The sequence below is a fragment of the Amphiura filiformis genome, chromosome 8 (assembly GCF_039555335.1).
Source record: "Amphiura filiformis chromosome 8, Afil_fr2py, whole genome shotgun sequence".
NCBI classification, from domain to species: Eukaryota; Metazoa; Echinodermata; class Ophiuroidea; order Amphilepidida; family Amphiuridae; genus Amphiura; species Amphiura filiformis.
In genome coordinates this window covers 42662649-42731038 of record NC_092635.1, presented here as the reverse complement: position 1 = coordinate 42731038, position 68390 = coordinate 42662649, and the positions used below count along the sequence as shown (strand labels likewise).

Below are 68390 nucleotides of genomic sequence, written 5' to 3'. Positions count from 1 at the left end.
CATGCTTAATTTCTAATAAAATATTGAAATTGTGAAAATATAGGTATTTATTGATTTTCATGTTTTTCTTGCAAATATGCTAATAATATGCAAATTATGAAATTGCAAAATAAAGTTTCTACATAGCATACATCTTTCAAGTGTGATGTTCAAAATGACAGACATCAAAAAGAGATTCGATGAAATGTAAAGGTGTAGTAACAATTTTGGCATGGACTGTCTGGTTAGGAAAAGTACGGTAAGTTGAGCTGTATAATATAAGTAAAGTAGGTAATGGGGATACGCATCCTGCACAAGAACAAATAAACACAATGGGGAACGATTGCTCGCTACGAGCGGAAACTGAATATATTAAATAAGAAAGAATGAACAGTTTACCAACCCAAAGTGTTACAATTAAACATGACAACAAATAAATACAAATCCCGACCGGCACAAAACCCAACTTGAAAAAAAGCAAGGGAATGTGCCGGCATGAGAATCGAACCCACGACCTTCCGATCTCTAGACGGACGCCTTATCCATTAGGCTACCAGCTCCCACTGATAAACGGTGGTTAAAACTGGGTCTAATGTTAGCAGTCGAGGTATACAATACACACAAACAAACATTACGCAAGTACACAAGTGAAGGAGATCATTACTAATGCTTAATCGTTTCCCCAGTATAATATAAGTAAAGTAGGTAATGGGGATACACATCCTGCGCAAGAACAAATACACACAATGGGGAACGATTGCTCGCTACGAGAGGAAACTGAATATATTAAATAAGAAAGAATGAACAGTTTACCAACCCAAAGTGTTACAATTAAACATGACAACAAATAAATACAAAACCCGACCGGCACACAGCCCAACTTGAAAAAAAAGCAAGGGAATGTGCCGGCATGGGAATCGAACCCACGACCTTCCGATCTCTAGACGGACGCCTTATCCATTAGGCTACCATCTCCCACTGATAAACGTGCATAATTGTCCCGAGATAATCATGTTATCCCGGGATAATCTGATTATCTGGGGATAATTATCAACGGGATAACCTGATTATCTTGGGATAATAATCAACGGGATAACTTGATTATCTTGGGATAATTATCCCGGGATAACATGATTATCTCGGGATAATTTTCAAAAAAAAATTGTTACATGTCACCCATGAGGCTCCGTACCCCTGTACTGTGAAAGTGCTGTGAAAGTGTCAGCCCCATTTTATATTGAAGTGAGCCACCCCTCCCCCTGGATTTTACCCCTTCGTTGTTAACCATGTTAACTAAACAGATCTCGAGCAAATTGAACAGAACAAACAGCATTTGAAAGCTAAGACTGCGCCCTTAACGTTGATGTAAGCATCATGTCACAACAGCATTTTGCAAAAAGAGGGTGTTTTTAACTTGCACTTTTTTTTTGTAGACAGACTGTATATTTATCTGATTACATGTTGTTACGAGTCGTACTTGACTCAAGGCCAAAATCACCTTTTACCCGAACTCACACGAATGCACAACATGAATACACTGTTCGTTTAAGCTAACACAATCTAAGTCTTTAATTGAAAGCAAGTTTCGTTTGGTACAATATAATGACTACAAATGCACATATACATTAATCAAATATAATCACTCTTTATCTATTTTGTACTTAGCCAGCATTCTTCTTCTTGGTGATCATAAAGTTCTTGCAATGTTCTGGACGACTGATGTAATATGTCCCTATTCACTTGTCCTGCGACAATCAGCAAAGTCCTTTGTACACTTGCATTGATAACTCCTTGCGTATAAAATCCTTACACGAAAATGGTGTTCTCCAAACACGTTTACAACTCCTTGCGCAATTCTCCTATACTAAACTCCTTGCGCCGTCCTCCTATGCTAAACTCCTTGCGCCGTTCTCCTATGCTAAACTCCTTGCGCAGTTCTCCAAATTTAACTCCTTGTGCTGCTTTCTCCAAACTTGGTGCTATTTCCACCTTTCACACAATATCTTCAGGAAGCAGGACTGCGATGCAGTTGTCCCCACTTATTTTGAATCAAAACACCAGACTTCAGCAAGTCGACAGAAGAATATATTTCCTTTCTTGGAAGAAGTACGTTCTTTGACGCATTCTAGACCTTCTCCGACAACACTGGCAAATAGTAGTACTTTGACTACATAAAATATTTCTGGTTTGCAATTTCCTTTCTTTGAAGGAATTGGACTGTAAGCATAGCCCAGATCAACACTATCAACTGTGACAATAATTGTGTTTACATTTCTTATATATCAAGCATGGGAAAAAACCCATTCTATTATGGGCCATTTACTACTTTCACATTATGCTCAATCTGGGAAATTCCAAAGTCTTAATTATAACATAAACCTTTCACATGACATCACTTCCTGAGGGCAAATCCCATTACATCACTTCCTGAGGGGACTCCCATATATTATGTCATCTCTTTACAATCTGAAGGGGGTTTCCAAATATTCCAAATTAGATATGATTCAACTTGTTTTGCTCAATTTGAGAGGGAATTCCCTAAAATGTCATCACTCATGTAACTTTGTAAACAAAGATAAATCATCAAATTAAATTACTCAGGGCACATCACAATGTTTAACTCAATCATTTCAGAAGACGAAGAGCCAATTTGCTGATAATCTAGAAGAAAACAACAGCTTTGATATTGACCTTGGCACTAGGATTGGAGAAAACGAGGAGGAGCAGGAGGACGGAATGTTAAGGGGGTACTACACCCCTGACCAATTTTGTGCCTATTTTTGCATTTTTCTCAAAAATTATAGCGCATTGGTGACAAGTAAGATATGTATATTATAGGGGCAAGGACTACAACTACTGCACTGGAAATTTTATTTCAATACAGACAACAGTTGTGGAGTTACAGTCAAAAATGAGGGAAAACTAATATTCGATCAATAAATCAATAACTTCTTGCCTTGAGTTGCTGAATTTTCAGTGCAGTAGTTGTAGTCCTTGCCCCTATAATATACATATCTTACTTGTCACCAATGCGCTATAATTTGAGAAAAATGCAAAAATAGGCACAAAATTGGTCAGGGGTGTAGTACCCCCTTAATAGTGTATAATTATGTAATTACATAGTCTACAGAATCTAAATTAAGCTTGATTTAATTCAGCATTTTCTTCTATACAAGTCCAATTGAAACACTTACTGTATGGGACGTTTCAAGAGCTAAGGTCTGCTCTTTTCATCAGCCAGATGATGCACTGATCTGCTTGGGTCGCCAGTTGACTTCTTGTTGGTATTGATTGAAGTAACACTGTCATCACCAGAAATCAATACATCATAAAGGTGGCTTAATTTGACCAGCAAAAATACAGCTGATTTAGCCAAAGTGAACATGGGGTCATCGGTTATAATATTTTCCTAGCATATTGAGCTAACATCACAGCTACGTTTTTTTAACAATATACTAGTAATAAAATAAAGAAAATCAGTAAACTTAACCTGAGACGAATATACCTAGGGGAGACCGGGGCAAAGTGGAACAATTTTTTTTTGTCCAGCCCAAACAGGATTACGAAGCAAGGCAAGGCAAAACTTAAGGTTTACAAGATACAATATGAACCTCGCGCCAATCGGGCCGTCTTCACGTACCAGAGGTAAAGTTTGACATATCGCACGACTCTGTTATGTGGTATATTTGGTTAACAAGATAGAGGGTTAAATGCACAAAGTAGAAAAAAGTGATTATATCTCATTAACCAATGATCCTACAGATATGCGACCACTGACTTTTTTGTTCCTATGACCAGAGGAAAAGTTTGACATATCGCACGACTCTGTGGTATATTTGGTTTAAAAGATAGAGGGTTAAATGCACAAAGTAGAAAAAGTGACTATATCTCATTAACCAATGATCGTACAGATGCGCGACCACTGGCTTTTTTTGTTCCTTATGACCAGAGGAAAAGTTTAACATATCGCACGACTCTGTAGTATATTTGGTTTAAAAGATAGAGGGTTAAATGCACAAAGTAAAAAAAGTGACTATATCTCATTAACCAATGATCGTACAGATGCGCGACCACTGACTTTTTTGTTCCTTATGACCAGAGGAAAAGTTTGACATATTGCACGACTCTGTGGTATATTTGGTTTAAAAGATAGAGGGTTAAATGCACAAAGTAGAAAAAATTGACTATATCTCATTAACCAATGATCGTACAGATGTGCGACCACTGACTTTTTTGTTCCTTATGACCAGAACCTGAACCTCGTTCAGTTGGGGATGATTTGAAGTGACCGCCAATTATGACCATTTGATATTTAATACCAGCAATGTGGAAAAAAAAGAAAAAGTGCCAAAATAATGTACCCTTTTACGGAAGGGCAAATTTTTAAAAGTTACAACTCCGCTTCTGCAGTACGAATGTCAGCGGCGAATGTCAGGTTATTATTTCCCAGTCTTTAAAAAATTGCAGGCAGAGGTGGGAATCGATCTCGGTACCTCCCGGTTAAAAAGCACTGTGCAAAACCACTAAGCCAACTAAATATCTGTTGTGAGATGCTTGACATTAATCTTTGATATTGCTTAATGGAACAAATCGCGGAATTAAATTAGTAATAAAAGAAGTATATAGATTCTTATTTAGCGGTCAAATTGGATAAAAGGGGAAAAATTATCAAATAAATTTAAATTAAAAATTGTGATTTTATATTTATTTCTTTCACGAGGCGGCATTATCACAGACAAACACTGTATAAGCTAAAAACTCGACCCTAATCACTACATGCTGTCATAGATCAATGGTAGAGCATCAGACTGCCAATGTCAATATCATTGGTTCGAGTCCTCCTGCCAGCAATGGTTATATTTAGTTTTTTAATGCTACGCTACAATTTGATCAATTTATTTCGTTTATTTATTTATTTATTTATTTATTTATTTATTTATTTATTTATTTATTTATTTATTTATTTATTTATTTATTTAATTTTGTTTATTTATGTAAATAATTTGATATTTTGATTTTATAATCCTATGGGGTCATTTTGAACCCCCACCCCTCCCAAATTGCCAAACGCACAACACCTATGATTTTGCATCATACATGTCATCATCATAAAAAAACCATTCTATGTATACCTGACGCCGGCAACTAGACTACTATACAAAAAAATAGTATCACATCTTTCCTGCTCAATCAATATATTATAATACTTGCAAATAGATCATAGTTTACTAATCTAATCCTGTAATATAGACCTGTTATATCACCTGTAATATAGTTGATCATTGTTTATGGTTTGTTATTGTAGAGATTAGTGTCCGATCTCTGTAATGTAATGTAAATGAAGCATATTGATATGCAGGAAGAATCGATCAGGGCGCTATCTATTAGGGAAAGATAAACACTATTCAAAATATCAATAGACAAGAAGAAAGGGATGTAGAGATTTGTAATTGAGTCATGCATGATTTAACAGAAGGTTCTTTCCAAAACCCAAACGTAATGATGCTAGTTGATTCCTTTCATCATTTCCGTTTTGAATATGTATATTTATATCTTCACTATTACATTTTTTTTTTATAATAATAAACAATATTTAACCTTGATCTTGTTTGTAAGACTTTTATTCTGTGATATTATTAACTTAATTAACTAGGGCGTTGATAATTTCACTGTCGCATAAAGAATGTCAAAAAAGACTTGGTCAAGTCTAAATTTCGTCAATGACTTTCATGACCACCAGATTGTGGCTGCACCAAATTGTGCTATAGAGGGTATTCATTACTACGTCATTGATGTGATTGCTCATGCATAAAATTCCTCCACATAGGTTGTTTAGCTTAATCGGGAGAGTGACCTCTTGAAATGATGATCACAGTTATCTTTGAGTTATTACAGTGAGGCCCACGTACAATGTTCAACACAAAGTGAACAATGCTATAACTTGGAGGACAAACAAACCAACACCGCCAAATTCGACTGACATGTGTACAACGTGGGAAGCTATGGGGAAATTGAACACTTGTTGTCTGATCATGCATGTGTTTATGGTTCGGGTAGCGGTTACTTAGCAACTCTCGTTCCGCTTGGGTTTATTGCATACACTCTATTCAGTTAGCAGCCTGCACAACCGATTCTTTTGTTTGGCAAGGCTCACTCAGTCATTTAATGAGGCAATACAAACGATCGAATTTGGTGTTGAAATGAGCTAAATTTTTAGTTACACCTTTTCGATGTAAAATTAATTTTCTCGGCCAAATGAAAAGCAATCATTTTCATTTTTTCAGTAAATGTCAGGAAAAATTGTAGTGCTTGATACTGTATTTTTTTTTCAAATTCTAGTGTTAAACTTAGGCGTGAAATTTAGTCATTTAGTGTAAGATTTTCGATTTTGATAGGCTTAAACTCTGTCCGCGAGCCTTTTTTTGGATCTACCTTTTAGCTTTTCAAAGTAAGATAGTTCGCTAATGAAGGATTTTTCCCAACTTTCTAACGCACATCACCGTGAGCGATATATCATAGTTTTGTCAGAATTTGCGTTTTCATTTCACTATTTTAACTGCCGGCTGACCATTTTTCAAAATCAACGAGTGAAATCTAAGGCTAATACTAGCATTGTGGATCGATATCCCTGGGTTTAATAGGAATACCGGCATGGCTACAGTGTTGCTAGAACTTCAATATAGCAAAGAAATTCCCAGGCCTATAGCGCTCCTACTGATCATGTTTAACCAGAACACTCAATTGGGGATTTGGGCTACCAAATCGCTGGTCGGGCAATTTGCTTTCAATGGAAAATTGACCTGGATAAACAACAAAGGAAATATCGACTATTTCTGTTGGTTGCTCTCGAGATAAAAGTACTGAGTTAGACATTTTCGACGTATGAAGGGAAAAAGGGTAAAATAAAAACGGAAATTCTAACAAAACTATAATATATAGACCCACACGATGTGCTTTACAGAGGTGGGAAATATCTTCTTTAGCAAACTATATTAGTTTGAGACGCTAAAAATGAATTCCGTAAAAAGCTCGCGTGCGAACTGAAGGCCTATAAAAATCAAAAATATCACACTAAAAGACACAATTTGATGCTTAATTTTAACACCAGGATTTGTAAAAAATGTATATCCAAGCACCAAGTTTTTAACTGACATTACTGAAGAAAAAAAATATTGCTTTATATTTGACCGAGAAAATTAATTTCATAGCAAAAAGGTGTATCTCTGAATTGTGCTGATTTTAACATGTATCGATCGACTTTCAGCGCGACTAAGCATTTCTAAAGAATCGGTTGTCCAGGCTGCTAACTGTATTCCATTTGAAATCTATGAAAGACTTGACCTTAATCTCCCATACAGGGAATGTGAATTTAAAATGGGGTTACCTGAATGAGTGACTCCATTTAAAATCTACACTCCCTGTGTGGGAGATAAATGTCATGTCTTCCATAGAAGGTGTGAGGATTTCAACTGGAATAGACTATTCTATGCCTGGATGCCAGAAGCTGATTTCTGTTAAGAAATTGATTGATCTTTAGAGTTCTGACTCTTGGTCTTGGCAGTGTTTAGTCATGCATTTTTATGACTGCTGCCTTGAAAGTTGGAGACCGCTTAAATTGAGTGGCCAATCCTAGTAGGGGGGGGGGGGCAAGACAAGTTTTGAGGGGGACTAAAAGGCCTATCTTAAAAATCGGGGTAGCCAGCATCCCAGAGGGGGGCAAGACTTCTGACAGAGGGGCAGCTGCCCCTCTTGCCCCCAGCAAGGCCACTGGTGCTATTAAATAAATGTACACATCGTTATGAATTTGGCAGGCAGCCGAATCTGTATTATATCTTTGCATTCGGCCTGTTGACTATTTTGACTGAGCGCGCCCAGCTAGAATGTGTGTTAGGCAATGTTTTTTTTGGAATGTTTTTCTCATGTTTTTTCTGTTGCTATCTTCTGAAGGTAGCATTTGGGGTGTACTATGAAAATGATAAATACCTTCAGCGGAAGCTATTAAGAACGACTCTTTTTGAATATTTTTTTGTTTGATGATTGCTTTGCTATCTACTGAAGATAGCAGTTACGTCGCGGCAGGTTTATCTGATACAAATGATAATTCATAACAAGGTATTTTTTCATAATAAACTTTGGATAGTCTATTTATTTCATTTGAGCATAATCTAGCAGTTGATGTTGTTGCAAACTGCGAGCAGTAATAAAACAATAATTTGTTAAAATATTTTGTTTTTCTGATGAGTTGCAGTTACTATATTATTTCTATTGGCGTGGTTGTAGTGGTAGTGATGATGATGATAATAATGTTAATGCTGTTGATGACGATGTTAATGATGATGTTGATGATGATGATGATGTCAATGATGATTATGTTGATGATGATGATCGTCGTCGTCATCATCATCATTACCTGATTACCAATACGCACATCACCATACCAACAAAAATATAATCAGATCAATCAATTTACTGCAAGTCCTCAGAGAAAATAAATATACAAATAATTATTTAAAATCATGTTTTATTACAACGTATCTAATTACAATTCTATTACCTCCACGACCCATTATTCAAAATCGCGCACTGTGATTTGATGAAACGCGTCACGTGAGAGCCCATTATTCTGCAATAATGGGTCAAGCGCCGTAATACATTCTACGCACAGCATTACGCTTGGTTATGCGTGCAATATTTCCACGATACGCGCTGTCACTTGCGCGTACGCGCTCCACCTTGAAGTAAACAACTTCAAATTTTTGTGCCAAAAAATGATATTTTCTCTTTTAAATCGCACTATTTTCTAGTAATAGAGTATAAATAAAGGGTGCAGCATTATCCTTTACACGCAAATAATGTGTCCGCGGCAGTAAAAACGTTTAAATAATGGGTGAGGCGCAAATAGACTATTAAAGTCTATTTTGAAAATAAATATTGCTACAATTCATTTGCTTGTCTGAATTCAGACACCTTGCCCGTAGCAAGTATGATTGCATACTAACTGAATATTAAGTATGGTTTCATACTTATCAAAAGGCTTATATATGGTCGAATCCAACGAAAAGTGTACACGGCATGTTCAGGGCCATAACTTAAAAGTATTAATCAATTGGCATTTGTTTTTGTATTGTGTTTATTCGCTTTGATCATACGCTTCGCGCCATATATAATAAGACCCCTTCTGTGAAAAACTTAGACACAGAGACCCCAAAACATGCTATTTTTACCCATTTTTTCAAAATATTTCTTAAGGTATTTTAAAAACATATAAATCAGTTATGAAAAGAAGTCATTGGATTGAATCTAAATTGATTTCCTGAAAGGTGTGTATTCAAAGATTGCCTGTTCAATTTTTCACATATTTGTACATAATTATGAATTTTTTGTGATAATTTTTTGAGTGGTATTTTTTACATTACCTACGAATACAATTTTTCATAGCACTAGATATATCTTTTAAAATGGAAATCACTAATAAATGCGCAATTGATACAAGCTTTGATATGTCCAATACTGAAATGCATTGCATTCGGACATCTTTATTATTGTGTTTAGCTGCCAGAAATTCTAAATGGCACAAAGGTAGGTTTGGTAAAAATATGCATTACCTCCGAATACATGTTAAAAGCAGTGCCATTTCCACAAAGTGAGAGAATAGTAAACAATAGTTAAGCAATAGGTGCAGGGTAATACACTCTTTATTTCTACCAAGTTTCAATAGCCTGCGTTTAAAAATTTCTGAGATGTCAACAATAAAAGCAAGTATTCGTAGGTAAATTTCGGTAACCGAATGTTACCTACGAATACAATTTGACATCATGACAGTATTGTGAAACACCGACATTCATGCCAATGCCCATATTGGTACATAATAAAGGCCTGTATGTTTGCTATCAAATCATATGTCAATGAAAGTTGCGAATTCACATACATGCCCATCATGCAAAACTGAATACGGCTTAATTGGTGAAAAATATGTACTGAAATAGACGACGGTCTGCTCATTTGAAAGAAAAATCAGATTCAAAGAAGATTAGAAGGGATAAATACTTGGATTTGTCAACTGTCATGTGTGCTTCATTTTAAATTTTTACCGACCTTCTGGTTTCTGAGTAATTTGTGTCCAAATTGATTTATTCGAAGGTAACTTTTGACGTTTTTCGCTAAGGTTACCTACGAATACCATGGAAAAAACGACTGTTCTCATTGTCTCATGACCTAGACAACACATTGATGGACCCTGGTATAAAGCTAATTGTAGTTGCCCTCAAACGAAAGGCCACAAGACGTAACTGACTCCAAGATGGACTTCACAAGTCTGCAATAACGGTTTTAAGCGATTTGTGTGCAGTTAAGCAAATTAAAGTCACTTTAGTGCCTTCGTTTCTTACTTCAATCCTCTTTCAACCGCTGTGAACCGACATTATTAATACATGATAGGGTCTAAAGTATCAATAAACGCACATAAAAAAAAAATACATTCAAAGTGCTTTATAAAATGAAGTTTTGATTGCGATATCCACCTAAAGTCTAATTCTAACCTACAAATACTGAAATGTTACTTACGAATACAGCATAATACATGACATGTGTAATGAAGTGTCTCTACAAATGGAAATTAATTGTCAAAAACTTTAAGCGGTACCCCAGGACACTATTATTACCCATATACGGATTCATTCAACCATTATTTATTATGTAAAATTGCTGATTAACTACTTGTATATCAAAATGAAGTGGTCAAAATCTTGCTAAAAGCATCAAAATTTTTGATCTAAGGTAATAGCATTTATTCATTTGGACGTACCATCTGAAAGAGATCTAAAAACTACCATTTTATTAATTCATTACCATAATAGCAAAAATTGAACCTCTAAACTCAATATAGATATTGTTAAATCGCTCATGTTACCTACGAATACCCGGGTTTCTTCACCTTTTCAGTGTATAAAGCGTTAGGTGTATGCGTATAATTCCTAATATTCTTGTAAACATATATCCTACTCGTTCTAATACAATGTGTAAATTGATTCATACTCATTTGATAAATAAAATACAGAAACTGACCTAAACTTCATTTTCAAAAATAAACTAGCATAAATTGACTAAGATCATATTGATCGCGTTATAAAAATAAAACAAATATTTTCTGGTTGAGCTAGCATTTTCCTGACACCCTGTGGTCTACATTACACGAAAAAAGCGTTAATGGGAATATTCCATTTGTTTTAGGTTGATTAGTATTGCGATAGTGAAAGCATCCTAGTGGTATTCGTAGGTAACATTGGGTTTTGATATCACATTTACTATCACACGTCCTGGATTTATTTTTCAAGATTAGTAATGGCACTTTTGGTTCCTATAAGGCCAATATGTCATCAATCAATGGGCAAAAGGAAAAAATTGTGGAGACATTTTTATTTCGGACTTTTATTTTTGGCCCGTGGACACTTTTGGTTGGATTCGACCATATATACAATATACACCATGTCCATGCCCTCTAGCAAGTATTAGTATAACTTTATGCTAAACAGAATACCTCATTGGCCAATGTCCCACACATTACTCACACATTTACTGCTATCTTCAGTAGACGAAAGTTCATACTTAACAGGGAGGGGTACGTTCAGCATGCATATATCTGTAGTGAATTGACGCGTATGTGATAGCAGATATCACTGTATGGACAGGTAGCAGTACACCATACCTCGGCAGTAAAAACGTTTAAATAATGGGTTCGGCTGCGCCTCACCCATTGTTTACGTTTTTACTGCCTCGGACACATTATTTGGGTGTAAAGGATAAAGCATTACCCTTTATTTCTTAATTACAAACACATCTGCTAAATTAAGTTGAAATGGAAAAAATAGACTATTAAAGTCTATTTTGAAAATAAATATTGCTACAATTCATTTGCTTGTCTGAATTCAGACACCTTGCCCGTAGCAAGTATGATTGCATACTAACTGAATATTAAGTATGGTTTCATACTTATCAAAAGGCTTATATACAATATACACCATGTCCATGCCCTCTAGCAAGTATAACTTTATGCTAAACAGAATACCTCATTGGCCAATGTCCCACGCATTACTCACACATTTACTGCTATCTTCAGTAGACGAAAGTTCATACTTAGCAGGGAGGGGTACGTGGCGTGCAGCATGCATATATCTGTAGGGAATGGACGCGTATGTGAGCAGACATCACTGTATAGACAGGTAGCAGTACACCATAGCTTGCTGATATAGAAATATGCTAAAAATTGTGGTTAAAACTGGAAATAGGTTTATTATAATGCATTTTATAGGTGTATAGGAATACGAAAATACCTGTGTCCAAAATCGCATGTCCTTTGTATGGACAATACGGTCACCATGATTTCGATTGGGTCTTCTTGAAGAATAAATTGGGATATTTAATAAAGCAGCTTTTGACAAAAATCTAGATAGGTGACCTTTCAGAAACAAGAACAGCTAGCTCTTATAGGACTATTCCGATCATCAGGGGCTAATTTTCAATCAGTGGTTTAGGGACGTAATTAACCAGGACTTTCCAAATGGGGGGAAAGGTAGCACTTGGACGAAAATGGGAACAAATTAATGGGGTAACGGCTGTGCCACAAGGAGAAGTTGCGTTCTCTCCCTGTCAGTTTATTCCCTGCTACGTACGCCATCAATTAGATGCACTATTAAATTGGTCATATTCATATTTACTTGTTTATCTTTATATTTGATTATAGCAAACAAATCTAGTCAATATTTCTACGAGATAGTAGGTTGTTAGACCTTTAACCGATTTTATCTATTAGGCCTAGTATGGTTTCTATATATATAGTAGTATGTAATACTCCCCGGGGGTAATACTCCCTTAACATTCATACATTTAAAAAATGGCTGCTGTGTATGACCTAGTGGAGGGCATAGTGTCCTCTCTAAATGTTCGCTCTGCGTTACTCTGCTTTATTGTATTTCTTATTCTTACGATCATCGTACACCAACATCGTAGACATGGTAGACGATTCAAATATCTTCCGCCTGGTCCAAGATCATGGCCATTGTTCGGCTGTCTTCCACAGCGGAAGGATTTCAGCAAAATACTTAGCGGCCAGAAGTATGGACCTGTAAGTCTGCTACATACTCCATTCGGGCGAATTGTGTATATCAGTGGCTATGAAGCAGTGTACGAGGCTTTAACTTGTGGAGAGTTCAACTGGAGACCACCAATGATCTCCAGGGGATATTTTCACAAACTCTTACGAGCAAAAGGTAGGCATATTTCAACATAAAAAAAACCCACATCATATTACGATACTACATCATCATCATCATCTATTTTCCCAGGTCTGCTCTGATCTGGACACTTCCAAGCACAGTGATAGACTCGATCCTCCAGTCCTCGAATACTCACGCACGGCCGCTCCACTGTGCTGTAAAAGCAACGTGAAGGATTGTGGGTAAAAAAAGGCGCCGCCATTAGAGGCCAGAAGGATTCAGGCTAGCACAGTGACGCTCCCAGCAATTACACAATACGTTTTCGACATCATTCGCAAAAGGTTATAAAAGGTTGTCAGAAAACGTTTAAATGTCGGGTTATATAAAGGGTATAAGAGTATAAAACGTTTTCATAACCTTAAAAAACATTTTTTGATAATCTAGTGCTCAGCAAACAAAAATGTTTTACAGAAAACGTTTAAGACTAGGGGTCTGTTACCGTCAAGCAAAATTTTAAATATGTGGACAAACTCAAAAAATAGAAATCCTTGATTCTTTTAGCATGGAAAGGGTTTAGGGGGGACATTTTAAAAATGACATTTAAAAGTTGCATTTGGCCTGTTGGCATGGTAACGGACAAAACAAATATTAGTCGAAAATGACCAAAATTTACAATTTTCATTTTTGAAAAAGGGCAAAGTTTGGTCGAATGCCACAAATATATAAGATGTGATATAATTTTTTAATTTTTTTCTTCATATAGGGGCATGGTTTGGTAGTCCTTGCAAATGAAGAAAGAGCTTGTCACTCTTTTAAAAGATCCTTTAATTTTAAGTAGAAAAAACACATTTTTGGGCAAAAATTGTAAATGTCATTTTACCCCAACATTGAAGGGGTGTAACTGTAAAGAAGAAGTTGATATTTTATAATTGTATGGTGGCATAGCTAGAGTGAACCCTTGCTGACAGAAATATAGTTTCAAAAAATTGGGGTCTCAACTTCTAAAGAAGTTCTGGCTTTTAAAAGTACCAAGTTTTTGAAAAAATGTGTATTTTTAAGGGAATTTATGGCAAAAAAGACAAGTTTCGCTTAAAAGGATTGTGTTTAAATAATCGTAATGAAATAATTATTGAATATATTTCTATTGATGAAAAGATTAAGTGACTTCTTAAATTTGAGTCTCAGTTTTAAATGGTACAAACAAGCTATATTATACATACAGGCCTTTTAAGCATGTTAAGCAGATTAGACAGATCGCAGCGCTATTCAAATACACTATAGAGGGCAGCGCTTTGAAGACAGGTTGTTTTTAGCATCAGACAGCTAGCTACCCAGTACAAACAACAGAGTTCACCAACTTTATGAGAACACCAATCAGGGGCTGTGCAATAATGATAAGCCCTGTAGGAAGGAGGTAAATATGGGGGGTGTCCAAGAATTTTGGCAACCCCAAAAGGGAGAAACAATTTTGGCAGGTCAAATGAACATATACCATGGTTCCTAGCCGTCGCAGAGGAGCTCATAGGGTAGTGTCAATATACCGGTAAACGACATAATCTGATTTGCCTAGGTTTTTGTAAGTTTGCCACTGCTTTTAGCATCAGACAGCTAGATACCCGGTACAAACAACAGAGTTCACCAACTCTACAAGAACACCAATCAGGGGCTGTGCAATAATGATTTGCCCAGGTTTTTGTTTGCCACTGCAAGCTAGGTGGTGGCAATGGACATTGGAGCACATTAACAGGGCAGACTATACTACAGACACGCTCTGAAAAAAAAAAAAAAAAACAGTGCAGAAATGTTCAAATATGCCAAATTCTTTTGCTCACTACGCTTGCATTATACATGTACATCTAGACCATTATTATAAGGTTTGCAAATTGGGAACTCAAACATAATATGTCATGTGCGGGGGGGGGGGGGGGCAAAGATTTGTTGGCAGGCCGGAAGGGGCAAGCAATTCTTTTGGCACGCCGTTTGGAAGTTTTAAGCAGCCCTCAACATCAGGAAGCATGTTAAGTTTCATCTCCAGCAGATGGATCTTCAGGGAATTCAACATCAGAAAATGTTAACCAAGAAACATTTGAAAATCATCAACATCATGAACTATATGTGCTGCTTTTAACATCAGGCAGCTACTAGTACTAACCCAGTACAATCAACAGTGTTCACCAATTCTACGAGAACACCAATCAGCAATAGGAAGTACATGTATGTGAAGCTTTATCTTCAGTAGATGAATCTACTAGCTACGGTGGATTCAAGAGGTATTGCAAACGCTATTCAGTTACCCAAGGAAACATGTACATCGACATACATAAAGCATTGAAGCATTGACGCTAGTAGCTCACATTCAGTCAGGAAAATATGACAAAATTACAAACATCAAAATTATAAAGCCTTCTAGCCAAGATAAGAGGAAATACAAACGGACAGCAATGCATTCTTTCTGAATCAGAGATATGATTAGGTCATGAATTGGCCCTAAAGGTTATATACCACTAATAGGCCTGGGCGATACATGGAAATACGACGAGTAACTATTTGTTTGCATGGCATCTGAAAAGACTGCTTTAAGGTTATTAATTATTTTAAACTGTTGTGATTTGGTAGTTCACAGCATCTTACGAATGGTAGTGAACTTTGGCAAAAACTGCATTGCTCAATTCATAGCGAGCGTGTAGAAGAATTAAAATATCACAGCTGTACTTTTATAGGTGCTGTGGTTCTTGAGTTACGTTGTAAAGAGGGCTGAAACAACAACACTTTTGTAAAACGTACATAACTCATTAACAACAATAAATTAAGCAAGTTTGCAAAGTATACGATTTGTAGAATGAACTTTTGCAAAACATCAAGGTGTTAATTTTCAATAATATATTGATCTAGATAATGGAAATCGATTTTTAGGTTGCTTTCGACCAACAATACCCAGTCTACCCTTAAAATCGCTGGAATTGACCAAGTAATATAGCCAAAAAAGTACTTTTTAGGGTTTGATGCTTCAAAATGGTATATTTTCTCTCATTATATGACATTTTTGTTGTAATAATAGTACCAAAATTCATACGCACGGCTACGGTTTTTAGCGTTTTGATCATTTGGCATCTAAATCATATAGTTTCACCTGATATTAGTGGCATTTAACTGTGAGAGTTCTGAATATGAGAAACGTCCACCCGAAATTAGCCATTTTGCCATTGAACCCCGTGTAATACATAATTAGTGGTATTTAACCTATAGTCAGCAAGAAACAAACAAACCCAATTTCCAAGAAGCAGAAAGAATTTATTATTGATGGGTATGAGCATGGAGAGGTCACTGGGAATCCGGGCTGGGAATAGAGAGACCCTTCTGCTGTTGCTAAGCATATGCGTTTTTTGGCGGATGTAAAATAGCAACAAGAGGGCATTTAGCATGTTTAGCAGGCCTACATCTGAGACGAGTATCTGACCCCACAAAACACAAGTAGTTTTTTTCCGAGAGATCAATGATGATCTCATTAGAAAATCCCACACATGAGCGACTCCGTTTATAATTCTAACAACAATCTACACAAAGTAAAGACTTGAGCATCACTTTATGGTGGGTTGGCAATGGCTTCACCATGTCCACATTTAACTTTTAAAAAAATGTGACATTGCATTTTAAAAACAATAATTCAAGTGCATTGTCCAGTCCCCCATGTTTTTATAAACATTTTCTATTGTTTTGTACAATGTTTGATCTTTCTTACATTTGAGATTTGTTTTCAGTATCATGCAGTCTTAGAACTAGATTTATAGATAACATTGTATAAAACAAAGAAAAATGTTACTTGGTATGTCAGTTGCTGTTGTTGCTATAAACCCCAGATATTAAAAATCCACGAAATTATCACATTCTCATTATGTTTAAACCATATTTAGATTATTGGTGAGGTATTTCAGATAAAGTCAATCAATGAGTCTAGTAGTGAATATAGGCCTAAATAAGAAGTAGAAATGATTATTATACATGGAAAACCTCTAGCCTACTCCAGAGTAGTGACCAACTGAAATATAATGTGTTTTATTTGGTTTCAATAGTTATAATCGATTTATCCATTGTTTAGGAAGAGTAGAGATTGTAAAAGACAGATAACCACCACCAAGAAATTAATGCCCATGGTAACCATTTTGCGCCCAACTTTGCACATTTTTCATGCATTAAACCTTATGGCTGGGGGAGGGGTCACTGGCAGTAAAAATTACTTACATAAATGATAACCAATGGTTATGATGGGTCAATGAACTATTCTGGGTATGTTATTTGCAAATCACAAGCCAATAAAGGATTTTTTATACTGTGAAAGTGCTATGTAATTAGCTCATTTTTATCGAAAATAGCGAACTTTCTTCAAAGTAAAACTTCGTTATAGGGTAAAGACCCCAATTTTTTTATTGGTTGGTTGATCATCCCCATTCATAGTCATTCTCATCCAACCCCTGACTTTAATCAGCAAACTTCTTCTTGAGAGTTATTGAATTTCAAAGTTATACCACTTTTACTAATGAAAAAATTGCAAAAAGAGGATTTTGCATTGCATATTACACAATATTCTAGGTGGGTGAGAAAACTGGCAATACTATTTTTGTAACGTCTAATACATAGGTATTTATCAGCAGCAATTTAAATTGTTCCATACTTCTAGCAATTTCATTAGTGCTAGCTAGAAAATGTGTCTTTTTCGAACTGTAAAATTGAAAAATGAACTTTCCTGTGGCAATCTTCAAAGAACCGTTACCATGGCAACAAGGGATTTTCGAATATTTGATCAAGTTACAAAATCATTAGACCCAAATACCTTTCCTATAACAAGATTTAGGCAAATTCCATGAACCTTTATTTTTGGCTTTGTCCGCACATTGCTGAATTGATCCAGACCCCCAGTCTTAAATGTTGGGTTATATAAAGGGTATAAAACGTTTTAATCACATTCCAAAAACATTCTTGAAAACTTGATACAAAACATTCTAAACAAAATGTTATTTTGGGGTTGAAAAAATATTTTGCGAAAAATGTTTGCCCAAAATATTTTCAATAACGTTTTAAAAACGTTTTCATGACTTTTATATAACCCGACATTTTTGAGGCATTATCTGTTATTTTGGAGAATTTTTTTAAAATGTTTGCCACGGTCAAAAAATGGATTTCCTTTAAACTTTCATATTTGATGCACCTTGACCTGAAACAAACACACATGAGATAAATTTGGGAAAAATATCCCCGTTGCCATGGTAACAGCCAAATTTTCATTTTAGGCCTATTTTCACAATTTTTGCATTTTTCAGCAGTCAATTTGTCAAGTTTTGAAGCCAGTGTTACTAATATACACAATATATATATACTGTTTTCTTTATAAGGTATGAATAGGTCAAACCTTAGATGCCGCATTGAAAGTATAAAAATAATCACCAGATGTCAGGGTGGGTTATACCATTTATTTGAAATAGGGGTGTTTTTCAATTTTTCAAAGTATGAAAATATACCAACTTTGTATAGCTCATAAACCATATGGTAGTGCTCCGATTTCAACATCGACCACAGCATGTTGAGATGATACATTGGTCTTATGAAAAAGTTACATTTGAGCTTGGGGAAAACACATCTGTATATACAGTGTTGCCAGACGTTTTCCTATTTTTCGAAATTCAACACAAATCTCACCTTAAGTTAAATGATGTGAAAATGAAACATCCTTTCAAGGAACATTTATTAGAAAGAGAGTTTTTATTCATATCAAATTTGATCAGTTATAATGGTCAGTGTTGTTCTAAACCACATGGGTGTTGCCATAATTGGGGTTTTATTGTGATTTGTGGATATTTTCAACTTTTAAAAGTTATAAAAATACCAAAATGCATTTCTATAATAAAGAAAGAAACATCGACCTCGTCATGTTGAGATGTTACATTGGCCTTATTAAAGTTATTTTGAATGGGGGGGGGGGGACATCAGTTTATACAGTGTTGCCAGATATTTTCCTATTTTTTCAAAATTCAACACAAGTCTCGCCGTAAGTTAAAAGATATGAAAATGAAACTTCACCTTCATATGGAACATATCTTTTTAGAAAGAAAGTTAATTTCATATTCAATTTGATCATCTGGGATGGTCAGTGTTATTCTAAGCCATATGGGTGTTGCCATAGCTGGCGTTTAATATGACAATAGTTAGATATTTCCAGCTTTTTACAAGTCTTAAAAATAGTACACACCTTTAAAATTATTGTGGAATGAACGCAATATTAAGGTTAAAAATTAACCTAAGAACACTTGGTATGTGAATTTAAATTTTTAATTTGAGTTCGGAAAATATTTCCTTCTATACAGTATTGCCAGATATTATCACATAATTCAAAATTCAACGTATGTTGAGCTTTTTTCAGCTTTTTTCAGCTTTTTCAGCTATTTTTCAGTCTTAAAAATGCCAAAATACAATGGCATGCATTCCTAAAATAAAGATGTGAAAATGAAACATCGACCTCATCATGTTGAGATGATACATCGGTCTTATGAAAAATTTACATTTGAGCTTGGGGAAAAACATCTGTTTATACAGTGTTGCCAGATATTGTCCTGTTTTGTCAAAATTCAGCACTAGTTTCACCTTAGGTTGAAAATGAAAGTTTATTAGAAAGATATTTACTTTCATATTAAATTTGATCAGTTGTACAAATGGTCAGTGTTGTTCCAAACCACATGGGTGTTGCCATAATTAGGGTTAAATAGCGAGATGTGTTTATTTTGAACTTTTTACAAGTTTTAAAAATACCAAAATACCATGGTATGCATTCCTTAAAAAATATGTGGAAGTGAAACATCAACTTCACCATGTTGAAATGATACATATTTGGTCTTATGAAAAATGTACACTTAAGTTTGGGGAAAACATATGTTTACACACTACACAGTGTTGCCAGATATTTTCCAATTTTTTCGAAATTTAACACAAGTCTCACCTTAAGTTAAATGATGCGAAAATGAAACTTCACCTTCACAAGGAAAGTTTATTAAAATGAAATTTACTTTCATATTAAATTCGATCAGTTGTATAAATGGTCAGTGTTGTTCCAAACCACATGGGTGTTGCCATAATTAGGGTTTAATAGTGAGATGACGATATTTTTATAAGTCATAAGGGTTCAAATAGCGACGTTTTCACATATTTTTTGTGGACCTGAGAGCACATCAGACATATATTGAAATTTGCGATATAATACAAATTTTATGGCAAATGATTAAAAATTGATATTTTTGAAATTTAACAGATCTCAAAAGTAAATTGTATAAATCCAGTGATATGTACTTAAAGTGTATGTAGCTAGAATGAAAAGCCGTCCATATGAAAATTTGCCCTTTCGTATTGAAGATATAGATTTTTTCACCAAAACACCTAATGTCTTTTGGGGAAAAATCTATATCTTCACTATGAATGGTCAAATTTTTCAATTAACTGATTAATTAATTGATTAGTGGTCGGCTTTTCATCCCAGCTACATACACTTTAAGTATAAATCATCAGATTTATTAAATTAACTGTAATATGTCAAAAAATAAAAAAAATTCAATATGCATAATTTACCCTAAAATTTTTATTGTATCGCGAATTTAAAAAAAAATCAAAATTATTTTATATCAGAAGGGCATTCCTTGTATTCAAAATGCAATTTGGTATGTCTGATGTGCTCTCAGGTCCGACAAAAATACTGTGCAAAGGTGGTTGTCCAACCCTTAAAATACAACACAGAAAACATCAAACATATACTTTATAATATACATAAAAGCCATAATGTTTTTACCAATATACACATACTAGCTAGGCTAAAATAAATTAAAATAACATAAGATTGTTACATTGCAAAAAGATGCATATAAGAGTAAGATAATGTTTAAATTACGCCTACCCCATATTATTAAAGCACACATCCCAACTATACTTGCAAAAAAGATATGGGGAAGAAATGGGCAAAAAACTATATAGATCAAGCAAATGTCTCGAAAGATATGAGAATAGTCAAAGACAATAACGCACAGAACCTTTTCACAGCCAGACAAATTAATGTCAGTTACCTTTCCCGAGACCCGAGAGGAGCTCGCATGAGAGTCGAAAGTATGAAGAAGAAATGACCATTGAAATGTTGCATGATATTGTTGCTAATTCTCTGTCATTCAAGCATCCCCTGCTCATTAAATGACATGAATTTGTATGAGCTTGTAAAAAGGAAGCAACTAAAATTAAGCTTTCAAGACTGAAGGAGATTTATATGAACACTTTTGCAGATACTTGCAGGGTTAAAGCAAAATAAAAAATCACCAAATGTTGATAAAAGTTGTCTGAGGAAATATCCGTTTCAAGTAGAAAAAGAGGACTACTGGGCACAGTATACCTATGACATGACCCCGTCCCCGGAGGGGGGTTCTCCCCGGTTAAAGGTATACGGGGATGTGCCACGGTTTTGGGGGTACCTTAGCAATTTTGGTATGTCGATTGGTGGGTTTGCAGTGGAGACAATACACCAAATTGGGTGCATTAAGGCAAAAGTGCCCATAAAAGCACCAAATTAGGACAAATTTGTGTGCTTTTTGGGTGTTTTTTTTGTGAAAAATTGGAATACTATAGCTGTAACTTTAATAAGGTGTCATTTTAAAGTTGAAAATGTATCCACATTTCACTATTAACTCCATTTATAGTGGCATTATCCATGTGGTTTATTTATGGCAGCGATTTAAACAATATAAATCCTGAAGTGAGACATACGTTGAATTTTGAATATATGTGATAATAACTGGCAATACTGTATAGAAGGAAATATTTTCCGAACTCAAATTTAAAATTTAAATTCACATACTAAGTGTTCTTAGGGTAATTTTTAACCTTAATATTGCGTTCATTCCACAATAATTTTAAGGATGTGTACTATTTTTAAGACTTGTAAAAGCTGGAAATATCTAAATTGTCATATTAAACGCCAGCTATGGCAACACCCATAGGGCTTAGAAATAACACTGACCATCCCAGATGATCAAATTGAATATGAAATTAACTTTCTTTCTAAAAAGATATGTTCCGTATGAAGGTGAAGTTTCATGTTCATATCTTTTAACTTAGGGCGAGACTTGTGTTGAATTTTGAAAAAATAGGAAAATATCTGGCAACACTGTATAAACTGATGTTTTACCCCCCAGATCAAAATAACTTTTTCATAAGGCCAATGTATCATCTCAACATGACGAGGTCGATGTTTCTTTCTTTATTATAGAAATGCAATTTGGTATTTTTCTGACTTGTAAAAGTTGAAAATATCCACACCTCACAATTAAACCCCAATTATGGCAACACCCATGTGGTTTATCTGGCAACACTGTATAAACTGATGTCTTACCCCGCCCCAGATCAAAATAACTTTTTCATAAGGCCAATATATCATCTCAACATGACGAGGTCGATGTTTCTTTCTTTATTATAGAAATTCATTTTGGTATTTTTATGACTTTTAAAAAGTTGAACATATCCACAAATCACAATTAAACCCCAATTATGGCAACACCCATGTGGTTTAGAACAACACTGACCATTATAACTGATCAAATTTGATATGAATAAAAACTCTCTTTCTAATCAATGTTCCTTGAAAGAATGATGTTTCATTTTCACATAATTTAACTTAAGGTGAGATTTGTGTTGAATTTCGAAAAATAGGAAAATGTCTGGCAACACTGTATATACAGATGTGTTTTCCCCAAGCTCAAATGTAACTTTTTCATAAGACCAATGTATCATCTCAACATGCTGTGGTCGATGTTGAAATCGGAACACTACCATATGAGTTATGAGCTATACAAAGTTGGTATATTTTCATACTTTGAAAAAATTGAAAAACACCCCTATTTCAAATAAATGGTATAACCCACCCTGACATCTGGTGATTATTTGTATACTTTCATTGCGGCATCTAAGGTTTGACCTATTCATACCTATAAAGAAAAAATCATATTTATATTGTGTATATTAGTAACACTGGCTTCAAAACTTGACAATTTGACTGCTGAAAAATGCAAAAATTGTGAAAATAGGCCTAAAATTGACATTTGCCTGTTACCATGGCAACGGGGATATTTTCCCGAAATTTATCCCATGTGTGTTAGTTTGAGGTCAAGGTCCATCAAATATGAAAGTATAAAGAAAATCTATTTTTGACCGTGGCAATTATATTCTCGAAAATAACAGATAGTTCCTCTTAAGTGTTATTAAAAGGTTTTGAAAAAACATTTTAAGAACATTTCTGTGTTTGCTGGGTTCAAACATTTTAACATAATGTTATTTAAGTATTGACACAATATTTGCCAAATATGTTTGCAAAGATAGTTTACAATAACATTTTTTGAAAACATTTAAAAATATTTTTGTAGTGTGTTTTTATACAAAACGTTTTAAAACATTATCATGACCTTTATATAACCCGACATTTTAATGTTATTAAAACGTTTTTACCTAAACCAAAAGCCTAAATATAACTTATTTAAAACGTTTTTGTGTTTGCTGGAGCCTGGAACTGTGCACATAATTCGTTATAAATTCGGCAGACGGCCGAATCCGGATTCAGCTTTTGGTAAATTCATGTCAGGCATGCATTATTTTTGAATTAGAGAACAAGGGATCAATGCTTTATCTATAGAGGGCATCATATCGATTTTTTAACGGTTACCGTCGTTGACCGTATTGCGATGCATGCACCGTTAGCTAACCCTGTATGCCGCCCTCTTTTCATCTGATTTCCGTTAAAAAATTGATATGCTGCCCTCTATTATGTACATCATTGATCCCTTGTTATATCTAATTCAAAAGTAATGCACGCGTAAAATAAAGTACCTAAGGTAAATTAGGCGTACGTAGCCAGGGAAAAAAAGGGGGGAGGGCGATAACTGCCCCTTGTGGGTCATCTGTTTCCTTCCATCAAACGCAACCCAAAATTTCAAATTCTCTTTTCGAAGCAAATTTGTATTGTGCATTTGACATGACAAACATGATGCAGTCATGTCTACAGTAGAATTCATCACAACCTTTACAGGACTAAAACCCCATTAAAAGCTATTAAACCAAGATAACACTCATTGAAAACAGCTCAACTGATTAACGCGGCTGTGTACTGTAGACACAGTTTCTTTTGCGAAATTGAGTTTTTTTGATATGTTTGTACTTTGTTATGTTTTTTATAAATACAAGGAATGAAAATCCAGATTTGTAAACTCCAACTGCAATATTTTAAGGATTTTATTTCACTATTCCACTCGTGTTTGAAATTGAAAAGGAAAGAAAATCTTTGTTGTACCAGCCAGGGTACACGCGCGCAACAGCGCATCGCGTTCCTTATCGCGCAATTTGTTAACACACAAATACGCTACGCATACGCGACCCTTATCTGCATGCGCGGCGCATCTTATGGAAACACCACGGAAGCACTGATTTCACAAAAACCTAGTGGTCAAATGGCTCCGTTTTAGTTGATAAAATGTGGGTTTTTACAAGTTCTTTCCCCCGATTTAAATATCAAGTTATGAATGGATTTCGCTCAAACTTCTCAAGGGGCCGTGGATTTACCCGATGTTCATGTAATGTAAGGTAGAAAAACGAAAACTGCCGCATTCTCATGTGAGATTCGATGAAAGTGCAAAATGTGACCACTTTAAACTTCAACGGCCATTATTTCAATGTTCATTTTCTCGGTAAAATGACGATTTAGGTACACGATAACTCTTTGTACAGCGCCTTGATCTCTTTGATAAGGCGCTTCATAAATGCTGTTTAATAATAATAATAATAATAATAATAATAATAATAATAATAAATACAGCATCTATAGGTAAGCAAATATGATCATCGTATGAAGCATGATCGACTCAAGAAACAGTTTTCCCATTTTTTTTATATTTTGGTCTATTTCCAATTTTAGGCATCATTTTGTACAAATAGGCGTTTGTGAATTTTAAAAGTTCATTTTGATGCCTTATATGGTCAATATCTCAAAAAATAAGGCCAATATCAAATAAAAATCCCTTTAAAGGGAATACCCAGGCCGTACGGAGGTCACATGACTGCACAACCCCCCCCACCCCCAGACTGCCCCACCTTGGCTCCACATAGCTGCAAAGAGGTAGGCAGTGTATGCAGTAAGCCTATATAAAACACAGGTCTTCTGATCAGTCAAGAAGGTGGTGATTCAACCAAAGAACTAGTACTCCACAACTGAGCTATGATTGCTGAATAAGTATATGAACTACCTGTATGCTACTACTAGCCTACTGCAGTCAGAGAACATCAATCCCCATTATGCCAATATGTTTGTATATAAATGTATATGAATGCATGTGGTGTTACTATGCTATATAACATTTGGCTCAGAGGTCACAGCTAGGATATCAATTTAAAGTAAATGATTTGGTACATGAAGATCAATCAAAACTAATTATGAACTTGAGACGGCCAGATTTAGTGACCTTCTCTGTCAAACATTGCACAGATTCTCATGTTGAGTATCTGTGATTTTTGTGAGTGAGAATGTTTCACTGGCAAATGCTTAATCAATGCTTAATTATTTTGATAAAAGTAGGCCTATATCAAACAGTCTAAGTGGAATAACTTGCATGATGGGAGCAGGAGGATTTTTACAATTAATTTAGTGTCCGATTATAATAGCAGACTTTAATAGTAGTAGTTTAATGGTTCCTTCTAATTCAGTCTGTGATGAGAACAACAATGCAATTCAAATCATAGATGTTTAAGAAGTGTGACCTCAGACCAGCCAGCCAGCTAGCCAAGTTCATGAATTAGTGGCCATGGCCATTCACCGGTCAACTTTCATATTGCAACACATCCCTATATGTCGAAAAATAACTTCATAGGCTACAGAACAGCTGTACGAATAATTGTCATGGGGACTTGAATGAGGTTAATATTCCATCCATTCCCTGGGTAAAGTCAAGCACTACTGAATATAGTTTTATGAATTTTGTCATGGGGAGTGAGGTTAGTTTTTTAGTAGCCTGCAGATCCATTAGATACTCTGCATTATCCTGTAAAATAATTTTAATGAGGACGAAGCAAATGCATTTGGCTACTTCGTTTCAAAGTAGCCAATTTGGGTTCAAAGGACAAGATCTAAACAGGGGCGGCGCCAGGGTATTTTGATATGGGGGGCAAAACAATTTTGGAAAGTTGTTATGCCGGCGCGACAGCGCTGGCCGTCGCGCTTGCGCGACGCAGGGGGTGTCTGAGGGGGATGTGCCCCCTCAGAATTTGGAAAATTTTCCAAATGAAAGCACAAATGAAGCCATTTGATGCACCATTTTCACCCTTTTTAGGGTTATTTATTTATTTTCCAACCGCATATTTTTATGGATTTCATTCACGGACCGGGCCCGACTTTCAGCCTGCTGGTTTTAGGCATGGACCTACTCGATTAGTTAATGCAGCACTACCTTTTGGCAACAAAATAAATTCATGGTACAAATGTGCACGAAGTGAAATATGGTAGAAACCGTAAATAAAGTCGCGCGAAGCGCGAACAAATTGGCAATTTTTAGGCTAAAATGGCCAAATATGAGGTTACTTTGGTCAGAAACCCAGATACAGGCGTCAACATTGGGGAATGATTGTAGGCCTATATGGACCATCTACCCTATCAAAATATTGGGGGGATTTATACCCCACACCCCGGGTCGGATCTACGCCTCTGGTCGCAATGCGGTGTAGGCCTATGTTAAGTCAGATGCATTGTCGGCCTATATGATATTCCGGTTTTTTAAAAATATAAATTGGCACGATAAAATGATATGAATGGGGGGTGTCTTGAGGTTGGAAATATTTCAGGAGCGTAGGTGGGAGGTAGTCGCCCCCTATGATCACTAAAAGCCGAGAAGGTCCGCAAGGTCCGAGAAGGTCCGAGCGTAGCGAGCGAAAAAAAACAGGTTTTTTTTAATGCTTTTTCAGTCAGAAAAGGACAAAATTTGCCCATTCGCGAGTGTAACGAGCGAAAAAATTAGGTTCTTTATGCTTTCTTGGACAAAATTTTAGGAAAAGGTCCAAAATAGGTCCACCTTTTCAAAATCAGCCCCTAATAAATCCTGGTTACGCCCCTGGCCTGCCGTAATGAAGCCAATTGCTTATTTATATTGGTGCATAATTTTTACACTATTTCTGAGAGAGGCGTTCTAGTATAGGTTTTGGATATACAATGTGATGAAACCCTGTAAAAGTTGTGTGATATCGGACTGAAAGTAAACTTATATTTATAATGATCAATTGCTGCATGATACAGACTTGCATGTGTTGCCGCGTCTGGAAAGTGACGTAGCCATGGATTTTTCCAAAGTAGTTGGGAGAAAAGGCAAGAGAGGCCATGTGACTTTTATGGGGAAAAAATTGCCGAAAATGGGCCCAAAATATAAAAACCAACAACTTTAAAACCGCGTAGGTCAGCATTCCACAAGGGGCAAGATGTCCGAAGGGGGAGTTTTCTCCTTCTAACCATGGCCAGAGAGGGAATGGCTCCATTTCTTCTTCTCCTCTTTCTCTCCCTCCTTTTCTCTCTCCTTCTTCTCTTTTCTTTTCCTTCCTTTTACCTCTTTTTTGAAAATCATAGGGGGGTCAATTGCCCCCCTTGCCCCCCCTGTGGCGCCGCCGCTGGGTCTAAACTGAATGTAATATCACCAGGCTGAAGCCTGGGTGAAAAAACTAAAAAAACCGTTTTTGGAATGAAGCCTCAAGATTGAGATAAAAACAAAATAAAATATTTTGGAAAGAGTGTTTTTTTGTTATGATGTACCGAACAAATATTGCCAAATTATATTGTTTTTACACCAAATCTATATTTATATTAAGATTCATTGATGTCTTGCCTTTATAAAAATGTATACTTTTATATGTCTTGCGCGAATAATTACAAAGTTATTGTACTTTTACTACATGCATGTCTGAGAGTACACAGCTACCTTAAATCAGATCTTCTAGCTCTGGTTAAATCCACACTACACATGTTTCTGTTTTACCTGTGCAATGAGCAATGAGCTGGTATTATAGTTTCAGTTGGGTGAACGATTATAAAGCGAAAGCAAGGTAACAATACTGTGTGAGCTTTTGTTTACGAAATGAGACAATAGTCTGCTTATTGTTAACCAGCGTTCTTAAAAATGAGAAGCATAATAGTTTGCAGACTTAACACGGTTTGGAAATAATTTCTTCATATTTTTTGGTGTTATCTGTCGTTTACATGTCCTTCCTAAAACACAAAAGTGCGAATATTTCCAAACACCTAAATTAGCTAAAAAATTAGGACATGTTACAAAACTATATTTTCTAGAATTTCAGAGAATACTTTAAATAATATTGGCCGGTTATTTTTCACACAGTGATGTTAACTAGGCAATTGCCTATACTTCTAACATACACTACTTGTAGAGGTCACGTGTCAATTGTGAGAGCTCTGTGTATTGTGTATAGGAAAACGGACAGTAACTGCAGTATGAATAGAAACAAAATAAAGGAATTTGCTCAATTTTTTGGAAATGTTGTACCCGATGACCCCCTTTTTTTTCAAATGACTCTATTCTTTCAAAATGTTATGCCCAATTAGCCCCTACTACCCGATGACTGTAGGCAGATATCTTGATTGACCCCCTCCCCAGGCATGAATTCTGACCGAGACCAGACTCGAGCCGGACTCGAGTCCGGAATCGAATCTTATTTTTGTTGGACTCGGCTCGAACTCGCCACCCCTGGACTCGAGTCACTATTTCTTGGCTCTGACACGGATACACATGGACTCGGCTCATCTCGGAGTCGGACGAGCTGGACTCTGGTCTGCCAAAACAGCAAAATGTTTGTTGCAGTGTAGGCCAGTATGTATTCAAGTAACGTGAAAATTTTCCAAAGCATTATTTGCATGTAGATACTGTCGCAACCACGTGAGTTCCTTAAATCACAGATATAATTGTGTGTTCCAGTATATCACCAAATGAACCCATTATTTTCACCTCAAATAAAGAAAGTCCGCAGTTACGTAACCCGTCCTACAACCTGATCTTGTTATCACAATTTGATTGATATTATAAGGTCGTGTACAGAATCTTGTTAGCTCCAAATTTGCTACCAAACCCTCTAAATTGACAAAGATTGATACATGAAAGTTGTTGGATTTTCAAAAGCTGCAAATCAAAACGATGCACGCGATCAAAATTGATAAGCGTGGTCAAACTTACTTGTCCGCGATGGGCTCCTGCCGACTATCCCAAGTGCCGGTACAATGCGAGGTTTATTCAATTGTTAATTTATATGTATAGAAGTTTAAGTGTTTCACAATATTTGAGCTCACTCATAACTCGATATAGCCTATAGCCGCATGTTATAGGTGTACCCAAACTTACAGTCCTTATTTGCTGAGGACTTAAAATAAAGAATGTAGGTTGCACTGTCGTAGTACTTAAAATAAAGAAATTGTAAAAAGTCCCTTCCAGGGGAGTCGTCTCTCTTACTCTCCATAGGTTGCTGTTGTCAGTCTCTCTTACTCACAGTGAGGCTATGCAATATGATTCAGGGAAACTATTCCAGAGGGAGTATGTAAATTAAATGGAACAGCCATTTCAGAGGGAGTATGTAAATTAAAAGGAACAGCCTTTTTTTGGGCCATTTCAGAGGGAGTATGTAAATTAAATGGAACATCCAATTTGTATGTAATTTAACTGGAACAGCCTTCACGCTTCACGCTGGTATTTCCAATTATGATATAATACGATATGTCTGTTTAGTCCTACGTGTGTGGGGTGGATGGGTGTGTGGGTGTTGGTAACAATATAATTCTCAGGTGCTATCTGTGTACAAATTCTGAGCCCGGAAGCTGCTTTCTTTGATGAGAAATGGCCCGCCCTTTGTTTTAACATTTGTTTTAACATTTAATATACTTATGAGGCCCATGTACATAATTATGTTGAAGTATAATTTCCTAGTGCTATCAGTAGACTCAAGCTCGCCACTGTAGCTACTTTATTTACTGAGTAACGGCCTGCCCTATGTTTTAGCGTTTGGGGCCCTGGGCCAATATTATGTGATATATGGGGCTCATGTACATATAACAATGTAGTTCTCAGGTGCAAACTGTGTACAAACTCTGAGCCACAAAGCTGCTTTATATGATGAGAAACGGCCGGCCCTTTGTTTTATCATTTGGGGCCCTGGGGCCCAATATATATGACTTATGGGGCTCATGTACATATGTTGAAGTATGATTCTCAAGTGCTATCAGTAGACTCAAGCTGGGCATTCTAGCTGCTTTATTTACTGAGTAACGGCCGGCCCTATGTTTTAGCGTTTGGGGCCCTGGGGCCCATATTATGTGACATATGGGGATTATATATACATATGACAATATAATACTTAATACCTATCTGTGTACCAAATCTGAACCCTGTAGCTACTTTATTTGCTGAGAAACGGCCGGCCCTTTCTTTTAACATTTGGGCCCCTGGGGCCCCCAGCCTTGTACATCTGGGGCCAACATGGGCAAAAGGCAAATCTACAACTTAGGGCCCATACATATGCCACATATGAGCCCTAGTGATCTTGTACTTTTAGAGCTAGGCTTGTCAATCTGTTGCACCATATTTTAACATTTGGGCCCCTGGGGCCCATAATATATAACATATGGGGCTCTTGTATATTTGAAAATATAGAGTACCCCTAGGGCTATCAGTGTACCAACTCAGGGCCCTGAGGCTACTTCATTTGATGAGAAACGGCGTGCTTTGGATTTTCACATTTGGGCCCCTTGGGCCCGTGACCTTTGACCTCTGGGGCCAAGATGGGCAAAAGGCACTTCTACGGGGTAGGGCCCATAAGTGTGCCACATATGGGCTCCAAGGTATTTGTAGTTTTAGCGCTAGCCTTGACAGAATGATGTGTTGATGGAGAAGGAGGAGGAGGAAGAGGAGGAGGAAGAGGAGGAGGAGGAGGAGGAGGAGGAGGAGGAGAAGAAACCACAGGATGGCAATATACCCGTCCATGCTTCGCATGCGGGTATAATATCTGCATGGCCATTGGACATCAAATTTATTAAGTTCTCTACCCCCCCCACACACACACCCCCACACCCACATCTCACCCCACTACCCAACCCGCCTACCCCTAACACCCCAACGTGCAAAGCACAGGGACATATTAACAAGACGTTCTCCACATTTCCCCGGGGGGGGGGGGGCACTTCAATATGAAATGGATATAGGTGTAGGGCTGGCACTTTCGCACTAAGGGGCATTCGGTGAGAGCAAATTGTAAAAAATATGGGGTCATTGGGTGAGAGCATGATTTTTGGCATTCGGTGAGAGCAAAATTTAAAAAATATTGGGTCATTTGGTGAGAACATGACCTTTTTTTAATTGAAATTTTTGGGTGAGAGCCGAAACAGCGCCACAAAAACCTCGAAAAACGAAATGGCTTCAAATTTCATTGTTTTTTCAAAATAAGTAACAAAATCAGTGATGAATGAAAGTTGCTGTTCAAATTGAACTTGTAAGGGTCTTTGGGTGACAGATCAAATGGAAAAATATGGGGTCTTCGGGTGACAGAGCACCGACAGAGCATGTGTTCGTAAAAAAATATGGGGTCTTTGGGTGACAGCGATGCTGAAAAAGGGGGTCTTAACCATAGACATACCACCTAGACCTATTACTGCCCATCCTTTACCACAGCGGAAGGTGAAGCCCCGTATCCAAGGTGATATTGACGGATTGACGGGGCTACTAGGCGCGAAGAAATATCGCATATATGTTTGACGCGCTCGTTTGCGTGATTACTGCGCCGTTTCCGCCGCGTCTAATGCAACATGTTCCATAGACGCGAACATGTCTGCTTGTTTGCGTCCGGGTATGCGTCCTTCTCAAATTCGTTGCTAAGCAGGGACGGCTTCACTACGCGAGTCAAAGTCATTGGTCTAGGTTCTCGTTTGTCTGGGGTCTTAACAGCCCTACATACGCGTCACCTCCAAAGTTGGAGTGCCCCCCCCTCCCGGGCACATTTCATTCAAGCGTCTTTAATGTCAACAGTCCGATTAGAGGGGAACAGTTTATTAGACTCGGAACTTTTCACATTGTGCTTAAATCTTTTCACGTTGTGTTTAAATCTTTATAGGTATCCTCTGGGGAACCGGTGATGCATGGAAGGAGCATCGCAGGTTCTCAGTGACAGTTCTCAGAAGTTTTGGTGTTGGCAAAAGAAGCTTTGAAGATCAAATCGCCACGGAAAGTGAATGCTTGATTCATGAAATTGCTGCTGGTAATGGGAAACCATTTAACCCAACAAATCTTTTCTGCAATGCAGTTTCCAATGTGATCTGCTCAGTTGTCTTTGGGAAGCGATATGAATACTATGATCCTGAGTTCATGAGCCTATTACATCTGCTGGAAGATTCGATAGGTTACATTAATGTAACAAGAGTTCTAATGATGATGCCATTTTTAGCCAAGATACCATTCGTTCCGAAAGGGAACTTACCGTCTTTACTGCAGGTTAGACTAATCCTAAAAGACATCGTGAGTTTGCATCGCGATACCTACGATAAAGAAAATATGAGAGACTTTATTGATGTTTACTTGAAAGATTTACAGATGAAAAAAGAACAAGGCATTGAAACACATTTCAGCGATGACGAATTAGTGGCCGTGGTTCATGACCTTTTCTTAGGAGGAACGGAGACAACGTCAAGTACCTTACGCTGGGCACTTTTATACATGCTAGAAAACCCCGATGTACAAAAGCGTGTACAGGAAGAAATTGACTCGGTAGTTGGACGTGATCGTTTACCAAAACTATCCGATAAACCTAGTCTACCCTATACAGAAGCAGTTATTCACGAGATACAGCGGTTTGCATGCATAATCAGGGTGTCAGGACGATTTACAAGATCAGATGTGGAATTTCGAGGGTACACTATCCCAAAAGGTACCAATATAACATTCAATTTGTACTCCGTGACACGAGACCCTTCCGTGTTCGATGAGCCTGATGTTTTTAACCCTGAGAGGTTTCTGGATGAAGAAGGACAGGTCAAGAAGATTCCTGGACAGATAGCCTTTGGTGCAGGTAGGTTACTACTTTTTTTATTTTGTTTGTTAATGTGTTTATTTAAATAGTCGGTCCGTACGGAGACACGCTTGGATCCTTAATGGGACAGGCTCAAACAAAATACTCAAACCAGACTAAAATCTCGTAAATGGCCTCCGCTTTTTGTTGAGGGAAAAGTTTGTCTTAAGGGTGGACGAGCATGTCATATTGCGAATGGTGCGATGTGGCTCGGGGGGGGGCACTCAACACAAATGACCATACGGGTATGCTCCCCCGGAAAGACCCCCCTTTTTGGGTTTCGCAGCTCCGAAAGACCCCCTATATTTGACCAAAACTAAGCTCCGAAAGACCCTTGATTTTGATAATTTCAGCTCTAAAAGACCCAAAAATTGCTCATTCCTCATATTTCTTGTTTTTTTTTCAGCGATTTTCAACCAAAAAGCCAAGAAAGACCCTTGATTTTGACTTTTCACAGCTCCAAAAGAGCCCATTTTACTTGTTCACACCCCGGTTCGCAGCTCCGAAAGACCCCCTTTTACCGGTACGCCGTCAGCTCCCAAAGACCCACCATCTCAAAATTCCGGGGGAGCATACCCACCAAAATTTTTTGATGTGCCCCCCGGGCGATGTGGTTTCATGGCAGTAGAGAACCCGTGTTTTTTGAGCACTCGGGAGACTCGCTCAGAAGCGTCCTCTTTGTAGGGATCTGTCCAGGGCCGTTCCAACCATTAGGCCAGGTAGGGCGGTCGCCTAGGGCGGCAAACATAGAGGGGCGCAAAAAAAGGGCGGAAAAAGAAAAAACGGGAATGGAGAAAGAAATAGAAGAAAAAATGACAGCGCCTCCCTTAGGGGTCGCCGAATTGACCAATTCAGGGTCGATTCTGCGCCCATCCAAGTGATAAATTCAAAATTTTCACGCGCTTCGCGCGCATTTCCACAAAATCATTTCCGATATCAATTTAAGACCGATTTTCAATATCATTATAACCATAATTAATTAGTGGTACGCCCTATTTGTGCACATTCTTGCTCGCTCCGCGCGCAATTGTTTCAAGAGGGGTGTCATTATTTATCATACCACTAAGGGAAACATCAAAGAACACCGCTAACCTGATATATTTTCGTATCTAGTCAGTGAGAGCGTATTTCGCAAGCCAGATACGCGTGTTCGGCGAGGTACGCGTATAAAGGCGATTCGCGTAAACCGGGCGCGTAAAATGCACGCAATCTGTAATACGCGGAACAGTCATCTGTTTTTTGTAATGTTTTCCCATTTAGCAGCAATTACCATGATGCAGTCATGTCTACAGTAGAATTTACCACGAACTTTGCAAGACTTAAACCCCATTAAAAGCTATTAAACCAAGATAACACTCATTGAAAACAGCTCAGTTGATTAAATCAGATCTTCTCTGGTTGTGCACATGTGTCTGTTTTATATGTGCGGTATCGCAATGAACTGGTATTATAGCTTCAGTTGGGAAACTGATTATAAAGGACACGCAAGGAAACAATGGTAAGTGAACCTTTGTTCACGAAATGAGACAATAGTCTGCTTTTTGTTAACCAGCATTCTTGAAAATGAGCAACATAATGATTGTTGACTTAAGACGGTTTGGAAATAATTTCTTCATATTTTTTGGTGTTATCTGTCGTTTAAATATTCTTCCTAAAACACCAAAGTACGCATATTTCCAAACATCTAAAGTCGCTAAAAATTTAGGACATGTTACAAAACTATATTTTCTAGAATTTTAGAAGAGTACTTTTAATATTGGCCGGTTATTTTTCACACAGCGACGTTAACTAGACAATGTACTATTACCTATAACATACACTAAAACACCAAAGTACGCATATTTCCAAACATCTAAATATTAGCTAAAAAATTAGGACATGTTACAAAACTATATTTTCTAGAATTTTAGAAGAGTACTTTAAATATTGGCCGGTTATTTTTCACACAGCGACGTTAACTAGGCAAATCCCCATACTTCTAACGTACGCTATTTGTAGCGCACGATAATTTCCCGTACCGGCCATACCGACGCTGAACCTAATAACTAATAGTATCCTTAGCCCAGGGCGCCACAAACCCTAGGTCCGCCACTGGAAAAAAACTGACGGGGGAGGGGGGGGGTACCCACTCCCACCTTAACACTTTTTGGTATTCTCTGGTGGGGCGGCAGGGAGAGGCTTTGCATAGGGCGGCAAAATCCCTAGGAATTGTTGGACTTTCTTAATTGACCATTCTGGATAGCCGCAAGTGGTCAATGCTTCGCGAATCTTATTTTCCTCTGCTTGTTTATCCGCCCGCTTCCTCTGTTACCAACGCGTCACTCTTGTATAACAGCGTTCTAACAACTCCCAGTGTTTGATGTAAGGGGTGTTGGGAGGAGAACTGAAGATATTCCATAGTGGCGTATAGTGATTTTTGGTCATTCTTTTGAAAATTGGCACATATGTTTTTAATGATGTTCTCTTTCATTTTTTCTAAGTCTCATCAGTCATAATTAGCTAATTAATTAGTAATTAATTAATTAAATGTGGCGTATAGTTACAAAGTGACATTTTTTGTATTCCATAGTGGCGTATCGACCATACGCCACTTTTTATACACATTTTATAATTATGAAATATCGGCAAAAATAAAAAACATCGTATGTCATAGTGGCGTACGCGTATCGGACCTATACGCCACTATGGAATACGAACGACGCCAGCAATAGTATGTATTTATTTCTTTTGAAAAATATATAACAATAAAATCTATTTAGTTTACTACAGAAATTTCACATCATTTAGAAAATATAATGAATGTCTGATTTACACAACTCGATTTTAAATTGGCATTTCTTCAAACCCGATGATTTTCTCGAAAAGGTGTTTATTCGCGGCGCCCCACTATACGCCACTATGGAATACGGACGACGATTTGTCAGTGTACGTTTTCTTACGGTAGATACAGAGTTTCACTGATCCATCTTGTGTTCTGGTGATTAGGGTGTCGAGGAAGGGAATCGAACCTTGCTCGCATGTGAACATGACGCTGTTGGTGGGGTCAATGGTATTTAAGTGTTCCGTTAGGTTGTCTAGTTTTCCTTTGCGTACTATTTCCAACACGTCATCTACGTATCGTTTCCAGAGATGCGGACAACGGGCTACGGGGGGCCGTGGAAATGGCTTTTTGTTCCAGCCACTCCATGAAATACTTCGGTTTTTTTGTAGGAATTGTTCAAAATGAACAAAATTTGCAGTTAAAATCAAAATTCTTAATGAACTTGTTCAAAGAGTAATGATAAGTATTCATTTTATAGTCTAGTATTCACTCTCGGAACGTTTTCTTACAAATATACAGGTAAACGAGTGTGTCCTGGAGAACAGCTGGGTCGAATGGAACTCTTCATCTTTTACACGCATCTGATGCATCGATTTAGCTTCAAGAAGCCACCAGATGTAGAGAGTTTGAATACTCGAGCTAAACCAGGAGGAATGGGCCCACCATATCCATATGACATTTGCGCCATTGCACGTTAGAGTATTATATCACCCAAGTCTGAGAATCAAATTTTATGTAGGCCTAAACCGATAGGCCTAGAAGTGATTTGGCAAATTTTTATCTTATTAAGTTTTTTTTGCTATTGTGTAATTAAGTTTGTCCACAGATATCGCTTTTTCAAACATTTGATTATGTACGTTCGTGGTTATATTTTGATGTTTATGTACTTCTGTTTTAAAGGCCCATTCAGTGATTTGCTCATCCGGACGATCGTAAAAATCATAAAAATCATAAAAATTCAGATTTTAGTACCTTTCTGTTAGCATGGTTAGTGGTTCAGCCGAAAGCCGTGTATTTAAGACAAAATAAGGCATTTACATGAATCTGTAATTTATATACAGTAGGGGAGACCAGGGAGTGTCCGCGGCCCTCAGGCAAGTCCGCCCTCCACGTGTTTCTGATCTCTTGAATGCTAGGAAAGTACAATTATGATGTTATTTGTTGGCGCACGTCACAGCTAAGTACCCAAGAAAACAAGAGAGTCCAGATAGATGGGCTACTACTCAGGTCCCCCTAACCTTAACATTGACATCGCTAAGCTGGTCAGAAAACAAAAACAAAGGGCGAACACTCCCGCTCTCCCCTACTCTGTTGCTATTGTAAGGCTTACGGTCTTGAGATTGCGGTCGTATATAGCCAAGACATATGGCTTTCACATGAGCCAATCAGGTCCCTTATAACTTTAAAATTGACATCGCTAGGCTAGTTAGACTGTTAGAAAGACCAAAATAGGGCGGGCACCCCGCGGTCTCCCCAATAATATATATATAAATTAGCTGCATGTATTTCAATGGGGCTTCAACTTCGTCAATACTGCTGTTTTCTTCGTTTTTTGCAAAAATTTTCATTTCAAAAATACCCAATGATAATTTGAATGACTTAACCTTCACTTTTAAGCAATTTATACACAATTTTGTTTTCATTTTCGCTGGGATCAGTACTGAATGCCATGGGCCTTTAATGTGAGGGAACCAAATGCATCGACGAGACAGATAACGTTCTTCTATCAATGCCTTAAATATCGAGATCAAAGTACATGAGTAGAGCATGATTTGTGGACATGCAAAGGTCATGTATGCATAAAGAGTTGGCAGAGCCAAAACTCGATAAATGCCATTTTCAAACTTTTTAGAGAAAAGTTTACTAACCTTTTCAATACTATCCGCTTTAAAAAAGGCGTCAACGCGTCAACGAATACAGAACTCGGTTGTCAGATTTGTTACTAGCTGAAAATCTCGCGATCATATAACTCCCATTCTTCGTAACACTGGCTACCTGTGAAATAAATCACTCTTCTTCTTACTTTTAATTGTTAAAAATTATTTGTATCATATGAAAAAATGAAGATCAAGGATGTGACGTATGAGATTGCCATTTATTTATCATTGATGTTCAATAAAAACTCGAAGATCAAGGATGGGATAGGAATATTATTAAATTGTTAAAAGGTAATTGTATCATATGAAAAGATGAAGATCAAGGATGTGACGGATGAGATTACCAATTATATATCATTGATGTTCAATAAAAACTCGTAGATCAAGGATGCAATAGGAATATTATGAAATTGTTAATAGGTAATTGTATCATATGAAAAGATCAAGATCAAGGATCCCGGGGGGTCACTCCCATTGTGGCCTGTACACCATCCGCGATAATCAACTTTTGAAAAGCACCCTAAACAAGGATTTAACCCTTGGCTAAAACGACACCCTAAACAGGGATTTCATTCCTAACATCAAATTTCATACCCTAAATTTCATTTCCGCGTATTTAGCAATTGCAATTTTCCTACCCTTTTTCCAATTTTCCATGTTTTTGACACCCTAAACGCGATTTGCGTGTATCGTGCCTACCCTCTAAAAACGACCCTTTTTACGCGTTTTCATTATCGCGGATGGTGTACAGGCCACAATGGGAGTGACCCCCCTGGGTCAAGGATGTAAAGCATGAGATTATCATTTATATTTATTTATCATTGATGTTCAATAAAAACTCAAAGATCAAGGATGCAATAGAAATATTATGAAATTGCTGAAAGGTAGTTGATTCATATGAAAAGATCAAGATCAAGGATGTGACGCATAAGCTTATCATTTATTTATCATTGATGTTCAATAAAAACCCGAAGATCAAGGATGTGATGGGAATATTATGAAATTACTGAAGTGAATCGTATCATATAAAACGATGAAGATCAAGGATGTAACGGTTGAGATTATCATTTACCCTAAGACAGAGAAATTGAAAAACACTCGGACGCAAAAATTGCATGCATGTTGGCAATCAGACACGACAACCATTTATTGACTTTTGTTTAGGACCCGCACCAAGTACCTACACTCTCAGCCGTACTATAGCAAAATATATAATAGGAGATTCTCTAATCGAGCGAACAATACCCAACCCAAGACTCTAGCGATACAACGACCAAAGGCGCAGAGAAATCTCGTTTTGGAGACTCTCAATATATAATAGGAGATTCTCTAATCGAGCGAACAATACCCAACCCAAGACTCTAGCGATACAACGACCAAAGGCGCAGAGAAATCTCGTTTTGGATAAACCAACACGTGATCCAAACTTGCATTCGGGTAGCCGCCACCCGAAGCTCAAATTCTGAGCGTTTGACCCCGAACCCTTGGATCATTAAATCAAATATAATGGCTGGAAACTCAACAATAAATTACGGTACTGGTGCATACAGGTCAGACGCTCCCGAGTGGAACAATTCTCGAGACTCTCAACAGGTGATCGACCTGAAGTTACAAAGGATAAAGTATTAATGTTAGCATTCTATGACATGTACATATATCATAATAAATAAATACAGAAAAGATAATTCAAAACCCAGCATTATTTTCTTTTGCTTACTGTGTGAAGTCTTTGACCTTATAAAAGACTACTTTACTGTTTTTGATGACACCTGTGCCTGCATGTAACAATACGATTGTCAATTCCTGTACATATTAAGAATTATATAGTTTTGACGACTTACTTTCCCTCTTGAACTATCATCCTAAAAAGGTTGATACAGAACAATTATATAAAATTTTATGTAGCAACATATTGAACACATGATCTAATTAAACAGTGTACATTTGAAGAACTGAGAAAGGGAAATTAATTGCAAGTCACATGTAATTTTAATGATCGGCATCAACTCTTTACTCCTCCCTCCTTATCTACAGGGACCATAATTCTTGATTTTTTTTTTTTTTTTTACAGACACTTAAATGCTTTAATTAGCTATTTAACACACTACCATGTAGTAGATAAAATATATCTGTATTTATACAGGTCATTATCTCATTACTGTCACACATAATTATATTTTACTTCCTTCTCACATGTCCACACAGGGAGCGGTGGGTGGGAAGATTTTTGTTGTTGTCGTGTCCAATACAAAACCAACAGTGAATAAATCACCACCTAATCACGCCCGAAACCCGCGAAAAATCCATTGGTTCCCGGGTCGAGCCAAACAATACAAATTTATCTGCATGACAATGATTGACCTCTGACCCAGTAAACAATAACATGGATTCGCCCATTTCTTAGCTAGGGTAAATTGAGTTTAACTTGTTGCACTGTGTTAAACTTTATTACCCTAAGACAAAGAAATTGAAAAACACTCGGACGCAAAAATTGCATGCATGTTGGCAATCAGACACGACAACCATTTATTGACTTTTGTTTAGGACCCGCACCAAGTACCTACACTCTCAGCCGTACTATAGCAAAATATATAATAGGAGATTCTCTAATCGAGCGAACAATACCCAACCCAAGACTCTAGCGATACAACGACCAAAGGCGCAGAGAAATCTCGTTTTGGAGACTCTCAATATATAATAGGAGATTCTCTAATCGAGCGAACAATACCCAACCCAAGACTCTAGCGATACAACGACCAAAGGCGCAGAGAAATCTCGTTTTGGATAAACCAACACGTGATCCAAACTTGCATTCGGGTAGCCGCCACCCGAAGCTCAAATTCTGAGCGTTTGACCCCGAACCCTTGGATCATTAAATCAAATATAATGGCTGGAAACTCAACAATAAATTACGGTACTGGTGCATACAGGTCAGACGCTCCCGAGTGGAACAATTCTCGAGACTCTCAACAGGTGATCGACCTGAAGTTACAAAGGATAAAGTATTAATGTTAGCATTCTATGACATGTACATATATCATAATAAATAAATACAGAAAAGATAATTCAAAACCCCACACAAGGGACTTATTTTATAAGGAACTTGGTTAACTCCCCCTTAAACTTGTTTGTTCACTTTGCCGCACGGATACCATTACCTAAACCTCCTCTAACACTCCTGGAGGATACACAATGGAATGAGGCACATGTTTAAATTTGACTAGCGCATTTGAGAGCGTCTGCTTGAATACCAGAAACCACATGGTGATGGATGAACCAGATATATCTGCCTATGTTTGATAATGCTACTGATAACTAACTGGTGCCTCAATGAAGGATTTTATTGTTGGCACATTGAAATATAAAACACCGTTTGGCTCTGTGCCACTAATTGTTCATTAGCATAAAACAGCACTAAAATTTCTTTGCTGGATATTGACTGTAATCCATATAATTCTCCACAATAACACTACTAATTGTGCTGGCTCTATATGCTGCGAGATACATTGACCTCTATATTGTATGTTCACAATAGGATATGAAAGAAATCAACGCGATAACTAGCCGGCTGCGCAACCTCACAAAAAAACTAGAAAAAATGAGGGCATAGTACTTGGCCCCAGAGTCTAGCTACCCCATGCCAACCTGGAGTTGATTCCTACTTCCCTTTAACACAGACTTAATCAAACAAAAACCAGCACGATTGACTCAATGTTATTAATTTCAAATGTACAACAGAATATATGTGTTGTTGAGATATATAAACCCCCGTATAGTCATACTATTACATAACGCAAAGCACATCAATATAATATCAGAGGGCTCACAACTGTATAAATTGTTTCTTGTAAGATTTTACGTACCATGCAATTCAATTTTAGAAACCCAGATATTAGTGATATTCCAAGTCCCATGAGATTCATTTGTCCAATGGAACTTCCCATGTTGACCCTTTTCGTCCAACTCTGCAAAATTGTATAAATTGTTTTTGCATATGTTGTCCACTACCAATGCGAAGTTGGATGAATTTACGCCTCTTTTAAGTTAATTCTTCTTTCTTCAAATATATGAAGAAGTTGATTTGAGCTTTTTGATTATCAACATCGCAATGGTTAACTTTCTTTCGTACTTTTAGTTACCAAAAATATTTTCGTCTATCTCAGGCAGAAATCGGGTTATTCTGTTGTGTAGTGAAATAGACCTTGTAATCCGAGTAAGACACCCTAGCCAGTACACTTACGCACAACCGCACATACAGAACCCAGTGATTGGGTTGTTTAATTCCATTTTGCGTCGGAAATATGGGACCAATGTGGCTAACAGCATTCTGCCTGATGTCTTGCTTTATTTTATTCTATTTCAGCACTCTCGACGTTCATGCGACCCTTTGTTCCTCAGTTGCCTTACCAAAGCGCCGGTCATGGCTAAATCATGCACAACCCATCTTTCAAATTTCCACTACTCGACATCGAAGGAATGATCAAATTAATATTTCCCATGCAAAGTTCAACTGCGGTTGATCAAACGATGCTATTATATACACCAAGAGAAGCCTTAAAGTGTTTACTTTTTCGTTAGCTGGACTCGAACTTCGGAACTTATTTGGTTCAATAGACTTCTGACAGTACAATTTGTGTAAAAGATGCATGCTCTCCCTTGTATTGCTCGTGCTAAGTTCAGTTTCGCAGATGACACAAAATTTTTCCATATGCTTCGCTGTGCATGTCAAAGTCTACTGTCGCCTCACACAAAGTCTAGTAGTCACTAGCAATTATATGGTTGTCCAGGTGTACATGTACATACAGGTCAGGCTTGTTTCTTACCACCAGCATCAAAGTGTCATTGGTATCGCCTGCAATATAAATAAAAGAAAGAAAAAGAAAGAAATGGGAACCAACCTGCCAGCACATCTATACTAATTACCCTGTGTAACTTGAATAAACCTCCTCGATTTTGTTTGTGATCCAACACAAGTTATCAGGAGACAGATGAATATTTAATTTGTATTAATTTCTTTCCCTAACCATTTTTATGAACCATCGTGTTATGTGGATAAGCATGACAAATTATTTGTGCGATCTACTCTCATACAAATTTAACCCTTTCAAAATATGACATTTACTAATTACTAATTCCAGAAACTGAAGCAATCTTTGCCTTAATTACCCTTAATCCACAATAAAAATGCTTTGACACAATATATCCTTGTCATTGTATCACAAATGCAAGGGATGAGGGAACACATTTTCCCAATTTTCACACAATCCGGCTTTTACTTACTTGACCTCAAGAATTTTTTATCCCCGTTTTTCATGAAATCCTTCTCTACATTAATTAGTTCTTTGACCCTGCTTAACGATTTTCCTAATTAGATATCTTTATATTGGTTTCATGACCATCCAATTTATTTTACTTTACTTTAAATTGACCCCCTTGTGGCCAACAGGGCGATGACCAATGTATTTGCGGCACTCATAACTACTACTCCTTAAATCACCATCCAAATATTTGACCTGAGATTTACCACAAGATTATTAAACTATCCAAGATCCTTCTTCACCAAGTTTTATGATCTAACATCTACCGTTGAACTTCTGAACTTCACATTACTAATACCATCAAGTTCTATAAAGACTCGAAGAGCTCGTCCACATTCCCGTTGAGCCTGTGATCAAAGCCAAACAAGGGATGCAAGGTTAAAAAGGTATGCAACTATGATCAAAATCCTCACACAGACCGTAACACACATGATAAACCCTGGTCTTTCATTATTTATTTTTTTCCATCCAAATCCAATTTTCAATCCAAATCCAATCCAAAGAAAAGAGCATTGCAATTATTTATTTTTTTCTCCATTTTCAATCCACATCCAATTTTCAATCCAAATCCAATCCAAAGAAAAGAGCATTGCAATTATTTATTTATTTATTTAATTATTTTTTAATCAAATTTTAAATCCAAATTCAATCCAAATCCAAAGAAAAGAATATTACAATTCCAGTCCAATCAAATTTCCAATCCAAAATTCAATCCAAATTCAATGCAAAGAAAAGAGCGTTGCAATGTTATTTATTTATTTATTTATTTTTCCAATTTTCAATCCACATCCAAATTTAAATCCAACTTCAATCCAAAGCCAAAGAAAAGAACATTACAATTCCAGTCCAATCAAATTTCCAATCCAAATCCAAAAACCAATTTTCAATCCAAATTCAATCCTAAGAAAAGGGCATTGCATATTTTTATTTTTTTATTTTAATTAATTAATTAATTTATTTATTTTCAATTTTAAATTCACATCCAATTTTTAAATCCAACTTCAATCCAAATCCAAAGAAAAGAACATTACAATTCCAGTCCAATCAAATTTCCAATCCAAATCCAAAATCCAAGTATTCAATAACAATTCTCGTCGAGACTAGGGACATATCGGGGCTATCCTTGTTTTTCGATACATTTTGTCTACAACCCGTGACTAAAATTAGACCTACACTATATGACCACTTTATGGATGAAACTAGGTTACCTTTTAAGTAAGGCATTATGCCACAATCAAACCAAATTCAACCAAACAAACAAAACTAATGCATTACCGACTCTGTCATGTAAATTATATACGTTTTATGCAGAGTAAGCTTAGACATAATCGTCCATTATGAAGGTAAATATCCAAGGGTAAATATACTCATGATACCCTTCCTTTCAATAAGCCACAAAAACCTGGCCTGCTAATGTTATACTAACAATTATCACCTAAAATATGCTTGCATTAACATAACAAGGTGAAATCACACCTAGAAATTGTCTAAAATTTTACCACAAACGCCCAATACACTAAATTCGCCAGGGGGGTGACGGGCTGTCTTTACCCCATTTTGACGAACGAGGGAGACGGGAAATTGCACAAGGATTTTTCCAGATTTTTTATGGCTAAAATAAATTGCCTTTGTGAACTATTTTGCTACAAGTGGCGTTAAATATTATCATCTGCACACCGTATATTTTGCTACTTAAAACCATTATCATTATTAGGGATTTCCCAACCCAAACACGTAATCGTTGACCGACATTATCATCGTCTTACATCTTCCCTTTTGTTATTCTATTTTTATTGATTTTGTTATTTACAAGTAGGAACATAAAATTGACCATCTGTAAATTCTCTACTTATGATTTTCCAGCTTTTAATACGTAAATTCGTAAGCCAAATGATCCCAACATTTTTTGAGTTTTAACTATAAAAGGGATCCCTTGAATGAAAACCACATTAATTTCAAGAAAACTGACAATATTTCTTGGCACTGCTTGAACTGAATTCGGCACCAAATTAACTGTCAACTTTACCCTAAAAACATATCCGATGCTGAAAAAAAACCTACTTAAATGAACCGACGCAATCAAAAACGATAGTTTAATTTGCTTAAATTTTGCCATCCCGAATTCCGAGCTGCCAAACTGATTCGACAATTGCTGTAACTTTGGTAATATTTGTCCAAATTCGCCGGGTAAAAACTATGGCTCAAATGTATACGATGACACCGGAAAAATTCGCCATTGATTTGCAATGGGAAGTCATTGTTTGCCAATCGGGATATCGATTGATTCGCCCATGTCAAATTCTCAAGGACCCTGACGTCATAATGAGCGTGTCTTTTATTACGCCTTGCCTTATTTGGATAATGGCTACATGTGCATTGTAAAACCCTGCCCCTACATAACAATTACACCTCATGAATTATTCATAGAACCACACTTGGTAAACAAACATTAATATTAAATGCGTTAAGCCACAGGAATTGCAAAGTTTTGGAGCACTTTTCGTGTGCAAGAAAACACCATTAAATATTATTTAGATGCATTTAAATACAATTTCGACTCCCGCATTATACATAAATTAAATAAATTTATTCTCACCCGGATATTTCTCCGTCTAATCAGAAATTACTCAACCACAAATTTCATGAAGTCTTGAAGATGACTGCTTTGCGTGCATGTTGTGCTGTTCAGTGGGATTCGTCTACCGTAATTTTCCCGGGAATTTTCCACGACGATTGTATAGAATACTGACTTCGGCTAGCTCACAAAACGTGCACAAAATGTTGATATTTCTACATGTATCAATATTTTTTACATCCAAGTTTTAGCACTGCAGGCCAGCGCCGAACTCGCCACCAATTATACATAGCGCAGCATTAAATTCGGAACCTGAATCCTGATTATATTGTTGTGCAGTAAGCAGAAACAAAGGTAGAAAATCCAGCGTGTCCTTGTTATTGATGCAGTAAACGTGCACATTTTAAGCTTCCCAAAGCTTGATTTTTTATCATCAATCAGTCAGTTGTTTATGTCTTATGAAGTTGCTGTTGATTTCTAAGAATCGGTAGCCAAAGATTTTTGTTGTTGTCGTGTCCAATACAAAACCAACAGTGAATAAATCACCACCTAATCACGCCCGAAACCCGCGAAAAATCCATTGGTTCCCGGGTCGAGCCAAACAATACAAATTTATCTGCATGACAATGATTGACCTCTGACCCAGTAAACAATAACATGGATTCGCCCATTTCTTAGCTAGGGTAAATTGAGTTTAACTTGTTGCACTGTGTTAAACTTTATTATCATTGATGTTTAATAAAAGATCGAAGATCAAGGATGGGATGGCAATATTATTAAATTACCATTTATTTGTCATTGATGTTCAATAAAAACTCGAAGATCCAGGATGTGATCGGAATATTATAAAGGTGATTGTATTATATGAAAAGATGAAGATCAAGGATGTGAAGCATAAGATTATCATTTATTTTAAATTGGCGTTCAATAAAAACCTCGAAGATCAAGGATGTGATGGGAATATTTTGAAATTACTGAAGCGAATCGTATCGTATAAAACGATGAAGATCAAGGATGTAACGGTTGAGATTATCATTTATGTTTAATAAAAGGTCGAAGATCAAGGATGGAATGGCAATATTATTAAATTACCATTTATTTATCAATGATGTGACGGATGAGATTACCATTTATTTGTCATTGATGTTCATTAAAAACTCGAAGATCCAGGATGTGATCGGAATATTATAAAGGTGATTGTATCATATGAAAAGATGAAGATCAAGGATGTAACGGTTGAGATTATCAGTTATCATTGATGTTCAATAAAATCTCGAAGATCATGGATGTGATAGGAATGTTATGAAATTGTTAAAAGTTAACTGTATCATTTGAAAAGATGAAGATCAAGGATGTGACGCATGAGATTATCATCTCTTTTTCATTGAGATTGTCATTTATTTATAATTGACGTTCAATTAAAACTCGAAGATCAAAGATGTGATGGGAATATTATGAAATTACTGAAGTCAATGTATCATAAAACGATGAAGATCAAGGAGGTAACGGTTGAGATTATTATTTGTCATTGATGTTTAATAAAAGCTCGAAGATCAAGGATGGGATGGCAATCTTACTATAAATAGGGGAATGTTGTATGTATCTATCTATGTATCTATGTATCTATGTATCTATGTATGCCTGTAAAGGCTCCGTCAGTTTCGATCCAAATGTCGCCAAATTCATACGGGAGATCGATCAATATACGGGAACGTGTTTAAACTTTATTTGGTTGAAAACGGTCAAGAATTGGCTGCAAAACAGTGAAAATATGGGTAAAAACGGGTTTTTTGTTATGAAAATCGGTTGTCGGCCTACGCGTCACTGCAGCTGGCCAGCAGCGCGTCGGCGCCTCGTGCGTAATGCGAACTACGCCAATGGGCGAGTAAACGGCGCAGAGCCACGCGACTGCGAGCCAGAGACCAGTGGACATGATAATACGGAAAGAAGGTACATGGACGGGTCACGGGATTATGATAACGGGTGAACACGTCCGCAGATACGCTATGAGAGGACGTAATAAATACGGGAAAAAGATGTTTGTTGTATAAACAACATGAAGCGGTACTATAAAGAAAAAGAAAATTAAAATGAGGACAAAAAAGTACGAGTAATAGGCCAACGGGTTAAAGTAACTAAATGAAACGGGAACGAAACAAAGAAGGAAAGAAACTAATCAGGAAATGTAAGAAAAAAGAAGGTAAAATAATGAGAACAGAATTAAATAAAAAACATGGAAACGGGAAATCACAAGCAGCAAATAAACAAAGAAGTTAAAGGGAAATGTAAGAAAAAACAGATTTGGAAAATAATGGGAACGAGGTTAAATAAATAAATAACATGGAAACGGAAAATCACAAGCTAAGCAAAAGAAACTAAAAAAGAAAGTGTAAGAAGAGACAGGTTTAGAAAAATAAAATGTACCTTTTCAATGATTCTACCTGTTCAGTAATTATTCATGTTGTGGTGAACGCTCCCATCTAGCGGGGACCCGCGCGAAGCGCGGGTATCCCGCTAGTATTATTAAATTACCATTTATTTATCATTGATGTTCATTAAAAACTAGAAGATCAAGGATGCGATAGGAATATTATGAAATTGTTAAAAGGTAATTGTATCATATGAAAAGATGAGATCAAGGATGTCACTTATATGTCACTGAGAATATCATTTTTTTATCATTGATGTTCAATAAAAACTCGAAGATCAAGGATATAATGGGAATATTATGAAATTACTGAAGTGAATCGTATCATATGAAACGATGAAGATCAAGGATGTAACGGTTGAGGTTATCATTTATCATTGATGTTCAATAAAAACTCGAAGATCAAGGATGTGATAGGAATATAATTAAATTGTTAAAGTTGAATTGTATCATTGGAAAAGATGAAGATCAAGGATGTGACGCATGAGATTATCATCTCTTTTTCATTGAGATTGTCATTTATTTATAGTTGACGTTCAATAAAAACTCGAAGATCAAGGATGTGATGGGAATATTATGAAATTACTGAAGTGAATCGTATCATATAAAACGCTGAAGATCAAGGAGGTAACGGTTGAGATTATCATTTATCATTGATGTTCAATAAAAACTCGAAGATCAAGGATGTGATAGGAATATTATTGAATTGTTAAAGTTGAATTGTATCATTGGAAAAGATGAAGATCAAGGATGTGACGCATGAGATTATCATCTCTTTTTCATTGAGATTGTCATTTATTTATAGTTGACGTTCAATAAAAACTCAAAGATCAAGGATGTGATGTGAATATTATGAAATTACTGAAAGTGAATTGTATCATATGAAAAGATGAAGATCAAGGATGTGACTAATGAGAATATCATTTATTTATCATTGATGTTCAATAAAAACTCGGAAGATCAAGCATATGATGGGAATATTATTAAATTGTTAAAAATGCATTGCATCATATGAAATAATGAAGATCAAGAATGTGACGGGTGAGATTTTCATTTATTTATCATTGATGTTCAATAAAAACCCAAAGATTAAGGATGGGATAGGAATATTATGAAATTGTTAAAACTGAATTGTATCATATGAAATAATGAAGATCTAGGATGTAAAGCTTGAGATAATCATTTATTTATCATTGATGTTCAATAAAAATCTCTAAGATCAAGGATGGGAATAATATGAAATTGCTGAAAGGTAATTGTATCATATGAAAAGATCAAGCCTGAGATTATCATTTATATTTATTTATCATTGATGATCAATAAAAACTCGAAGATGAAGGGTGCGATAGGAATATTATGAAATTGTTAATAGGTAATTGTATCATATGAAAATATGAAGATCAAGGATATGAAGCATAAGATTATCATATATTTATCATTGATGTTCAATAAAAACTCGAAGATCAAGTGAATGTATCATAAAACGATGAAGATCAAGGATATAACGGTTGAGATTATTATTTGTCATTGATGTTTAATAAAAGCTCGAAGATCAAGGATGGGATGGCAATATTATTAAATTACCATTTATTTATCATTGATGTTCAATATAAAACTCGAAGGTCAAGGATGCGATAGGAATATTATTTAATTGTTAAAAGTTAACTGTATCACATGAAAAGATCAAGGATGTGACGCGTGAGATTATCATCTCTTTTTCATTGATATTCAATAAAAACCCGAAGATCAAGGATCAACGAAGATAATAGGTAATTGTATCATATGAAAAGATGAAGATCAAGGATGTGATAGGAATATTATTAAATTGTTAAAAGTTAACTGTATCACATGAAAAGATCAAGGATGTGACGCATGAGATTATCATCTCTTTTTCATTGATATTCAATAAAAACCCGAAGATCAAGAATGGGAATATTATGAAATTGTTAAAAGGTAATTGTATCATATGAAAAGATGAAGATCACGAAACATTGAAGCGTCTTAAAACATAAAGCATATGGTCGAATCCAACGAAAAGTGTACACGGCATGTTCAGGGCCATAACTTAAAAGTATTAATCAATTGGCATTCGTTTTTGTATTGTGTTTATTCGTTTTGATCATACGCTTCGCGCCATATATAATAAGACCCCTTCTGTGAAAAACTTAGACACAGAGACCCCAAAACATGCTATTTTTACCCATTTTTTCAAAATATTTCTTACAGTATTTTTAAAACCATCTATATCAGTTTTGCTAAGAAGTCATTGGATTGAATCTCAATTTTTTTCCTGTAAGGTGTGTTTTTATATTTTGCCTTTTCAATTTTTCACATATTTGTACATAATTATGAATTTTTGTAATAATTTTTTGAGTGGTATTTTTTACATTACCTACGAATACAATTTTTCATAGCACTAGATATATCTTAAAAAATGGAAATCACTAATAAATGCGCAATTGATACAAGCTTTGATATGTCCAATACTGAAATGCATTGCATTCGGACATCTTTATTATTGTGTTTAGCTGCCAGAAATTCTAAATGGCACAAAGGTAGGTTTGGTAAAAAATATGCATTACCTCCGAATACATGTTAAAAGCTGTGCCATTTCTACAAAGTGGGAGAATAGTAAACAATAGTTAAGCAATAGGTGCAGGGTAATACACTCTTTATTTCTACCAAGTTTCAATAACCTGCGTTTAAATATTTCTGAGATGTCAACAATAAAAGCAAGTATTCGTAGGTAAATTTCGGTAACCGAATGTTACCTACGAATACACTTTGACATCATGACAGTATTGTGAAACACCGCCATTCATGCCAATGCCCATATTGGTACATAACGAAGGCCTGTATGTTTGCTATCAAATCATATGTCAATGAAAGTTGCGAATTCACATACATGCCCACCATGCAAAACTGAATACGGCTTAATTGGTGAAAAATATGTACTGAAATAGACGACGGTCTGCTCATTTGAAAAAAAAATCAGATTCAAAGAAGATTAGAAGGGATAAATACTTGGATTTGTCAACTGTCATGTGTGCTTCATTTTAAATGTTTACCGACCTTCTGGTTTCTGAGTAATTTGTGTCCAAATTGATTTATTCGAAGGTAACTTTTGACGTTTTCGCTAAGGTTACCTACGAATACCATGGAAAAACGACTGTTCTCATTGTCTCATGATCTAGACAACACATTGATGGACCCTGGTATAAAGCTAATTGTAGTTGCCCTCAAACGAAAGGCCACAAGACGTAACTGACTCCAAGATGGACTTCACAAGTCTGCAATAACGGTTTTAAGCGATTTGTGTGCAATTAAGCAAATTAAAGTCACTTTAGTGCCTTTGTTTCTTACTTCACCGCTGTGAACCGACATTATTAATACACGATAGGGTCTAAAGTATCAATAAACGCACATAAAGAAAATAATACATTCAAAGTGCTTTATAAAATGAAGTTTTGATTGCGATATCCACCAAAAGTCTAATTCTTACCTACAAATACTGAAATGGTTACTTACGAATACAGCATAATACATTACATGTGTAATGAAGTGTCCCTACCAATGGAAATTAATTGTCAAAAACTTTAAGCGGTACCCCAGGACACTATTATTACCCATAATACGGATTCATTCAACAATTATTTATTATGTAAAATTGCTGATTAACTACTTGTATATCAAAATGAAGTGGTCAAAATCTTGCTAAAAGCATCAACATTTTTTGATCTAAGGTAATAGCATTTATTCATTTGGACGTACCATCTGAAAGAGATCTAAAAACTACCATTGTATTAATTCATTACCATAATAGCAAAATTTAAACCTATAAACTCAATATAGATATTGTTAAATCGCTCATGTTACCTACGAATACCCGGGTTTCTTCACCTTTTCATTGTATAAAGCGTTAGGTGTATGCGTATAATTCCTAATATTCTTGAAAACATATATCATACTCGTTCTTATACAATGTGTAAATTGATTCATACTCATTTGATAAATAAAATACAGAAACTGACCTAAACTTCATTTTCAAAAATAAACTAGCATAAATTGACTAAGATCATATTGATGGCGTTATAAAAATAAAAACAAATATTTTCTCGTTGAGCTAGCATTTTCCTGACACCCTGTGGTCTAAATTACACGAAAAAAGCGTTAATGGGAATATTCCATTTGTTTTAGGCTGATTAGTATTGCGATAGTGAAAGCATCCTAGTGGTATTCGTAGGTAACATTGGGTTTTGATATCACATTTACTATCACACGTCCTGGATTTATTTTTCAAGATTAGTAATGGCACTTTTTGTTCCTATAAGGCCAATATGTCATCAATCAATGGGCAAAAGGAAAAAATTGTGGAGACATCTTTATTTCGGACTTTTATATTTGGCCCGTGGACACTTTTGGTTGGATTCGACCATATACATTCGTCTAGAGGCGCGATATATCATTGAATTGACTTTAGTAGTCCAACTAAGATCACTTTCTAAGGTGATACCAAGAAGTTTCATATTCTGAGTGACATCTAAAACAGATCCATTGAGATTGAAGGAATGCTCTCTTTTCAAAAACTGATGTGCATAATATGACACTTTGAAGGTTTTGTTAGCATGTATTTGTTGTTGCACCACTCACCTAAACCATCAAGAGCTTTTTGTAGTTGTGAACAACCACCTGTCTTAGTATTTACAACTTTATACCAAACGTCAGGTCATCAACATATTTCCATCTCAGGGGGGCTTCGGACGCAGCATCATTGACCATGGCGGAAAAAATAATCGGACCAAATTTAGTGCCCTGGGTCACCCCCCCACCGAAATAGATTGACATGGTGATGATCTGGCTTCTAACAGATTGGGTGCGATTACACAAAAATTTACTAATGACAGGAATCATACTTGGGCGAATACCTATATCAATTAACTTCTGAACAGCAATATTGTGATTAATCCTGTCAAAGGCTTTAGTAAAGTCAACAGCACATAAGGTTGCATAATGGCCAGCCTCATCAATACCTTTAAGGACAGTGTCTACAACATCCACTAGATAGTGAGTAGTTGAGCTGTCCTTCACATTACCGTACTGCTGTTCATCAATGTGAGGGTAAAAGTCGACCATAGTCCCCGGGGGGGGGGGGAGGGGCTCACTCACATGTAAAGGTGGTACGGGTATGTGCGGCGCTCAAGGGTCCCTTAAAGCTCTCAAAGATCTTACCGTTGAGGCGGTTAAAGCCATATTATAACATTTGCTGAAGAAGACGCCCTCGCTGAATCTTTAAAATTCCTTTTTTACACGATTAAATTGTACTTTATTAAACCAATATACCCTGCAAAAATCAAGACTCTAAGTGCTGTAGTTTTGTCAAAATCCGTGATTTTGAATTAAAGGCTGATTCAGCCCTTTATTATTACGATGGAATTATTAGTCGAACGCATACACGATGTTCATAACACAGAGTACGTCACGGCGTGCGGGACGGTGATATACACAACAAAGGGTCGTACCACAACATGAACGAAGGAATGGTACGTATTGGCGACATGTGCGCTGGTAGTAAATTCCAATTGTCTTTGCTTTGCCGTAGTTGTTCGGCTCAAAAATAAAAGGGGATATATCTGACAGTAAAAGCTAACATTTTATGGCAAAGAAATGCTAATCTATTTTGTTTGAAAATGTTATAATATTGCTTTAAGGCTGATATCCCTTAGTTGATCAAGGCTTTTTGCATTAGGTGTTTTAGGTATCGTGATTTCGATTGGGTCTCCTTGAAGAATAAATTGTGATATTAATAAACCAGCTTTTCACAGAAATCTAGATAGGTGAACCTTGCTAGCTCTTGGTAGGCCTATTCCGATCATCGGGAGGGAGCTAATTATCAATCAGTGGTTAGGGGTGTAACCAGGACTTTCCAGATGGGGAGAAAGTTAGCACAATAGGACGAAAATGTGCAAATGGGTACGGTAACAGATGTGCTACAAGGGGAAGCTCTCAAAGATTTTACCGTTGAGGCGGTTAAGGCTGATATCCCATAGTTGATCAAGGCTTTTTGCATTAGGTGCTTTAGGTATCGGGGTTATTGATGAGGTTTTCCATACTACTGGGAAAACACCTTGGTTTAAACAACAATTAAATATGTGAGTTAATGGCTCAGTTAGTTCAAGAGCAAACTCCTTTGTGACATGCGGTGGAATCAGTTTATTCCCTGCTACGTACGCCATCAATTAGATGCACTATCAAATTGGTGATATTCATATTTACTTGTTTATCTTTATATATATAGCAAACAAATCGAGTCAACACTGGTCAATATCACTAGGAGATAGTTAGTTGTTAGACCTTTAACCGATTATATCCACTAGTATTGTTTCTAGTATTGTTAATGCTCCCTAACATGTACATTTAAAAATGGATGCTGTGTATGACTTAGTGGAGGGCATAGTATCCTCTCTAAATGTTCGCTCTGTGTTACTCTGCTTCATTGTATTTCTTATTCTTACGTTCATCGTACACCAACATCGTAGACATGGTAGGATATTTTCACAAACTCTTACGAGCAAAAGGTATTCCAAAATCCAAATTGACTAAAAAAGCAACATCATACTACGATACTACATCCTCCTCCTCCTCCTCCTCCTCCACATAAAAAGCAACTTGGCATGGAAGACAGCAGAGAGATGTAAAAGGGCATAAAGGGAAGCCACTACTGCTTGTTCAGCAGATTAATGTATTAGGAAATAGGGCTTTCGGCAAATCTGCTTGTGCGAGCACGCAATTTCGAGATATGGGCTGCATTTCTCAGCTGTCTTCCATGGACTTCACTTCTACTAGGAGGGAGCAACATGGAGCAAACTGATTTAGCAAGCCAATGCGTGAACTTTAGCGAGTTTTGTTCTCTCCTGTTAGAGAGAGAGAGTCTAGCTTACATACACTAAGTGCATCATAAGAAATATAATCACATGATGCAGTCATGTCTACAGTAGAATTCATCTCGACCTTTGCAGGACTTAAACCCCATTAAAAGCTATTAAACCAAGATAACACTCATTGAAACAGCTCAACTGATTAAATCGGATCTTCTCTGGTTGTGCACAAGTGTCTGTTTTACATGTGCGATATCGCAATAAAGCTGGTATTATAGCTTCAGTTGGGTAACCGATTATAAAGGAAACGAAAGGAAACCATGGTATGTGTACCTTTGTTCACGAAATGAGACAATGGCCTGCTTTTTGTAAACCAGCATTCTTGAAAATGAGCAACATAATGATTGTTGACTTAACACGGTTTGGAAATAATTTCTTCATATTTTTGGTGTTATCTGTCGTTTACATATCTATATAAATAAAAGGAAGTCGCTAAATCTTGTCCAGAAGCAGGCTCCGAGATGCATTTACTTTCAGCTCTGATTTATTCGTACATTGATCGGGTACATATTGCCATTAAACCATCTGACGTTCATTTTTGCAAAACTATTCAATCACTATGGAAATAACAAAAAAAATGGTCGGTTGCTAGGCCGTTGAGGTCAATAACCTTATGGGTCAGGTCATGACAGCAAACGCGTCAAATGCAAGCGATGTCCAACACGCGCGGTAAGTGGCGAGTCACGCACCTGCGCGTACATGGCGGCGCATTGCGGCGCATGGTATGGACGCACCTAATGTTGGCTTACCGCGCGTAGGCCTACGTATGTGTACGCCCAGACAAACAAGTATGTGTGTACGTGACTGACTGCTTCTCTGAGTCAGTGGCGGATCCAGGAATTTGGGAAGGGGGCACACTCGGAAGTTTTTGCCGCCACCTTTTTGAATGGCCACGAAGCACCATTGTGTCGCGCGCCGTGCAGCCGGCTGTGTCCCCTCAGAATTGGAAACTTGGTCAAAGCAAAGGCCTTGAAGCAATTTCGGGGGGATCATTGGACTGATGAAATGGGGATCATTGGACTGATGAAATGGGGGGGGTAATTGGGTGACAGATTTGCAAAAAAGTCCACTTTTCAGAGGGAATGTTAAAATGTAGCCAACAGAGTCGTGCAACTGTTCAGTAGGCCTATAGCCCGAAAAGGTTAATGTTAGGGGGTGGATGAGCCCACTTTAGTGGAACTTGAAAGTCCATATTTTGGAAATTCTGCGGCCCCGCAAATAAATCATGGCTCTAATCTAGGCCTAGCTATATTAACAACACGGGCTTGCTTAAAATGTTTTGCTGCAACTTTTAGCAAACATCATGTTTTATACCATTATAACCCGAAATTGAAACGTTTTTTTCCCTATAGCAACCTCTTCTAACATTAATGTTTTATGTTTGTTGGGATAAAGTAAAAATCAACCATTTTGTCACGAGCTGTTTCAAAAGAAATCTGAGGGATTGAGTGAGTAACAACATTATCACATGTCTGGATATTCACGTCTGGATATTCAAGTTTAGCTTCTTTAATATGACAGGAGCTAACATATGATTATCAAGCTAACATGATCATTACTATACTGGATGAATAATCTACACCAAGATACCATGATTATCATCACCGTTGACCATGTTTACTAACCACTCCCGTTTACTAACCGCTCCTGTTTACTCAACTAGCGGGGACCCGCGCGAAGCGCGGGTCTCCCGCTAGTCCTTCCTAAAACACAAAAGTGCGACCCTCTCCAAACACCTAAATTAGCTAAAAAATGTAGGACATGTTACGAAACTATATTTTCTATAATTTCTTAGAATAGTTTAAATGTAGCTTGTACCGTTTTTTTTTGGCATCCTTCAGAACGGAGCGGTCCGTTACCAATATAGCTCAATATATTCGGTCAAATCTCCATTCAATTAGCACGGGGAGTTGGCTAGCTATGAGCTAGCTATGCTTTGCCCTCACTCATATTCTACGAAAGTGCGACCCTTCTGAACATCTAACCTAGCTGTAATTTTAGGTCATGTTAGAGAAATATATTTGCTAGAAGTTTGGAGAATAGTTTAAATATTGGCTGGTTATTTTTCACACAGTGATGTTAACTAGGCAATGCCCATATACCTATAACATACACTGTTTGTAGAGGTCACGCGTCAATGGTGAGAGCACTGTGTATTGTGTATAGGAAAACGGACAGTAACTGCAGTATGAGTGGACTTCGGGTATACATAATGCGCACGTGACATCTACAAGTCGCCATACCGTGTTCAACGATGTATTATTATTATTATTAAAAGACATTTATTAGGCGCCTTTTCAAAAAAGGCCAAAGCGCCTTACAATATTAAAAAACATCATTATACAATAAATTGAAAACTTGATAAACAAGTATACATTAAACATGTTAAAAGCGAGAAAATAGAATGCATAAAATATATCATAATCATAACAACAGAGCTTTAGAAATATAAATAAACATCAATATTTCTGAAAAGGCATTATAAACATACCATTATAAAACAGACCAAATTAGTTTCAAGAAAGAATACTACTCCTTTGGAAACAAATGCGTTTTAAGCATTTTCTTGAAAGACTGGACATTGGGGGCATTACGAATAAAAATGGGGAGAGCGTTCCAAAGTTTGGGACCTAAGCAAGAAAACGAACTATCACCAATGACACGACGATTGAATGGAACGCTGAGGCGAGTCTTGTCTTGGGAAGATCTTAGACCCGTACGATTACAATTATAATGTAATAAAATATCGGAAAGGTATGTAGGCCCCAAAGTATTTACGCCGTTGTACACATGCAACAAGATCTTAAACTCGATTCTCTGCTGGACCGGCAACCAATGCAGCTCACGTAAGAGTGGCGAAGAGCTTGTGCGTCTACCAACACAGAAAATGAGGCGCGCAGCACGGTTTTGAAGCCTTTGAAGACGCTCAACATTGAAACGAGAAATACCACCCAACAGAGAGTTGCCGTAATCCAGCCGAGAAAGGACTAAAGATCTCACTGCATGTGCACATGTGTCCTGGTCAATAAAACGTCGGATGCGGGAAATATTGCGCAGATGGTAATTGACAGTGCGACATAAAGCATTAACCTGCAAATCCATATTGAGATGGTGGTCAAAGCTATACCTAAATTCCTAATAGACTGAGAGGGATCAATCACCGATTCACCGATCTTCAGATTTACACTGAGTGCCGAATTGATTTGTCTTGGCGAAGAGATGATAAAAAGCTCTGTTTTCGTATCATTGAGCTTCAATTTGTTTTTCAACATCCAGCGTTTGACTTCAGCAATGCAATTTGCTAGATTAAGCTGCGCTGCCTCAAAATCACCCGGTACTTTTGGATCATAACTAACGTACAGCTGGGTGTCATCGGCATAGATGTGATACGCAACATTAAAGCGTTTCAAAATATCCGTGATAGGCTTGGAATACAATGTGAAGATCGGTGGACCAGCGACTGATCCCTGAGGAACACCATAGTTTAGGGGGTGGACACTTGAATAATTATTTAAAACACAAACTCTGCTTTTACGGTCTCTAAAATAAGAATTAAACCACTTTAAAACGCAACCTCCGATACCATACTCAATGTTAAGCCTATTTACAAGAATATCATGGTCGATGGTATCGAAGGCTGCTGACATATCTAGAAGTACAAGCATAATACATTTACCACGACCAAGCTCATTTACAATATCACTTTTAACCCGAAGAAGGGCAGTTTCAGTACTGTGGGCAGCCTTATAGGCTGATTGGAAATCATCAGTGAGGTTATTAGACTGTAAGTGATCGTTAAGTCTGGAAACAGCAGGGTACTCGAGGATCTTACCGAGGGTGGGAAGATTGGAAACTGGCCTATAGTTTTTCAACTCGTCTTGATTAAGAGTGGGCTTTTTGATCAGGGGTGTGATAACTGCCTCACGCAGGAGAGGTGGAAAGCATCCTACACGGAATGAGTTATTAATAAGAGACATTATGAAGGGAACTAGGACGTCAACACATTCCTTAAAAAGCCAAGTAGGCATGGGGTCGAGACAGCTAGTTTTGTTGGGGATTTTTGAGATGATTTTTCTTACCTCAGTTTCATCCACGGATGAAAATATATTCAACATATTGCACTCACTATTGTTACTACATTTGACACACTGTACATATGAGTTGTTAGAATTAGACATACACTTGTCATGAGATATATTGGTAGTGACATTCAAATCACGGTGTTCATCGTCAAGTTCAGATCTTATCTTGGATACCTTCTCGCTGAAATAATCAGCAAAGTTATTACTAAGAACTTCATATGAAGAACATGAAGGTAAAACTCTATTTGAACTATTGAGCAATGTATTTAGTGTACGATACATGATCTTTGAATCTGCATTTGCAAGTGTTACTTTATAATACTCTGTTTTCGACCTAACAATCATACTATTAACTAGTTTGTTTTGCTCAACATAGCTATCGCGATCAGTCTCAAGGAGAGTATTGCGCCACTTCCTTTCCCTCTTACGGCGTTCTCTTCTGGCGTCTCTAATCTCGTCGTCAAACCATGGTGGATTACAAATGACTTTCCGCGAGCGGGTTTGTTCTGGACAATGTTTGTCGAGGATATTGCGCACTTTGATATTGTATTCTTCAGTTTGTTTTTCAACGTCTTTTGAAGAGACACATCGCGAAGTTCATTGGACAGATCAATTTTGAATGCTTCCAAATCAAGGTCTTTAAAGTTTCTTCTGGTGTTGGTCTTCCTTTCTTGCGCTGGCTTCAGTTTGTTAACCGTGCATTCAACCATGTGGTGGTCAGATCCATATCTATTTGGCGACACCGTACAATTAATCAACAGGTCATCATCTAGGCGACAAACCACGTGATCAAGTATATGACCCTTCTTATGGGTAGGCCTAGTCACAAATTGACAGAGATCATGCTGGGAAAGCAAAGCAAGATAGCAAGAAACTTCACTTTTGGAAGGCTCATCCACATGAAGATTTAGGTCCCCCCACTAGGAGAGGCTTACCATGTATGTCTGCGATGTCACACAGAAAACTGTCGAATTCTCGTAGAAAATTGACGGTAGTGAAGCCATTTTCCTTTGACGGAGGAGGGCGATATATAGCGATAAGATGAAGTGATTTTGAAATGTCAGTCACACAGGCATGTTCAAAAGTGGTGTAAGATTCATTTAATACCGATGAGATACTGAGCTGCAAGTTAGATTTGAAAATAATAGCGATTCCACCATGCTTATCATTGACTCGAGGAAAGTTAAATAAGGAATAGCCTGATGGTGTACTATCCCCTATTACAACAGGATCTTCTTCACCGAGCCAAGACTCAGTGATGACAAGAATATCTACGTCAGAGTCGAGAATGTAGTCATAGATCGTAGTAGTTTTATTACCCATTGATCGCGCATTCCAAACATTGATGTCAAGATTCTTTTTAGGTCCCCGCTGAACTTGAATGAGATTGCCATGGTTAGCAGCATTATGATTTATTACAGTTTCACGAGTGGAGTTAATTATTGGGCGGATTCTTTGCTTTTGCCCTCCTCGTTTTCCTCGTTTGCGCCACCTTAAGCGTGTTGGGCCAGCTTTTTCTGTGTTAAAATTTGAAGGACGAGAATGAAGATCGTGACCATGGCAAGAATTTGACAGAATGTTCAATGATTTTAATTTGTTCCACAGTTCGGAGGAAATATTGCAATTCGACCCCGGCACACATCCATTTCTATGAAGCAAAACATAATCAGGCGACATGTTTACAGTCGATTGAACAGGTTTCATAATATGTCTTTTGAATTCGCGGGCAAATCTTACGTAACACAGGTCGTTAGCCTTCCGTGGAGTCACTGGAGTGCATACATGTAGTGTAAAATGGCTATGTAGTATACACGATAGTAGAATCAGCAATTGTAAAATACAAAGTTTATACAGTTTAAAATACGTTCTAACCTTTTCTGTCATCATCTCTGATGTTGTAAGAGTGTCCAGAAATCAAAAATTAGAATCCATCATAATTCATAATGTGAGATTTTGAACCTAAAAAACAGAGCGAAGAGCTGGCCGATGTGGCGCTGCGCAGTGTTTCTAGAGTTATGTAAGGTACCCGGATGTACACAAACTCCACACGCAAAAGTATAGGCGAAAATGACAGGTTGCAAGGAAAATTGTTCTTGCAAAATAGTGGCATTTTTTGCAAAGGGCAAAATAATTTGACCGGAAACATAAACTCTTTATCATTTTTCCATTACGGAAAAAAATTAACGACGGAAAACACTAGTGGAAATTTAGGATGAGAAATGGGATTCTAATTACGGGCATTAAGGTCAGAACTGCGTAGCTGCCAATGATGTTATTTGATAATTTTTGCACGTGATAATATTGAACTGAGGGGGCTGTCATTTTCTTCGGAAGGTATAGGTCATGAATTTATTTATTTGGGAGTCAAGAGAAATACCCCCCCCCGCAGTGCCGCCACTGAACATAACCCTGACCCTAATTTTTAAAACTCTAATTTTAACATAAACTGACGAAACTATAACTTTAGCCCTTTTCGGAATAATGACCCTCTCTAACTAATAGGCTAGATGTACCCACCAGCCTCAACCCTAGGCTTACTTATTCGCTCGCTCACATTCAATTAAGTATCAAAATGGACCAAAAAAGAAATTCAAATTGTGTTTTTAAGCACCTTTTTGTGTCCCCGCATGCTAAATCAGTAATCTGTACACCCTTTGACGTACAACTTAACACGTAGATGACTCTACATGATCTAATCATGCCGGCTAGAAGATGTTGAGGAAGATGTATACTATCACGCTCATACGTTATATAATATGACAATTTGACGTACAATTCACATGTGATGCATGGTTTATTCGGCCAGTATGGCAAGTTAGATCTCGTCATACACATTATTGTCGTGGTATTATATATTGTAACTGTATATTTTGTAACTGTAAATTTTGTAGACTCGTAGACTCCTGAAAGCTTGAACCGGCCCGTCTTTGTTGAGAGATGGTTGGTTGGCTTTGATGTGAACTGCTTCTTTGACTCCACGTTGGAACCACCTGCTGTCGCTGTCGAGTATGCGGACTTTCAGGAGTCTACGAGTCTGTTATCAGGTCAAAGGTCAAGAAAATCACGACCGGATACAGTCACTCACTCGCTGATGAAAGATGGAGTACCATCTGAAAATTCCGAGGTAGGAATTAATTCCCTGTGTTTGGATCAAAAGTTTAAATCAAAATTATGATTTATACCAACACAGATGAACTTTCATGAACGAATGTTGGAATGAGATTACCACTAGTAAGATAATACAAAATAAAGCACACAGGTATGTATAATGATAAAGCATACTGCCATGTAATATAAACCACACACTTTCCTTGATTAAACCCATTTTGTTTTTCAAAAGTCATTCTCCTGCAATGAATGTATTACAAGTGGACTTTTATACATAATGGATTTCAATCAATGTGTTACAAGACTCAAATTCTGGATTTCTCAGAAGTTTTGGTGTTGGCAAAAGAAGCTTTGAAGATCAAATCGCCACGGAAAGTGAATGCTTGATTCATGAAATTGCTGCTGGTAATGGGAAACCCTTTAACCCAACTAATCTTTTCTGCAATGCAGTTTCCAATGTTATATGCTCAGTTGTCTTTGGGAAGCGATATGAATACCATGATCCTGAGTTCACGAATCTATTACATCTGCTGGAAGATTCGTTAAGTCACGTTACTCTAACAACACTTCTTATCATGATGCCACTTTTAGCCAGGATACCATTCTTTCCAAAAGGTGGGTTACCGTCTTTACTGCAGCTTAGACTAATCCTGAAAGATATCGTGACTTTGCATCGCGATACATGCGATAAAGAAAATATGAAAGACTTCATTGATGTTTACTTGAAAGATTTACAGATGAAAAAAGAACAAGGCATTGAAACACATCTCAGCGATGACGAATTGGTGGCAGTGGTTCATGACCTTTTCTTTGGAGGAACGGAGACAACGTCAACCACCTTACGCTGGGCACTTTTGTACATGCTAGAATACCCCGGTGTACAAAAGCGTGTACAGGAAGAAATTGACTCAGTAGTTGGACGAGATCGTTTACCCAAACTATCTGATAAACTTAGTCTACCCTATACAGAAGCTGTTATTCACGAGATACAGCGGTTTGCATGCATAATCAGGAGAACAGCACGATTTACAAGATCGGATGTGGAATTTCGGGGGTACACTATCCCAAAAGGTACCAATATAACATTCAGTTTTTACTCCGTAACACGGGACCCTTCCGTGTTTGATGAGCCTGATGTTTTTAACCCTGAGAGGTTTCTGGACGAAGAAGGACAGGTCAAGAAGATTGCTGGACAGATAGTCTTCGGTGCAGGTAGGTTACTACCGTTATTTATTTTGTTTGTTAATGTATTTGTTTAAATAGTCAGTCCGTACGGAGACACGCTTGGGTCCTTAACGGGACAGGCTCAAACAAAATACTCAAACCAGGCTAAAAAGCCTATACAAATAAGCAAAATATTATGAAATAAAAGTAAATCTACCATAATCTTGAACAAAAATAATTTAATAATAAGTCAGGTTAGCTTAATTGATAAGGTGTTCGACTATGGTGCGAGAGGTTGCGGGTCCGAACCCTGGCGGTGGTTAGTACGTTCTCGTATATAATTGAGTTGGCTTGAAATTCACCTGGACAAGGAACTTGCTGTTTATAGTCTCGTTGTAACGCGTACGAAACTCGGGGAGCTGCTCCTGGCTGTGGAGGTCAATTGTGGAATATCTAGGGTGTTCGCTTCTTAGCTGCAAGTCCCTGTTTTGTTGTTTAATGGTTTATGGAATGATGTGGTCAGCGACAACCTCTAAAATGTGCTGAGGCTTATGGATCAACGGCTATTATAGTCGTTGTGCCTGTGCGTAACGTACTAAAAATCACTGCGCTCTCTTTAATTTTTTTAATGCCCAGAAAAAGCTTTTCGTCAAATTTGGTGTATTTTAGGGGTTAGTATTATAAATCCCAGCTCATCTCATCCAAATCAAAATCAAGATTTCTGGGCAACATGGTGTACATTCTACAAGAGCAAAAAAAATCAAACTAGACAAAATGGTACATCGGGCCGTTTTACCCGGCAAACGCAAAACGTGTTCGACATTATTCGCAAAATGTCGCTAGAAAACGCCGGGTTATATAAAGGGAATACAATGCTCTGTTATTTCAATGTTGACGAAATATTTGGTAAAACATGTTATGTTGCAAGATATATTTACAATATCATTTTGACAACAAGAATGTTGTTTTAGTGTGTTATTAAAACGTTTTTACCAATATCAAAACCATTTTGCTCGAGTGAATATTGAGCAGAGATTGGTTTACCATATTCCACAATGCAATGAGCACCGCACCTTTTGGGTATCATTTGCAAAGTACAGAATCGGACGATGCCCAAGGAAGCTGAGTACAGGACCAAAGAACACTGATAAAAGTAAATCCGGTAGAGTTTTAACGGTAGTAATGATTCATTTTATCATGTTTATAGCCTAGTATTCACCCTCGGAACGTTTTCTTACAAATATACAGGTAAACGAGTGTGTCTCGGAGAACAGCTGGCTCGGATACGACATTTGCGCCATTGCACGTTAGACTATTATATCACCCAAGTCTGAGAATCAAATTTTATGTAGGCCCCTAAACCGATAGAAGTGATTGGGCAATTTTTTTTTTGATATTGTGTAAATAATTTGTCCACATATATTGTTTTTTCAAACATTTGATTATGTACGTTCATGGTTATATTTATATGTACTTCTTTTAGAAAAACTGTTTTAAAGGCCCATTCAGTGATTTGCTCATCCGGACGATCGTAAAAATCATAAAAATTCAGATTTTAGGACCTTTCTGCTAGTGGTTCAGCCGAAAGACGTGTATTAAGACAAAATAAGGCATTTACATGAATCTGCAATTTAAAAAAATAGGAGAGACCGGGGAATGTCCGCGGCCCTCGGGCAAGTCCGCCCTCCACGTGTTTCTGATCTCATGAATGCTAGGCAACTGAGTACAATGATGATGTTATTTGTTGGCGCACGTCACATCTAAGTACCCAAGAAAACAAGACAGTCCGAGACATCGCACGACAGAAATTATCGTCAAAATCGTTTCAAAATTGACATCGCTAGGCTAGTTAGAAAGACCAAAATAGGGCGGACACCCCGCGGTCTCCCCAATAAAATATATATAAATTAGCTGCATGTATTTCAATGGGGCTTCAACTTCGTCAATACTGCTGTTTTCTTCGTTTTTTGCAAAAATTTCATTTCAAAAATACCCAATGATAATTTGAATGACTTAACCTTCACTTTTAAGCAATTTATACACAATTTTGTTTTCATTTTCGCTGGGATCAGTACTGAATGGGCCTTTAATGTGAGGGAACCAAATGCATCGACGAGACAGATAACGATCTTCTATCGATATCATTTTATAGGCAATGCCTTAAATATCGAGATCAAAGTACATGAGTAGTGCATGATTTGTGGACATTTAAAGGTTATGTATGCATTTAGAGTTGACAGAGCCAAAACTCGATAAATGCCATTTTCAAACTTTTAGAGAAAAGTTTACTAACCTTTTCAATACTATCGAAGGAAGTTTAGAATCGCTGGTTCGAGTCCCAACGAAGCCTGTGGAAACTTTTTTTTCTTCAAAATTCATGATCGCAATCCGAAATGAGTCACTTGTCGGTAAATCATGTATCGTATCCTTAAAAGGCGTCAAAGCGTCAACGAATACAGAACTCAGTTGTCAGATTTGTTACTAGCTGAAAATCTCGCGATCATATAACTCATATTTTTCGTAACACTGGCTACCTGTGAAATAAATCACTCTTCGTCTTATTTTTAATTGTTAAAAAGTATTTGTATCATATGAAAAAATGAAGACCAAGGATGTGACGTATGAGATTATCATTTATTTATCATTGATGTTCAATAAAAACTCGAAGATCAAGGATGGGATGGAAATATTATTAAATTGTTAAAACTGAATTGAAAAAATGAAGATCAAGGATGTGACGCATGAGATTATCATTTATATATCATTGATGTTCAATAAAAACTCGAAGATCAAGGATGTGATGGGAATATTATGAAATTACTGAAGTGAATCGTATCATATAAAACGATGAAAATCAAGGAGGTAAAGGTTGAGATTAAATCATTTATTATCGAGGTTCAAGGTTCAATAAAAACTCGAAGATCAAGAATGGGATGGGAATATTATTACATTGTTAAAAGTGAATTGTATCATATGAATAGATGAAGATCAAGGATGTGACGTATGAGATAGCCATTTATTTATCATTGATATTCAATATAAAACTCGAAGATCAAGGATGCGATAGGAATATTATGAAGTTGTTAAAAGTGAATTGTATCATATGAAAAGATGAAGATCAAGGATGTAACGGTTGAGATTATCATTTATCATTGATGTCCAATAAAAGCTCGAAGATTATGGATGTGATAGGAATATTATTAAATTGTTAAAAGTTAACTGTATCATATGAAAAGATCAAGACCAAGGATATAAAGCATGAGATTATCATTTATTTATAATTGACGTTCAATTAAAACTCGAAGATCAAAGATGTGATGGAAATATTATGAAATTACTGAAGTAACGGTTGAGAATATCATTTGTCATTGATGTTTAATAAAAGCTCGAAGATCAAGGATGGAATGGCAATATTATTAAATTACCATTTATTTATCAATGATGTTCATTAAAAACTCAAAGATCATGGATGTGATAGGAATATTATGACATTTTTAAAAGGTAATTGTATCATATGAAAAGATGAATATCAAGGATGTAAAGCTTGAGATTATCATTTATTTATCATTGATGTTCAATAAAAATTGTTAAAGGTAATTGTATCATATGAAAAGATGAAGGATGTGACGCATGAGATTATCATCTCTTTTTCACTGATGTTCAAGAAAAACTCGAAGATCAAGGATGCGATGGGAATATTATGAAATTGTTAATAGGTAATTGTATCATATGAAAAGATGAAGATCCAGGATGTGATAGGAATATTATGAGATTGCCATTTATTTATCATTGATGTTCAATCAAATTCGAAGATCAAGGATGCGATAGAAATATTATTCAATTATTAACAGGTAATTGTATCATATGACAAGATGAAGATCAAGGATGTGACGCATGAGATTATCATTTATATATCATTGATGTTCAATAAAAACCCGAAGATCAAGGATGGGATAGGAATATTATGAAATTGTTAAGAATGTGAAGGAATATTATGAATTTATTAAAAAGTAATATGTATCATATGACAAGATGAAGATCAAGGATGTGACTCATGAGATTATCATTTATCTGTTTATTTATCATTGATGTTCAATAAGAACTCGAAGATCAAGGATGCGATAGGAATATTATGAAATTGTTAAGGATGAGATAAGAATATTATGAAATTGTTTAAAGGTAATTGTATCATTTGAAAAGATGAAGATCAAGGATGTAAAGCATGAGATTATTATTTACCTATTATTGATGTTCAAGAAAAACTCAAAGATCAATGATGCGATAAAAAATGAAATTGTTAATAGGTAATTTTATCATATGTAAATATATATAATGATCAAGGATGTAAAGCATGAGATTATCATTTATTTATCATTGATGTTCAATAAAAATTGTTACATGTGAATTGTATCATATGAAAAAAATGAAGATCAAGGATGTGACGGATGAGATTATCTTTTGTCATTGATGTTCAAAAAAACTCGAAGATCAAGGATGTGATAGGAATATTCTGAAATTGTATAAAGGTGACTTTGTCACATGAAAAGATGAAGATCAAGGATGTGATAGGAATATTATGAACTTGTTAAAAGATAATTGTATCATATGAAAAGATGACTATCAAGGATGTAAACACGAGATTATCATTTATTTATAATTGATGTTCAATAAAAACTCGAAGATCAAGGATGTGATGCGAATATTATGAAATTACTGAAAACGATGAAGATCAAGGAGGTAA

The 68390-nt window shown here is 36.7% G+C and overlaps 2 protein-coding genes across 2 annotated transcripts in view; both read left to right on the top strand.

The window, feature by feature from the left end:
• The first annotated feature begins 12868 nt into the window (after nt 1–12868).
• LOC140159563 (cytochrome P450 2F3-like) lies at nt 12869–36860 on the top strand. Its single transcript, XM_072183055.1, has 3 exons — nt 12869–13244; nt 32391–33341; nt 36682–36860. Exons 1-3 carry the CDS (start codon nt 12869–12871, stop codon nt 36858–36860), a joined length of 1506 nt encoding a protein of 501 aa, XP_072039156.1.
• A 26203-nt stretch (nt 36861–63063) lies between these two features.
• Nucleotides 63064–68390, top strand: part of LOC140159562 (cytochrome P450 2B11-like) — a 10008-nt gene continuing 4681 nt past the window's right edge. Inside the window, exon 1 of the mRNA XM_072183053.1 lies at nt 63064–63697. Coding sequence (XP_072039154.1) covers nt 63064–63697 — 634 coding nt within the window. The remainder of the gene's footprint in view (nt 63698–68390) is intronic.

What these genes read in the sequence shown, in the direction of transcription:
- LOC140159563 (XM_072183055.1), top strand. Translation starts at nt 12,869, where the DNA reads ATGGCTGCTGTGTATGACCTAGTGGAGGGCATAGTGTCCTCTCTAAAT. An exon ending in CAAACTCTTACGAGCAAAAG is followed by an intron (nt 13,245 to 32,390) that starts GTAGGCATATTT and finishes AAATCTTTATAG; the next exon opens with GTATCCTCTGGGGAACCGGT. An exon ending in ACAGATAGCCTTTGGTGCAG is followed by an intron (nt 33,342 to 36,681) that starts GTAGGTTACTAC and finishes ACAAATATACAG; the next exon opens with GTAAACGAGTGTGTCCTGGA.